At 41.6% G+C, this 71,292-nt stretch overlaps 3 protein-coding genes and 1 long non-coding RNA gene across 9 annotated transcripts in view; 3 read left to right on the forward strand and 1 right to left on the reverse strand.

The window, feature by feature from the left end:
- Window positions 1-14,009: 14,009 nt before the first annotated feature.
- C1GALT1 (core 1 synthase, glycoprotein-N-acetylgalactosamine 3-beta-galactosyltransferase 1) lies at window positions 14,010-28,255 on the reverse strand. Of its 3 annotated transcripts, XR_009818803.1 has the most exons (5): window positions 27,560-27,679; window positions 21,763-22,002; window positions 20,334-21,001; window positions 16,144-16,579; window positions 14,010-14,241 (listed from the first exon to the last, which is right to left on the reverse strand). XR_009818803.1 is itself a non-coding variant. In XM_061996991.1 (4 exons), the coding sequence occupies exons 2-4, from the start codon at window positions 21,983-21,985 to the stop codon at window positions 16,370-16,372; spliced, it is 1,101 nt and encodes a 366-aa protein (XP_061852975.1). In that variant the 5' UTR covers window positions 21,986-22,002; window positions 28,175-28,255; the 3' UTR covers window positions 14,010-16,369. The 3 variants fall into 3 exon arrangements, 2 of the variants coding, with proteins under 2 accessions (XP_061852975.1, XP_061852974.1); XM_061996991.1 differs by lacking the exon at window positions 27,560-27,679 and adding an exon at window positions 28,175-28,255 and having other exon boundaries at window positions 14,010-16,579; XM_061996990.1 differs by having other exon boundaries at window positions 14,010-16,579.
- LOC133625519 (uncharacterized) lies at window positions 27,898-41,232 on the forward strand. Of its 2 annotated transcripts, XR_009818804.1 has the most exons (5): window positions 27,898-28,337; window positions 31,830-32,041; window positions 37,035-37,080; window positions 37,897-38,145; window positions 38,494-41,232. It is a non-coding gene; the product is annotated as an uncharacterized LOC133625519 (long non-coding RNA). The 2 variants fall into 2 exon arrangements; XR_009818805.1 differs by lacking the exon at window positions 37,035-37,080.
- A 1,093-nt stretch (window positions 41,233-42,325) lies between these two features.
- On the forward strand, window positions 42,326-60,028 carry ASNS (asparagine synthetase (glutamine-hydrolyzing)). Of its 3 annotated transcripts, none has more exons than XM_061997041.1 (12): window positions 42,326-42,394; window positions 43,216-43,498; window positions 46,164-46,401; window positions 47,832-48,017; window positions 48,323-48,424; window positions 50,438-50,565; window positions 51,260-51,386; window positions 52,774-52,880; window positions 53,213-53,313; window positions 55,844-55,925; window positions 57,025-57,180; window positions 58,555-60,028. In XM_061997041.1, the coding sequence occupies exons 2-12, from the start codon at window positions 43,250-43,252 to the stop codon at window positions 58,762-58,764; spliced, it is 1,686 nt and encodes a 561-aa protein (XP_061853025.1). In that variant the 5' UTR covers window positions 42,326-42,394; window positions 43,216-43,249; the 3' UTR covers window positions 58,765-60,028. The 3 variants fall into 3 exon arrangements, with proteins under 3 accessions (XP_061853025.1, XP_061853024.1, XP_061853023.1); XM_061997040.1 differs by lacking the exon at window positions 42,326-42,394 and adding an exon at window positions 42,411-42,527; XM_061997039.1 differs by lacking the exon at window positions 42,326-42,394 and adding an exon at window positions 42,536-42,740.
- Window positions 60,029-63,981: 3,953 nt separating this feature from the next.
- LOC133625540 (uncharacterized) overlaps window positions 63,982-71,292 on the forward strand; it is a 9,503-nt gene continuing 2,192 nt past the window's right edge. Inside the window, exon 1 of the mRNA XM_061997269.1 lies at window positions 63,982-64,685. Coding sequence (XP_061853253.1) covers window positions 63,982-64,685 — 704 coding nt within the window. The remainder of the gene's footprint in view (window positions 64,686-71,292) is intronic.

Genomic DNA, 71,292 nt, shown 5'->3' on the forward strand with positions numbered 1-71,292 from the left:
TTAAGGTGTTGAAATCAAGAAATTTTCTCCTTCCGCAGGAAAAAATATCAGAAAGTAAAATTCAACACAACTTTTAATAAGTCTGTTGGGGTTTTTTACATCAGAAAAATTGTTTCAACATATACAACAAATGATATAGATGGGCTCATGTGATAGAATAAGCAACATAGAAAGCTGGACATAAGCAGCAGATAAAATAAAACGTCAAATAAAAAGTTTCAAGCAAACAAACTGCCTACTCGTGGTGCAAAAAGATCACAGAAAGAATCAAACTACTGTTCAGTAGTGAAGTCAATGCCATCATACCAAGAATATCAGTGTGCTAGAGACCTTTAATAGTGAGCAGATATCCAAAACACGAGAGGAAAGTTTTGGGCAAAAAAAGAGCAAGAGAGACAGACAAAATGATGTTTTCAAATTAACTGGAAACAGTAGATTCCAAACTTAAAATATCTAAAATATAATGTTAACATACTCTCGAATCTGAAAGATGTATTGAGAGACTTTCCTCCTAGGCTGGGTCTCAAATCCAGTATTCGGAGTTCATTTCAGTTAGAGGCAACGTAAGAAATATTTAAACAAACAAACAAACAAAAGGCAGTGCAAAGATTTTAAACAAGATGATTAGCACAAAATGTGACCCTCGGAAGATGTAAAAAAAATCATGTGAAGAAAAAAAGTCATTGTCATCATCCCCCTGCCCCCCACCCACAGCAGCCTTGTGTCAGTGACAGTGAGACATCCTACCCTGAGCAGCAATGACTCACTGCGCTGATACAGGCAAGCAAGTTATGCAAGCTGGAGACACAGACAGATAGATATAGGTAACTGGAGAAAGAGGTAGATAGATGCATATCCAGAATAAGATATAGATAAAAGATCTTTTCATCCAGAAAAGATTAAAAAATTACAAAGTTAAACTCTACTGTAAACTACTTTATGATAGCTGTAAAAATACTTTTAACAGGTTCCAAGATCCACTTCATTGCACACCTACCGGAAATATTTTAGGCTTAGCTGCTTCTGGAAATCCCCACCAGCAAAGGCCACTGGAATTGCAAAAAGTCTAGGAATTTTCAGGATCTTTGAAATCTGTTCTAACCATCTGTGCCTGGGCAGTTGCTTCAGGGATGGGATTAACTGTCGTGTTTGGCTCCAGATGTCCAGAGAGATGTAATAGGGATAACGAATTTGGGAATAAAGGTGAAGATGTAAATTCTGGGTTTGGAATAATATATTCTGAATGTTTAGCACAAAGCTTTCTGGCAAAGTTGACAAGCTTTAATAAGTGTAAATAGCAACAGAATTCTCTGTGTAACAATAATAGGAAGCGGTTACTGTTACATGCCTACAAGGAATCTTCCTAATGCAGTTAAACCATGTGGTCCAGAGGTCCTTGCTTTCTTTTCCACTTTCATGCAGAATTGACTATAACTTTTGTAGCAAAGAAGCCAAAGTGAGGGTTATGAAGGTTTTTTAAAAGTTATATGCTGTCCAAATGAGATTATCGCGAAGTAAGCATCCTTCTCTGTTCAGATATTTCTGTTGATGCTCAGGCTGCAAACTCTGAATGTACACTCTGATATTAAGTAAGCCTTGAAGAGGCACTGAAGTCCCTGCTGAAAGGACAACTCTTTTCTAATTCTGTATCTGCATTGGCTCCTGAGTGTCCTCATCCAGCTCTGTGTCCTCAAGGATGTCATGGGTCAATGAACCAGGAGAGGGCACCTCTTGCCAAATGTCCAGTCCTCTATTATCGAGTCATATAAAATCATAAAACATCTTTATTAACTGAAAGTATTACAGCTTCCACTGGCAAACCCCAAACCTTTTATTTACATCACAGGTGAACTTTAAAAGCAATAATGGTCTAACAGTCAGTGGGACTAGGGCAAAGGTTGGACTCGATGATCTTAAAGGTCTCTTCCAGATGAAAATATTCTGTGATTCTGTGATAGTTTAATCCTCAAATCTTTAACTGTTCTGCTAGTCCAGGCCAAATGCCATAAACCAGAAAAGCTAAAACCAGTTGAGAGTAACAGGCTTTTCTTTTCTATAGAACCAATCATTAAAAGGTGAATTCCTTTTCTGATATCCTTGCTTCTAACAATTCAGAAAAAGACTTGCAAAAATAACAAGAAAATAGTACCCCATCTGCTCATTATAGAGCAGCAGCAACTTTTCACTTTGAGAAACTCTACCAGTCTCTTGCTAACAACTATCAAATTAAATTCATCTTTTGCCTTAACCCAGCTCAGTTGCTGTCTGTCTCTAGGTCCCACTCACACCCTTTAATAGCGTGACCTGTTCACTGACCATCCTGCTCTCTGCACTTCCCTGTTTCTTCTGCATCTTCATATTTCCTCTCTGTTACCCTAAATGGACTGAAGATATACAACATTTCCTGCTCTGCAGTTTTAAACGTCCTCAGAAAACGGATTACCACATTTCCTCATTTGGACATTGATGTTAAAGACATTCTGAGGCGGGAGTGGAGGGGTTGTGAAGAAGACTTTATTGATAGCATGGCTGAGACCTGCATCTTGGTTTTTTTAAAGATAATTTTTATGGCCAGTAAAGGTTCTTTGCAGCATTCTTGTACTTTTTTTGCTTAGCTGCTTCCTTAGCTCTTTTGGTGCTATCTGTACATACAGCACACCTTTCTCAAAGCTTGCAAAGGCATCCAGCTCACAGCACATACTTTAATGCAGGTTCCCGCAGGTAACTTGATGAATTGTTTTAAAATATCTTTAAAATATCTTTCATTAGAAATTTAAAAAATAACCTCTCTTTCTTCTTCACACAGTGAAAGGGACAAAGACTTCATGGGCTGTATGCAGCAGTATGTGGGCTGGGACACTTCAGATGTCCTGACACAGGAGATGTTGTGGGTCTGCCACTGAGATCTTTGACATCACCGTTATTTTCTGTTATTCCTCCTGCAGCTTCTTATGAATTGGCCATTGTAATCATTTCAGTGTCCCCAGACTTACTTGTTACCTTGTGAGTTGCAGAGCTCTTCCAGAGAGCTTGCAGAGCTGCTGAATCTGCAGGAGGTTTAAGTTTTCCAATCACACAGGAAAACATAAGCAGACATCTCAGCTATCATTCTTCATAGCTAGACAAAGAAAAACCAATTACAGTTAGTTACTACATTTTTACTTGAGACAGCCTTAAATGTGTCTTTACTTCCAAGAGTATTATCCCATCTTTTAGTAGAGACTGAATCAGATTGTAGCTTCAGGGATAAAAGAAACCCAGATTTTGAGCCAATTTCTTCTTAAGTTTGTCTTTCCCTCCCATTCCTCCCCAACTGGAAAGATGCAGAATTCGGCCAAACGGGTAAGGCTCTAAAACATGATCCATAAGGACTTTCTATTTTAGCTTTCTAGCAGTAAGACCTGTTTTAGAGCAATTTCGAAGGCGAAGCAGACGTGCTATCGTCTGTGTCTCACAGTCTCTGCTTTCAGCAGCTGTAATCTCCCTATGTGCAGACACAGAGGGAGAAGGGAGACTTTTGCATTTTATTGGTATGGCAAAAATAGACGTCCCTGACATCTGACACAGTTGACTCTGGAACACAAAATTATATCTTATTGTAAAAACAATGGTAATGAGGGTTTTGACAAGAAGAAATATGGCAACCACAAAGCTCAACATATGAATAAACCCCCCAAAAGAGCTTTTTATTAGCTTGAAAATTGTTGCAATCTCAGCTAATGCAGTGTGCTGCTGAAAGTGATTGTGCTGATGCTCCACTCAGCAGATTAAAGCTTTCAGGATGCTTAAAAAATACCTGCCAGAGCAGTAAATAAATAAGCAACAATTCAAAAAAATTCCCAGGACTCAGATGTGCCTGGGTACATCACTTCAGTAGTAGAGCTAGGGAAGAGGCGCTGCAGGGGAGAGATGGCCAATGCCCGGGAAGCATTGATTCAGAGAAGGATTTCAGTGATGTTGTGGTCTGGTTACTGCCTGCAGGCCCAGGAGTGCCCTGAGCTTGCTGAGTACACAAGGACAGGTATGAAGAATGAGGCAGGGGAGGGAGGCTGGTGGCAGTGAGCAGCCATTTTTCCATGGAAAGCAAATAGCTAGATATTCTTCTGAATTAACCTCAGGGCATAAATGGCAATTTCAGCCACTACTTAATTCATTCAGGGAAACTGCCCAGTGCATCATGTTTTCTCAAAGGATAGCTTCTAACAGTTTGAACTACATTGTACATTAATAGCTAAAATATATTTCTGCTGACCAGAAAAGCTGTATTTTCCAATTAAGTTGAGCATAACGAGATCCACATATAAACCCCAGATTTGAAAATTAGTATTTTTGTTGCAGTGACCCTGAGAGAACTAGGACTGGGACTCCATCAGGCTGCACGCCACATAACTCTGCAATCATAAATTATTTGAGGCACAGGCTGCCAAAATACACACACAGAGCACTGTAATAAGCAGGGTGCACGCTGGTGAGGCAGACCAGTGGTCTGCATGGAGGGAGCAGTGCCCTTGCAATAGAAATCTTTCCTTTTTGTTCTGGATGAACTGTACAACAGAGTTGACCAAAAGTCACAGTACTTGCCGGATATTCTAGAGCATGCAGGTGAACCTGTGTGAGCAAAAACCACCCTTTGAGTGGGATCCTTGAGAATTTAGCAGCCATTGTCAGGCTTTTGCAGGATTTTTTGATACACTCAGTGATGTATTAGGTCTGTTTACCACTCATAAGCTGGTTGAAACTTTCCATTTTAAGAGATCATCTAAAAACACTTCCCTTGAATAAGTTAAAATCCACATCAGTAACTGAGGTTAACATGGAGTAAGGGTGTTGCACTGATCCTCAAGTGAAGCAATACAGATGTTGTCGTATCAGCGAGAAGAAATCCCAGCATCTTGACGCAGCTGCAGCAGAGCCGCAGTGATCACAGCTTTATCCTACAGCGCCACCAGGAGGAAAACAACAAAATGCCTTTATAAAACTGCAACACATCGACAGGTTTTTTCCGAATTATGGGAAGTAATGAGGTCCAAAACTCAGATCACGAGCAGCAGCTTGTTGAAGACTTTTTAAATTCCCTCTTAATTCTTCTCACAAAATTACATTTTCTACTGGCCACTGGAGCTACTTCATGCTCCTTAGTCTCTGACAATTTTGTAAGTTGTCTTACAACTGATGTTTAAACTGGATATCGTGTACATGGGGTGTTAAACAAAGCAGGTACTGAGCACTGCATGGACAACACTTTAAAGTATTTACACTGAAGCAGCAACACAGCTATAGAAACGGTCCCTGTGTGCTATACTTTACTATGAAAGCCAAAGAACAACATAGCCCACCATCACAAGTCCCCTTGCAGCACCCAACTTCATAACCATTGCAGTATTGCTGAATCTAGCACATAAATGTCAAGCCCAGTAGTGCTTTCTGGAAACTTTGACACTGAAGGAAGTCGAGGCTTAGTGTAATAGCAGCAGGAATGACAGTCCCTGGTCCCAAATTGTATCTCCAAGTACAAAGCCAGATAAGGAATGTGTCATGCTGGAAATGAAGCTCTGGCACAGAAACAGCCTTTACTCTGAGCTAGGTTCCTTTTCCCAGTGACCTGAGGCTGAGGCTCCAGAGGTCATGAGCTGGTGTGCAGGGAGGGGCAAGAGGTGTGAGAGAGGAGTAAAGATTTTGGTTTTGGCTTTTCGATAGTGCCTTGATGAGCACAGCACAAACCCTCTTAGATACAGCCTGGGATACAACCTGAACTACCTTCCTGCTCCTCCAGTCAGCTCAAACTAGCAGTGCCCTAACACGCCTGTCCTCTGTAAAGCTTTCTCATGTTACAGCCCTGAGCACAACTGATGATCTGGGATTTCATCACTTCAACAAACGATGACCTGTGATCACCATTTCACTAAATTCATTTTTTATTTTGTTTAAATTTAATTTTTAAAATAATTGGTATACTATGGCCAGGGAAATATTTTTACTTTTATGTATCTTACACTGTTTTCTGCAGCATCCTGTTCTGTAGTGAGAGCCTGCTCCAGCTTTCAGAAGAGCAGCATCTATTAATTGAACAGCTGCAATGGGAGATGGCAGTATTAACATCAGATCTAGCAGGTATTTGTGATATAAAACCTAATTCCAAGCATCACGTCAGGATCTTTCTCACTCTTGGGTCTCTGTTGACCTTTCACACTCACAACCTGCCAGTAGGACATCTCGACCTGTTCTCAGGCACTCCACTTGCTAGCTGGTCATCACAAGGTAGCAAGCATTTTGATATTTCCTTCTGTGGGCCTTGGTGTGAAGTTTTTGGACACTGGCTGTGTTTCTTTAGCTGTTCTCTCTTTAACCAGTTTGCTTCCTTCTCTGATGCAGAGATGTATTTGTGAACCACTAAATGTCACAGTAATGCTGAACTGAACATCAAGGGAAAGTGTCTCCTGCCTTGTTGCATTTGTTTCCTCTCTTTGTCTATTTCTTTTTTAAGAATTACTACAGGTAATTGTTAAGCACTCGGCTTAAGTTAGGCACAGATGCTGCAGGCAGCATAGGCTCCTCTTTGTTACTTCCACGTGGGAAAAACCAGTTTGGATCCTGTTCTCATATTGCTTGTGATCATTTTTTATGGTGAAAAGAGAAAGGAACTCTGCCAATACTCCAGTTAACCTTCCAGCTCTGCATACCAACGGAACATGACCTCCAAGTTCAGCAAGCAACAGGCACAACTATTGCACAGGAACAGAGAGAGAAGGGAACTTTTACACCCATAAACCCCCATGTGCATTAACCAGGAAGGAGAAAAACTCAACCTATCGTTAGTCACTTGGAGCAGCAGAACAATTCCTTCCCCACCTGATGGACTTAGTACACATTAGCACTGAGATGAAACAAAGTAATCTAACTACCCTTCTGTACAATGGAATGTGAACGAGGTGTTTGTGCAGTGCTAGTCAGAATGATAAGCAGAACTTCCACAATGCCACTTTTCCTCTGGAAGAAAAGGGAGAAAGGGAAAAGGCTGAAGGATGAGATTGGCAGGAGGCAGCCCTGATGCTGGTTCTCATACTTGCAGCTTCTTATGCTCACCTTGAAGACACTGCATCTACAGTACACAATTCCATGTTTAGAAGTCAAAGTACTAGGTGGTGCAGCAAAGTGTATGTAATTAACCTTTGTATAGCTGCAAAAGCCACAGGGCCAGATAACATTTTTCACTCATTTATATGCTGCAATAGCTTTCTCACTCTCTTCTAGGCCCAGACATCTTGCCTGCAAGTATATTTGAGTAACAGGACAAAGCAAATACATCCTTTTTCCAATCATGTTTTCTTTTTTTTCATGCTGTTGAACATAATTTTATTTTTCCTCATTTTACAGTGGTGTCAGGAGCACAATTTGTAGGTGCTCATGTAGGAGTAACTCACGCTCCCTCTACTTCTTTGTGGCACGTGAGGACTGAGCTGCATTCTGGGTGGCATCTTGCCAACAGTACCTATGGCTCTTTGAAAAAGCATTGCTGAAAATATACATGAAATCCACAACTCTGATTCTGCATAAAGACATTTAGCAACACTGCAACCATTTGTTGCAGAATGGATCAGTGTGGCAAAGACTGGAGCAAACCAGGAGAGTCACCACACATCTGCAAGGTACTAGTTTTCAGTCGGCATTGCTGAAAGCCCCTTCAACAAGTGCTAACCAAAGCATGGGCTGGCACAACTGCACTTACAGTGGGATTTTTCTGCAATTACAGTAGGATTATGTGAAACAATAAAGAGTCTGTGAATCTAACTAATCCTCCTGGAGAAAGCAGTAGTAATTGTATAGTGACTAAGGTGACTCAAATGCTACTTTTTTAGAGATGATTTTAAAGCAAGAAGAGGCAGCTGATACTGGAGACTTCTCCCACTGGGCCTGGTGTGAATTTGTCAACATTTGGATCTATGTTTGATGAGACAACTTCTGCATGTAGAGATAACGAAGCTTCCTGTCATGGCTTAGGCCCATCAGGGAACAAAGACCACGATCAGCCTCCAGTACCGAAGAGGCTGAGAATGGCCCAAGGGCAGGGAGAGCTTAATTGGCGCTTAAGGATCAGGACAAAACAGACCAGGCCACTGGGTTTGAGGAAGAAAACAGAAAAATAATTTAATGCAACATCAACTAAAACATACCCCAAACCCCAAAACATAACCAAAATGAAACAACACAGAGTAATACAGAGTAATCAATGAAGAGTCCAACCAGCCTTTTTAAGAACACCTTCTTGCCACACCTCCCCTCTTCCCGGGCTCAGAGCCCTGATCCCGGGGTTTTTACCCTGTCTCCCCTGAACGGTTCAGGGGGGCAGGCAGTGGGGGTTTCAGTCAGTCTGTTCCCGATAGCTTCTGCCGTTTGTCCCTCCTCAGGACGGGTGAACTCCACACCAGTCCTCCCTGCAAGTCCGTGGGGTAACTCACACGCATGGCAGCCCTGCACGGGCTGCTCCGACATGCACTTATTCCAAAGGCTGCAGCTCCTCTCTGCCTCTCGTGTGGGGCTGCTCTGCGGCACACAGGCTCTCCAACACGGCCTGGGCCATGGCCGTCTCCCCACACAGTCCCTTGCCCGTCCGGGCTCACTCACATGGAGCTGCTGGTAACTCTCAGTCCTGCCATGGATCTCCATAGGTTGCAGGGGCACAGCTTGCATTCTCGCCACGGCTTGCAGAGGAGTCTCTGGTCTATTGCTTCTCCTTCCTTCCTCCTTCTCTGGCTGAAGGGTCCGTGTGGTCGCCTCCATCTTGTACCACTCTTACACCTCCTGCCTCGCATTCCGAATTCCCGTCCCCTAAATAGTGATGGCAGAGGCGCCAGATTGGCCCAGCCGGGCCGGAGGTGGGTCTGAACCCAGGAGCCCGGGGAGAGTCCGCAAACTCTTTACCGGGTCTTCACTGCAACCCGCTCCCCCTGTTACTAAGCCAAAAGCTGCTCCTTGCTAAACCAGAACACTTCCCTAAAATAAAACGTGGCCCATGCTTTTTGAGAACAAGACGCATGAAATGCAGCTTTGGAAGCTGATGAAGATCAAGCTCATAAAACCCCAACCAGCTGACAGAGAAATACCTCAAAAGCAGGATGCTGTTGATGAGACTGACAAATGATGTTCTAATCTGCGTAAACAGATACCGCCTATCTTCTGCTAAGGAACGGGTAACTGACAAAAAGGAACAAAGATTTTGTTGTTCATGCTGAAGCACTGCCAGCTTCTGAAAGGGAGAGTTTGCTTTTACTAAATGGTGTTTGATAATTGGGTTTAGACATGATTACCCTACTTGTCCTTGAAACACTAATCATATTCCAGATACAATTTCAACAGAACCTACAGTAGAATATGTGAAACCCGCTGTTTTCAATCCCAGATATTCAAACTACTGGTGCTGGTGAAGCATCCTTCTGTGCTAGGGAAGATTTCAGACCCTCAGGGGTGGTATGGTTTTCACAGGATTTATGATTAATCCTTCCAGCACTTGCTTGGGCTATGGATCTGGAAGGATTCATAGCCCAGGCAAGCACTCTTCAAGGATTAATCACAAATCCTGTGAAAAACATACCACACCTGAGGAAAGGAGGGTCAAGACCTTGAGTACCTGAGGCCATGTAGGCTCTAGAGCTGCCGAGGAATACTAAAAACTTAAGGTGGAACCAGGAAACAGCAGCAGGAGGAGGCCAATCCAGTTCTTCAGGTGACTGAAGTTACTGACAAAGCTCCTTTTTTTACAGTGGATTTGGATTTCATCCTATGAAGGCAAAAACATCAGAAGAGGGCCAGGAGCTGCTGGAAGCCAGGTGAGATATTCAAAGCAGCAAACCAGCCCTTCAGCTACAAGATGCCAATGTGATGGGTTCATAGTTTTGGCTACAACTGTGCAAAAAACAGTTTGGTTTTATATAACTGAAGAGCAGCACTGCAAATGTAGGCACCTACTTGAGTAAAGTTTTAGAGTTTAAATGAAAGGAAATTAACAAGATGCTCAAATCAACTTCCTGTTTAACAAACCTTCCTGCAGAACTTCTGTCTCTATTCAGATCTAAATTTGAAACTCATTGCCTCTCCAGTTTGCAAAAGACTCTTCACCTCTTTGTGCAGAAACAGAATAGTGGCTGTAGCAATACTTTGCCATCAGTTGGAAAATTCACATTCCTTTTAGAATATTGCTACAAAGACTTCTCTCTTCTCTAAAGAGAACATTTATTCATACTTCTTTACTACAACTGGCTGCAGAGGTTTGGAGCCAGTCCAGCCGTCCATCCTACAAACTGAGAAGTATTCTAGTCATCAAAGGATAAAACATGGCTCCAACTCTTGCTTCAGCAGTGACTTGGGCTGACTTTAAAGCACTTTGTAAGTCAGCAAGCTCGTTGAAGGCAGCAAGTTGTTTCCTACACAGGGCTGAAGTGAGTGCCCACCCAGTGGGAGCCTGAGAGAGACGGGGATCCACCTATCACCTGCCCCTCAACCAGTGCTGCCCCAGCACAAGGTGAAACCACTGACCAGAAAAAGGAAAGGCAAAAAAGGGCGAAAACAAAGACTGGGAACCTATTTAAAAGACAAATCACACCTTCAAGGCAGGTAACACCTTGAATATGCAGGTGAAGTGATGCTTTCTCAACCCCAGCACTAACACCTCAGAAGAGACAAGGCAAAGCTGGGCCCCTGGGGTATATTTTAACCAGTACCAGCACAGATTTCAGCACCTGAGGCTTCAATCTCCCTAAATAAAACGAAGCTTATAGAAAAGCATTTTGAGGGAGGAAGGAAAGAAGGAACTGTACTTCATGGCTTGTAGCTTTTCTCACAGAAGAGGAGTGTACTACAGTGGAACAGGGGGCTGAGAGAGACTGCAGAAAAGTTAAAAGGAGAGTGGGTGGGTGACAATTCAAAGCTGTACCAGATCCAAATCCCACTGTTAACAAAAGTGGTGTGGAAGTAGTCTCCTCACTATGTTTTTTTTTTACTAACCAGTGTTGAGTGCATCTCTACAATTTATCTTTATTGGCACTCCATGCAGTCTTGCAGGAATATGCATTAGAAAGCTGAAAAGATGGAGAGCTCAGACTCCACTTCTGAATTAAATAGCCACTTTTCCTTAAAAACACCCTAACATCTAGAAGTAAGACCTCATGATTCCGAAGTCTATGTTAAATTACTTCACAGGTGGAACAATGAAAACGTTTTCTGCAGGGCTCTGATTTTCTCCCTTGTTTTTCACTAATAGGTGCCAGAATAAGTCACTTGCTACCAAATTTTGGAACCCTTAGAAGGGCCTCGTTAAGGTGAAACGTTGTCAAAAAGGAGGAAAGACTGCTAAATATTTTGCAGCAAGAGCTGTAACAAGCTATACAAACACTAATCTTCTCAAAGCCTGGAACAAACTTAGTAGTCTCGGAGTCCAAAAGCTTTACTTAAATTTCTTTTTACTTCACACTAGTGCATAGGGAAGACTGCTAAGAAAAATTGCCTTGGGCTTTCTTTAAGTGAGCAGTTTACAAGACCTTACCTTCACTTAAAGATATTTCACTCGTGTCTGCAACTTTTGTTAATCAAATACTTGGAGTCTGTTAAATATTTTTTTTAAGAAAAAGGCAAGCCAAGTAAGCCCACACTTACAAAACAGTTTTTCTCCAGAGCAGCAGCTGTAGTTGTTGTTCTGCTCCAGTATTCACATTGCCCTGTAATTTGCTGGACCTCACTTGATCCTGACAGGTGAAAGCTGTAATGCCATCACATAAAAGCATAATGTCTGACACTTCAGAGGAGCTGTTATTGTCTGCTCACCTCATTGGCTGCTGTTCCCTTGCTAAAACACTCGAGCCTTTGGGCAGGGTTACATTGCTCAGCACATGCTCCCCACACTTGGGCACGAAATAGTTAATTAATCCAGGTTAACTGTACTAGAAGGGCCAATTACAGTGCCTAAGGTAGTGATACACAGCTGATCCGACTTGGTGCCCCCTGCCCAACAACCAACACTTCCTACACAGAGACAGCTCCCACCTGCCATTGCTCTGCACAAACAGCAGAAAGCACATTTAAGTCTTAACGGGGTGGTTGGTTTCTTTTGAAGAAGGATGAGGTCCACTGAAAGAGCAAGTCTTTTGCAAAAAAGGAGGTTAATGTTAAATAGTTTTGCTTTCTCTTTGAGGTATCGGCTGCAGTCAGTTCTCTCAGGACTCTGTAAAAACATGGAGATTCTGAAAAACCAGGGCAATGCAGAAACAACATCCTGCTTACGTGAGCCTAGCACTAGCACCTGGGATTAATTTTATACTTAAATAAAATACCATCTTTGTTTTCATGCTCTTTGTTAACAGCATGAGCATAACAAGAGGAAACATATCAAGGGTGAGGAGTCTTTTGACTGCTCTGTACTCATCCAAGAGAAAAAGAAAGAATGTTTGTATTCAACTGTGTTACTGTGCTACACTACTAGCACACCAGAGGGATAAATGAATACAGACATGAACTGTGTATGAGATAACTTATTTTATTTATTCAATTCTCAACTTAATTTTGATGCTAAAAATTGGTCAAAGGCACTTCAAAGAAGGTATTTAAGAAACAAATCCTTATGGGGATCATTCCAGACAAGTCACCAACTTGTATCTGCCATCAGGGACACAACTACCTGTAACTGCAGAGTGAAACATTCACAGGTTTGAAGTGGAGCATACTGTCCAGCAGCAATATTCAATTATTTTACAGCATTAATAACATTTGCAGAGTATTTTAAATACAATACGGTAACACACTTTTGGAGTTCCACAGATGGTTTTCTTGACAGAAAAAGGACAAAATTGCCTTTCCAAGTGGTCTTGTATTGAGGGATCTATTTTCATCTGTGCGTGCACTATCAACATCAGTAGCAGGTGCAGCAGAGAAATAACCCACACTTTCCTGTCATACAAAGGTAAAATGCTCTGCTTCAGACAGCAGACTGGCTGTAAGAGGTCTAGCAGCTACTCACTAAAATTTCTACTCCTGGAAGCATGACAGAACAAAGCAGAAAAAGTGATTTTTAATACATGTCCCCACCAAAGCAAAACAAAAGTGTCCTTAAAGGCAAAACAGTATCAGGAAAAGAGCTTCTGCCAAATGAGAAATGGTGCCAACACCTTTGGCATTTACCCTCATTCAAAAACAAACTGGGAGTGAAAGAAGATTAAAATTGGTCTTTTTCTGTAAACAAAGATTAATATTATCCACTGATTAAGAGTAGTGATCAGAAGGCAATTCCTTGGTATTTTCATTCTTCCTGAACTAAAACCCACTCAACATACAGTTAAAATGCTACTCTGTTCCCACACCTAAGTGCAAACTGCTGCCTAGTAAATGAAACTAAAAAAATGTTAGATGGGCCAGCTAAATGACTGTGGTGGCAACAGAAGCCTCTAGGCCTTATAAAATTGAGAAACCTCTTTTAGAAACTGTACAGCCTAAGACAGCCTATGTTGCTGTGCTTCAGAGGTCTCTCCACCCAAAATAAAACAGCCTCCTTGGCCTGCAGAAACACTCCAACTCAAGGAATACTTCCTCAAAGCACAAAGACCTGAGGGTGAAATAACAGACTACTAATACCAGTGTAATATTGTACATGACAATTATACTATTTGCCTTCCAACCTTTTCTACTGAAGCTTTTGATGGTACTGAGATACAAACCGATTTTTTCAGAGGTATGAGCTCACTGTTATGGCAATACAATTCAACTGAGAACAAAAAGGCAAAAGAAAAAGTCCCAGGTGCAAAGACACTTGAAAGCAAAGCAAGAATGGACATTTGAGGAAAAGGCTACTCTTATTTCTCCAGGCAGCCCACCTATTTATCGCAAGGTAGTATGTTCTTAACCTCATTCTCTCACTTAATTGAACTTGTTCCTTTACTTATCCATCCTCTCTGAGGTCCTGCATGTTTCTGGAGAGGGACAATCCTTCCCTACTTTGCTAAACCCACCCACCCACCCCTGCTGGGCAGCAGAACAGAAAAGGCTTCGCCCTGAGCTCAGCAGCAGCTACTCTAACTTGTCACCTCAGCAACCAACCTGTGTGGAGCTCACACACCTCACTGCCTGTTTCCTCTTGTCCACTTGAGACTCAGGCACGATGACACTGAAGGCCCCAAGACAGGCTGGTGAAGACACCAAGGAATATGAAAAAGGAATGTCATTACTTCACAGGGCAGTACAGGGTGAACATGGGACACAAACCTGCAGAAAATGTGTAAAATTAGTTCTGCTTGTTGTGGCAGAAAATCTTTAAATCCCCATGTATGAACTGAGGAAGAAAACAGTAATGAAGGCGCAGTATAATCTTTCAGTAGATCTTCTACGTGGGCTGAATTTACACTGAGGTCTTGATTTCATTTTATAACTTCCTTAAGCATTCCAGAAAACATTAATTGCGTGTTTGAACAGTGCCATGGGGCTTATCACCACGACTGGCATTGCACCGTGCTCTCAGCCCACGCTGTCACAGGATAGGGCTGTGCTCATAACCTGGGCACGGCACCACAGCAAACGGCAGCCTTCTTCCTGCTAAACAAATCAACTCCTAACTTTCAGCTTAAGTCAAACAACATAAAGCTTGTGTCCCTTTCAGTACTTCAGAGGCAGTCCTGCTCAATAAAGACCAACAGATTTAATCCTGCAGGAACTATTTGTTTAAATAATACTTGAAATATAAACCCAGCCCAGGTTCAGGCAGAGAAGATGTACGTGACACTTCAGCTCCATGAGATATTCCAGGAGTGGCCAACACGCTGCAGAGCGATGGTCAGAAAGGTAGCCCTGACTCTCTACTGTTGGACAACAGACAAAACCCTAATTGGTATAAGAACTAACTTTGGAAATAAAATAAAATACAATGCAGAACTTTACGGTAATATCCTCAGCCAGGAGCATCCTGAAGGACAGCAGTATAAGACTGTCTGCTACCAGTACCTGCCCATTCCAAAACTACAGCTGGAGGTAATCAGGTTATGTCCAAAGTCATCAATATGATGAAGGCAAAAAGTGATAAAAAGATGAAGAAACTTCTGTTCAAGTGTGGAATAATGACACGCTACATGTCAAGCTTAATCCTATCCCCCGTACTGCTATTCACTCAGTTTGAAAAAGAGAAATCCAGGAAGTTTCACGTTAACTAAAACACAGGCTTGGCCTCTGAACATTTTTGAGTACTTAAAACACCTATTTTGTCCCACACCAGGAACGTGTTTTCAGCTGAGTGGCAGAGATACTCATAAAGTAGTGGAGAAAGGTAATGTACTCTGAAAGATTGCTGCATTCCAGGTAACTATATACTTTAGCTTGAAAGGAGTGAAATAAGGATTGTTTAACACTTTGCTCTGAAAAAGGTCATGAGAAGCAGATACAGAAGGAATTTTAAAAGTGGAGGGGAAAATTGTCAAGAAAAGGGAAATAAGTACTTCAGCCAAATGAACTACATGTGTAGTGAGGCAGACAAATAGCTTTGCTGCAGTTTTTAAATGCGACTTGTTTGTATTGGTAAAATTCTAATGAACAAGGTAACTCCACAATCTCAGAGTATAGGGATGTGAGAATTAAATGGAAATTAGTTATAATTGTGGGTGAAACCATGACATTACAATGACATTGTACTTTGCTAAGATACCATTCTTCCTGGTTTAGATGGAAGGTGTGATGGAAGAGAGACTTCTATTTCAAAAAGGATCTACCTTATCTTACGCTGAGCAATTCTGAGATGATTTTTTATTTCCATTCAGCTAATCAGATAAACTAAAGAAGAAAAGGGAATTTCATTTCTGTAACAAATCAGATTTACCTCTGGGGTGGATCTCTGCCTATTCGTAATAACTAGTCTGTCATTAAGGCAAAGCAGACTTTTCATGCCTCTCCCTTCCTCATGGGGCAAGGTACAGAAAGTAACTTCAATAGACTGAGAATACCAGAGAAAACCATCATGAATTGAGCAGCATTGAATTCCTAGTCTTAGAACTGATCAAACCAAACATCTGGAAGGAAAAAGAGGAGAACAGAAATGGGAACAGAAATACTGTATCATCATCTTTGAACCCGCTCACTATGTTTTTTAACAAATTCTTCCAGATATTAGTGTACCAAAACAACCTTCTATTTCACAGCTTTAGGACCCCAAATCGTGAGCAGGGCTGCAAGGTCACACTATCCCAAACAGTCAGAGGCAGCACCAGACTCTGTTGTATGCAGTCAATGACAGCCAATGTTTTTAAAATAAGAATCGCCATGAATCATTTCAGTCCACAAGCTTCATGCAGGAGTTTGAGGAGACTCTTATTCATTGTACTGGCTTCTTCTCATTTTCTTCAGTGTCCCATTAATTCTCAGAAATTTTTTGCTTTATCTTTTGATTATCCTCCAGTGCTTCATTTTTGCTTTGCTCTTCTGGATTCTTGGCCGAGTCAGGGTTGTACCGATACAAATATCCATACGGACGGAGATGATAAATCAAATATTCCAAATGATACATAGTCACGGAATCGACATAGTGGAATGAAACTGCTAGATCAGAGCAGCATCCGGGACCCTAAAAGACAAAACAAGTAAAGATAATCAGCAAGAACTGTGAAGTGTGCCCTCGATTCAAGACTCAGAAAGAATTCAAAATTGTACTTGACTTCATGGTAAGAAATTTACTCTCATGAGTCATACATATACTTCAAAACTTTGTGTTAGGCAAGCAAAATGTACCATACATATCTGTCAAAGCATCTTTCCAAAACAAAGCTGGACAAAACCTCTCCTAAAGTTAGATAAAGCCTTTCCTTCTGTAACCAAGTCAGCAAAAAAAAAAAATAGCAGCCCTCATTAATGACACAGGGTTTTTGCTTTTCTATACTTCTTTTTTCACATTGTTTTTTAAAAAACACCAAGCAACAGCGAGCAGGTCTAAACGCTTCGCATTTCTATGTGAAACAAGATGTGTTTGTACTCCTGACAGCATCCATCCAGAGAGTACCAGCCAAACATGCGTGCACCTGCACCCGTGTGAGCTCACACATCACAGGGTTTGGCAAAATGGTCAGTATGTAACTTCTGACATACAGAGGCTGTTACAAATCATTTTGGAAGTTGGGGTTTTTTTTTAAGATGAGGGGTTGTGGAGTCTCCTTCCTTGGAGGTCTTCAAGACCCACCTGGACATGTTCCTATGCGACCTGATCTAGGTGAACCTCCTTCTGCAGGGGGTTTGGACTAGATGACTTCTGAAGGTCCCTTCCAACCCCTACCATTCTATGATTCCATGATTTCATTGATGTTATTAAGCATTTTTTAGGGACTAAAAGATCATTGTTAACACATTTGTCACAATTTGTATTTCCTAGCTCAAATTCAGCTTTGAGAACACTTTTCTGAAATACAGGGTTTTTTTAATCAGATTTGATTGCAGAGCTGCTAAAATTCCAACTCTAATTGGAACTAAGACTAAATCTTTAAACACAGTGAAGAGAACAATTGTTATATAATTGTCATTCTTTCAATATTTACTAAGTTTGACCAATACAGCATGGTTTTGATACCAGCCAAAGTAGTCATTATCCAAACACAAATCTAATAGGACAGGATCAGATAGTAATTTCCATCATGGATCACCCCCACAACATCAGTTATTACAGAGGTGACTGTCTACTGCTCAGCCACCCATGAACTGCAACCATATTGTAGCTGTCGTAAGCTACAGAAATGCTCTAGCCACTGAATACAAGTATAAAAGTAGATGCTTTACAACAAGAAGTCTACTGAAGAACTAGACTTTTTTAGGGGGTTGGTTTTTTTTACAGCTTTACTGTGCAGATAAGTTTACACCCTACCCTTGATTTTGGCCACTTAGGCTGATCTCAAAGTTTTTTGAAAAAATCCAACCTTTAGAAGTGGGATTATAATCCTCAAAAATAAGACACATTACAGTTTGCATAGTCATCAAAGTTTACAATGCAGAACACCTTCAGATCACTTTCATTGTAAGCAGCACTCTGCTCCTTTTATTCTTTTTAAAGTGGAGATGTTGGATGTGGAATGCAAAGGACAATCTGTAGTTCGTGCAGTAAGAAGGTTTCAGCTTGTAACTGCTATTTTTGTTGCTACAACAAAAGATTTTTTTTAACAAATTATCTTTGCCAGGCCTCCTGCTCGCCTCCACTTCTACAGAAGGTAGACAAGGGCTCAGTACAACTACACAAGGAAATCTAATCGTATTTCCTTATTTGGGTCTTACTTTTATTTCACTTCTAGGCAACATTCATTCTTCTGCAATCTTTCAATCTCAGTAACGTTCATTCTTCTATAATCTCTAACAACATTCACTTTAACAACATTCAGTTGGACAGGTGCGGGCAGGGCAGGGCTGGGCAGGGCAGCTGCAGCGCTCCCAGCTGCAGGCGCTGCACAGTGCTCAGTGCGAGGGAAGTGCACTGTAGCACACCTTCACTGGCACGGAGAACGACCAGCAGCCAGTACAGCCATGTGTGCCATCACAAACCAGCCCCTTCAGTAACCTGGGAATCTCTTAGCCCTTGTTAACAAGCTACAATCATAAGCAAGCCTCAAAATTACAGATTTTATGCAGCGCTTGCTGTTGGGTAGAAGACAAAGGTGTATTACTGCCACCTGCCCTCCCTTTCAATAGGCTTCGAGGTAACTAAGCCACGCTGTTTGACCTGTCTCTAAGCAGTCAGTACACACAGGTTGGAATGAACCATTCTGGGCTCGCTCCTTACCACACACTGGCAGTTGGGTGGCTGGAGAAGCAGCTGTGGACATTTGTGTGGGACAGATGAGGGAACAAAACAGAACAGTAACTTTGCAAGGATAGCAGTAGTGGGGACACCACACAAACATGTCAAAAGATTTCGCGTTTTTTTGCTGTCCACAGAACACAGCAGAAGGGCAATAAGTTAAGATATACCAGCTCTGCTGGAACATTAACATCTCAGCATCAACTGAGAGTTGATGACTGGTGTATATTTAACAGAGCTACACAGAGATGTATCACAGGACAGCACAACAGAATCTTCTTTCCTAAATATAACGAGCTGCTATTAAACTGCTAATCCACATATCATACACATTCCTAGAATCACAGAACTGTTTCGCTGGAAAAGAACTTTAAGATCATTGAGTCTAACCACTCACTTCACACTGCCAAACCCACCACAGAACCATGTTTCTCAGCACCTTGGCTACACAGCTTTTAAATATCTCCACCACCTCCCTGGGCAGCCTGTGCCAGTATTTAACAACTCAGTGAAAAAGTTCTTCCTAATCTCCAATCTAAACCTTCTCTGGCACCACTTGAGTCCATTTCCTCCTGTCCTACCACTTGTCACTCAGTGTAAGAGACTGATACCCATCTCTCTACAACACCCTTTTAGGTAGTTGTAGAGTGTCCATGTCTCCCCTCAGCCTCCTCTTCTCTAGGTTAAACATCCCCAGCTCCCTCAGCTGCTCCTCATAAGACTTGTTCTCCAACCCCTTCACCAGCTTCGTTGCCCATCTCTGAACACACTCCAGCACCTCAATGACCTTCTTGTAGTGAGAGGCCCAGAACTGACCACAGCACTTGAGGTGTGGCCTCACCTCAAGCTGAGTACAGGGAGATAATCAGTTCCTTAGCCCTTTTGGTCACACCCTTTCTGATACATGCCAGAATGTCAATGGCCTGAATGTCAATATTGTACAATGTCAGTGTAGTTCTAATACCAGCAAAGATGCCTGGGCACACTGCTGGCTCATGTTCAGCTGCTGTCAATCAACACTCCCAAGTCCCCCTCTGCCTGTCAGCATTCCAGTCACTCTGCCCCAAGCCTGTAGCATTCCTGGGGTTTGTTGTGGCCCAAGTGCAGGACCAGTACTTGGCCTTGTTAAACCTCATGCAATTGGCCTCAGCCCATCGCTCCAGCCTGCCCAGATCCCTCTGAAGGGCGTTCCTGCCCTCAAGCAGACCAACACTACCACCCAGCTTCATATTATCTGTGAACATACTAGGGTGCGCTCTATCCCCCTCATCCGGATCATTGATAAGGATGTTAAACAGAACAGGCCTCAGCACTGAGCCCTAGGTAACACCACTGGTGACCAGCTGCCACCTGGGTTTAACTCCATTCACCACCACCTCTGGGTCTGGCCATCCAGCTAGTTTCCCACCCAACAAAGAGTACATCTCTCTAAGCCCTGGGCTGCCAGTTTCTCCAGGAGGATGTTGTGACAGACAGCTTCAAAGGCTTTCATACACATCATAAGATAACACTTCATAAAAGGAGTACCTGGTTCCTTTGGACTTACCTCTACAGCAGGATAGTAATTGTAATTCCAGTACCAGAATGTTTTTGGTAGGTATCCTCTGATTAAGTGATGTTCTGGAATGAAGGGATGAAAAGTTTCTCTACCGCTCGTGTCCCTAGAATCTCCTGCTTCCACATTAATAATCTCCATGCATTTTCCTAGCGCTAGGTCTTCAATAGAGGAACTATGAGAACATTTGTTCGTTTTAAATGCAGCAACAAATCTCTTCAGAGCTTCTTTGCTCAGAACATATCCTGCACCTCCACTCATGTAGCCTTGTTTCACGTAAGGCTTAAACCTTCTTCCAAAGTATATTGGTTGCTCAGGACTGTATTTTGAAAGAAGCCATCTCAAATTGTCCAATACAACATATGTATCATCATCTGCTTTCATAAACCAATCAGCATCATCAAAATAATGGTCATATACGTATTGAAAAGCTTTAATAGTCTTCCAGTACAGTTGATCCCTGCCTTCTTTGGTTTCTAGGCCCACAGCTGGGAAGTCTTTATTTTCCTCAGAGCTCATAAAAAGAATTTTATTACAACGTTGGGCCCAAGTGGCCTTAACATGCTTGGCTTTCTTTTCTAGATTTTGAGGTCCAGTCATGACCCAACACAGTATTTTCACCTTCTCGTACAGTCCCTCTGCAATATTTTTATTCTCATCTATAAGAGGAAGAAATTCACAAAACAATGTTAGACTTGATTTCAAAATAAACATAAGGGCAACTTCCTCCCAGACATTCTGTTTCTACATCAGAAAAGATCTAGAGAGAGAAGAGGTCTTTGCTTCCAAATGTACAGATTAATGAAATTAATGTCAGATTTAGGAAGAAAACAAACAAAACGCCCAAACCCAAGAAACTAAAATTCTTAAAGCTACTTCAACTTCACAGGACAAAGGCAAGCATAAGAGCCATATCAAAATGAGCGTCTCTTCAGGCAAGTGTGGCTTTACAAAAAGAATCTGATTTGTACATAAAAACTATTCGGAGGCACCTTCTTCATGGTACTGGGGGACTAAATAAAAACCTGAATGTTTTTAGCATTCACAATGAACACAGCTTAATGGTTACAACACAGGAAGGTCAAAAAGCTAATAAGTTCTGTTATATATGTATTATATATATATGTAATATATTCATGTTAATTAACAAAACCTAATAAATATTTTTAAAACAACAATATATTTTTGAAGGAAAAAGCAGATGGTGATCCAGAAAGAAAGGATTTATCACCAAATCAAGTGAAATCTTATCAAAGATTGTATAAAAAATAAATATAAAAGTATAAAAGTTACTTAGATGTAACCTGAACAAGTGGAAACTGAAATAAAAGGATTCATACAAATACTTGGCAGGGAAGAAAATTATATTTTGCAACGTATGAAAAGGGAGCATATTATACAATTAGGCATAACAAAATACCTTTGTGCTGTCCAGAATCTGCATTGAAATTCATTTGTCCTTGCAGCTGACTGTTATCTGTATCTCCTGAGTGTTGACCATGTGGATCATTGTGAAGGATATGAGGCTGGATCTTAACTTGCTCTTCTAGTATAATGCTAAACAGAAGATAGCATACAAAAAATCCTATCGCTGACCCAAAAGTGAAGGTTAGAATGTTCATCAAAGACTTAGAAGGGGCCATCTCCTGAAGGTAATACACTGTCAAAACGAAATGAAAAAGACATTAAGCTTAAAGGTGCTTAACACAGAAATAAAATCTAAAACTAAAGGAAGAAATCAGGGACTAAACCTCTGGAAGGAGAGATATTAGTTCTAGCTCAGATTCAGCTCCCCATGGAAGTTTAAGAGCAATGCAAATATTCATATAAAATTGGACAACCACTGACAAATTAAGTGCAAAGGACCTACCATATATTCTTTAGCTTAAAATTACAACAGTCATAAATTATAACAGCGACTATACAGATAAAAAACATTCATTATATTTATATAATATTTATATAAGAATGTATAAAGTACAATATCTTAATTATAAAATTGTAATATATGTTCACTTCTTTATTCTCTTCTTCCCAAGAAATCTGTGATTTCAATTCCAATATACAAAGCTAAAAGATGGCAACCTACATATCAAGACACAGTATGGTAACGAGATGCACTTAGACTCCAGGAGTAAATATATTACAGGAATCCTTTACCAGATGTCAAACATAAGTAGATTTTGAAAAGCTATAAAAGCAAATCTACCCTCAAAGTAGAGCAGTTTTCATTCCACTTTTAGGAAGTACTGAGGCTAGACAATCAGAAGAAAGAGTAAGACATCTGAATTTTCAACAGAAACACTAATTTTTAAAAAGCATTTGGAGGAAGAGAAAAAAAACCAAAACACATCAGCCTCAAGGTCCCTTCTACATATTAAAAATCTTCCATTCCACAAATAAAAAACTCCCTTAACTTCAGACACACCCTTGCTCCTCAAAAACTGAAGGACTTGGCTGACTGTTTTAATAAAATTAAATAAAATCAGCATCTATGCCTGCTTAAAGTGACTTTTATACATCTAAAACATATATTAAACACATGCAAACCCATTTTGGACTGTAGAAGCCTGAGGCCCTCTCATCTTTACAGTGTTGGGATATTTTCTAATACTTCATGACTAAACTACAAAAACATTGACTGTTAAATATACACTGGATTCAACCCAGAGGCTTACAAACAAGTTGATGATGTTCCTTCCATTTGGATCATTATTTGTGTCATCGGGTAGGACCTAATTTAGTTAGCTAGAGAGACAAAAAAGAAAATGATGAAGCATCGATGGAAACCATCGATCAGTAAAGAGCTGCAGCCACCAAAATAACTCTTTTAGCCTGCAGCCACGCCTCTCACTGGCTGGGCAGAATCTACTGGAAAAAAGACTGTCCACAAGGAAGCTGCAGGAACCACTCTGCAGCAATACAAACACCAAACACTAGCTGACTGCCTGTCTGTCCAAGTCCGCTCCTGAGCAGAAAGCAGAGGACAGGAGGCAGGTGTGTACATTGTTAGGCTGGCACTTGAAGAAATCATCAGATTTACTGCACAAATGCAGATCCAGATCATTCAAGAGCAAAGCAGCTCTAACATGTGATACACTTTTCTTTCCCTATGGCTAGAAAAAGTAAAGAAAACTTGAAACACAGTTTGAAGCACAAAATAAAAATCAATAAACTAAACGGCAGTATCAAATTCACATAATTGTGGTTCATGAGGAGTTGAAAAAGCACATTACAGAATTTTTTAATCATATGTTGTCTTCCCTCAGTTCAGTACTACAACTTGATGGAGACTACTGATCACCTTTAGACATCATATCATAAAGTCCAAAATGACTGTATTATCCTTTGCATCCCAGGCTCTGAAAAAATGACTTTGTTCCCAGTTTTATTTCTATTCTTATATGTGCCACTAATTTGGGAAGAAAACATGAGCACCTGTGTCAAGTGCCTTCAAATAAACCCAAAAACAACCCAAACCAAACAACAAAAAATCTCACACAGAAATATACAACAAAGAACAACAAACAAAAAATCTTTAAAACAAAAAATATTTCAGGGAAAGCCTATATGGACAAGCAGCCCGTGACACTGAAAGGTATTCACTATACTAAATTATTCCTTTTGTTTCACTTACCCATCTATCACCACAAAGTCCCCTCAAAATTTGAAACACACAAAAGGGGAAGGCCAGAATAAAACACTGCCTTCCTTCAGCATATTAAAAATGTGCATGCATGGATTTTTTCCACAGTGCAGCTACCGCACTTTTTAGAAGAAAAAGTCTCTATTGTTCCACTTTTCAATACTAGGTGTCTCTTTGCCATACAACTGCAGTTATCTGCTCTAACAGCTGTTAAAATTACTCTTGCTCCAAGAGAAAAAAATTAAATCACTTGCAAATAACTGCTGCTTATTAAACTATGGAATTATGTTAAATTGAATTCTTTAGGAAAAAAAAAATCTGATTTCCACATGTGATGAATGCACTTTTTTTCTCCTTTAATATTTCCAATACACTTAAAGTACATTGATCACATACGGAAATCAGAAGTTGATTTGGCAGCATTTCACAAGCAAAGAGGATTTCTGGGAGCAGGCAGGGACAGATGCTGAAGCCATACTTCATAGTTGATACGGAATGCCCCAAGTTACAGTTTTAAATCTAAAATAATCTACTTGTCATTCTATCAATTTTGCATCAACAGACTGGACCACTATTTACATATGTGTGTATCCGTATGTTTACAAATCCAACAGCAAACAGAACAGAAATCTTCATTTTCTATATTATCTTGATATTTGACAAAATTAGAATCTTTTAACTTGCCAGCAAAAATAACTGAATACTATGGCAATCACATATTCAGATGACATTTCTGCAACTTCAAACTTGGAGAAAAAGTAGTTTTCCAGTGTTAGAGTCTGTTGAATCTGGCAGCCCAATGGAGATAAGGCTGCTGCAATTCCATATCCCCAGGTCCAGCCAGGGACAAGGCTGTGGATGTACTCCTATGGCTGTGCATGCCAACATGCATATAAACGTAACTGACCACACAGAGCAACACATCTAAAACCAGAGCTCACACAAACATGATCCGGCCTTATGCTGCTCTCCTCCCTGTCCGACTAGGACAAAAGTCCATTAGTGGGGCTATACAAACACACACACAACAGCGATCCCCTCAGTTACAGGCCCCAGACCATCTGCCTAGGAACCAACCCTAAATCCTCAGCCTCCCCAGAGTCTTCCTCCAGTTGCTGGTACAGACCTCCTTGCTCAGGCATGCACAGCTCTCCACATGGTCTCCCACTACACGGCCTTAGACATTCAGTCTAGCACTCATATGCAAATAAGCCTCCAAAACAACTCCCAGACTTTACAGTCCCTTCAGTAGCTGGCTTGGACCTCCTGACCCCCACATTGCCAAACTGAGGACACTCTCATCTCACAGATGCCTCAAAACCTGGCTCCCAAGCCTTCTTATCCTGCTGTCTGAATAGCCAGCCCTGCATGATAGTCGCTAGCAACCACAGACTGGCATACTTGCCAAGACAATACACATGCACTCCTGGCTCCCTAGTCACTGGTACTCCAGATGCACAAGCCTCCGCAACTCAAGGTTTTCACTCTAGCTGCATTTCAACTCTCACTCACTCCAGTCTCTCCAGTTGCTGGCGCACCAGAGATCCCTACAACTTACAGTATAGCTCCGGCAGCAGGTACTTAGACCTCAGTATACACACATGAACATAGCACAGAACCTTCTCACCCAGGAAAACAGTTAGAAATGGAGTTTAATGACAAAGGAGGACAGACTGCACTTATCTGGCACAGTGCATGCCCAAACACCTTGACCAGCCAATTGTTCACACTGACCAGACCCCTTATCCCCTTTTCCTTCTATTTTACCATACTTGTTTTCCTCATACCACCTTGTTCCCTCCCTTTAGTCCTCCCATAGTAGGTTTTGTACAGTTACAAGATGCTCTTCCCTTGAATCTCATAATATGACACATACTCTGTAGGCAGTTATTCCTCTCAGTCTTGCAAACCATTCTGTTGCCTTTCTGTTGACTCACTTATCCTGATGTGTGTCACACCTGGGTAATGGGAAACAAGGTTCTTCCATGACAGAACTGGGGGCATCTCCTCTGGTGAGATTAATGGCATCCCCCTCAACCCCTCTGCGCTGTCCTGGTGGTGAGCCTTTTAACATATTAATCCAAAATACTGTTCTTACTCTGTTACCTGTTTCAACAAGGCTTAAGGTGACCTTCCTAAGCCAAAGTCAACTTAGGGAATCCTCATGCAATAGGAAGATAGGACACTGGGACTTGCTCTACTCCCATCTCTCAAAAAGACCAAGCCCAATCACATTTAAAATTAATACTTTTAAGCAAAGTCAGATCATGTAACTTTTTGCACTTATTTCAAGAGGAAACACATTCAACAAAAAAAAAAAAGCCTCACAAACAAATTTGGGATTTTGAAATTTACAGAATGCAGGACATAACTCTATACATTTTTGTACATGTTTTTCCTAGTATCATTCCATAGTAACTTTAAAATTTGATAAATTAATCATGATAAACGTATGGCTAGCCTACATACAGTTGTCTCTTCTTTGTATCCCTTACAAAGCAAGGAGAAATCTCTGAGGCTCCAGCATGAAACTGAATGTAAATGTCCTTTGAGAGCTGCATAATTAGCAATGAAATTGATCTCTACTACCATGTCCTTAACAGTCAAGCAACACGTTAGAATAGCTGAAGTAAAAATGCAGAAGGCATGGTTAGCTGTAAAATGCCCAAGGAAGGTCACTGAGTCCCGTGAATTCTATAAGTGTTATACATTTATATGCTTCTAAAATGAAGCAATACGTAAAAGAGTTGCACATTTGCTAGTGCGGCTTGCATCAGAAATCACTGCGAACTGCTGCAGTTTCCCATCAACCAAGCACAGATTATATTTTTCACTTTCAAAAGTGGGGTTTTTTGTGTTGTTGGGGGTTTTTTTCTAAATATCTGATGTTGTAAGAATTTCTTTGGAGAAGAACTTTTCCCATCAAAACCTCATGGTTGTTCTATCCAAAGATACAGACAAAAAAGCAAGGTATTTCAGTAGAGGCGACCGAAACAGCATGACAAGATGTGCAACAATCCAAAGTGCGGGTGAGAGGGAAGAAAGATTTTGATACTCTCCTTCCTCATTCCAAACGCTGACACCTTCTAAACAAGTCACCCCGTCCAAGGGACGGCTCCAGTAGCCTAGGTCGTACCACCGAACTGCGCCGCCAGTCCAGGAAGTCTCCGTTAGGAGGAGCAGGCGGCGGGTATGTGGGGAGCGGCGGGTAATCCCTTGCCGTCCCTCCGCCCGGCACTTCGCTCCCTCCGTCGGGGCTCCGAGGGACCTGCCGTCTTCCAAGGAGACCGCTCCTCATTTCGGAGCCTCCCCGTCCTGGGCGAGCTGCCAGGCACCTGCTGTCCCCGCAACCGCGGTTCCTGCGCTAACCTGCTCGCCGCCAGGGTGATGCGATGCACCGCCCGGGCCGCCTCCTACCGCCCCGTCACCGCAGGGAAGCACCTCCCGCACCCTCCCTCGCACGTCGGCTCCCTAGACGGGGGGAACCTTCGGGGGCCTGCACGCCGCCTCCCTCCAGACACGGCTCGCCCCAGCCCGGCCCGTCGCCGGCGGCGGCCCGCCCGCCCCTCACCTCGTCAGCCGGCGGGGGACCAGCGCGCACTCAGCCGCGCGGCCCAAAGGCTGCCATCGGCCGCGCGCAGCAGAGGCCGCGGCCAGACCCGCCGCCGCGCGCTGCCGCCGACACCATCGCGCTGCCCCGCGCCGCGCCCCGCCCCGCACTCGCCTATTGGCTGGCGAGCTGAGGGGGCGCGGCCGGCCCCGGCACGCGCGTTTAACCCCTGCCCGCCGCGGGGGCGCTGCCGCGTGGCACTTTGTTGGTTGCCTCGCGTTTTTGCGCGCGCGCGGCCGCAGGGGCCGCCGCCGCCGGTGGGGGGCGCTCCGGGAGGGCGCGCCGCCCGCAGCACGCGCAGGCCGGGGCGGGTGCGGGTGGCACGGGCTGCAGCTGCAGCGGGAGGTGGGGGCTGCAGGCCCGCCGCAGTTGGTGGCCCGGTCAGGGTCTTGAGCTGTGCAGGTGAGAAATGGCAGACGGCGAGAGAGGGAGAGCCGATAAAGACGCCTCCCCCGGGGCTCGGAAGGATTGGAAGTGCCGAACGTTTTGGCGGCGGTCCCTCCTCTGCCTCCTCAGACGCGGTTAGGAGAGAAATGTCCCGGCCTGGGCTGCCCCTCTACCCTTGTGTCGCGTTACCTTCCTCTTGTCTGCCTGGTCTTGCCGAAATCAGTGGTGCCGTGTGCTCGGGCCGAGCTGCGGAGCTCCGCTGCTTTCCAGCCCTTCACCTCCTCCACTTCAGCCGGTCGGGAGCCTCTGCACTTCCAAAATACCATTAGGCAACTGCAAGGGACGTTGCTAGGTAACTGAACCTTCTGAAATCATTCCTTATCTCCCTGTGCTAATGCTGCCTACCTTTTTAACATCTGCGATGTTTCTCGAGATATTTCCTTGGAGGAAAAAACCCTATTAAATAAGACGGATTACATATTTAAACGGTGTTTAAGGTTACAGTGTAACCGAAGGATAGCATTTTGCCAACGGGATAGTTAACAGAGCTCTGCAGTTAATAGGTAGAGGGTGTGGGTTTTTAAAACAAGGACTAGGATGCAGGTACATGGAAACGTGAGCTGGTCCGTGCTGAGAGCCACTGCTGCTCCGCAAATGGAGGTCACTGCACATGCTGCTCCTGACCTCTTGCTACTTCTTCCCCATGGTTTTACCTTGGTCCTTCCTCCAGCCTTCCACGAGCTCAGTCCAAACCACAGCTTTGCCTCTTCATGACTAGATTGTGTTTGCATTCTGCTGCTTCTTTTTCCAAATACCCCCTCAGAGGTGTGTTCTTTTGTCCTCTAGGTCATTTTGTCTGGGCAATTGATCATTCAGGAGATGCTTGCTTTTGCAGTTTTAAGAAGTTGCTGTGGCTTTTGGTCATAGTTTCTTATTCCTGTCCCATCCCACACTTTGCGGCCTCCTTAAAATAAAAATTGCAAGCAACTTGCTGACTGGTATCTCCTACAGACAGAGCGAGCACAATTGTTGTAGGGGTGAAGTTTGAATGTCTGGCATTAAAAGAATCTACTGTAAACAATAACAACAATGAAAATTGGAAAAGCTGATAAAAAAACCCCAGAGGTGTCTGTATTTTCATTTCCCTTTTTTTTTTTTTTTTTCCCTCCCCAACAAATTTTGATAGTTCTATCCACCTGTGTCCAGGGCATGCCTTCAAATTCTGAAATAGACTGAGTGAAGCTTTCAAAATGTCTCCTATTACAAATAATGCAGTATGGTTGAACTGAATTAAGACTCAACGTGGCCTGGTGAACTCTAAAGCCTGGTCTCGCACCATGGGGGTTACACTGTCAAGGCCTGTGGCCCATGTATATTATAGAGGTGTATATGGATGCATTAAGTGCCAGACTTCTTCATACTGACATGTTCATTGAGGCTACTTTGAAAGGAAAGTTTCAAAGTCAGAGAAGATGGATTAACAGAAGTCAGTCATGGCTTGCCTATTAATATTGGTATTCACAACGCGTGATTTAACAAACGTGACTGGTTGGGCCACATTGTAATGGCTGTTTAATATTTTATGGAGACATTTACATACCACACATAGAAGTGGGGTGTATGTACGGGGTGTTAGTTTTAACTTGGGGATAGATGAGCAATCTCTGGTAGTTCAGAGTAAGGGGACATGCTTTCTCCAAGGGGCTGTCCTGTGTGTGCAGTGGTAGCAAAGACCTTTCCACACCTTCTGATGTGTAGCACTGCTTTGCATAGCAAACTGCCTCTGGGTGGTTATGTAGAGGGAAAAGCTATTGTCTTGCTCTGGGTCAGAAGAGTGGAGCAGGCCTGATGTTTCTCTTGTTTGCGGGGCATGCAGATTTGCGTGACCATGATCCCTTTCTATGTAAATGTGCTTAGGGAGACTCTGCTACTGAGAAAGGCCAACAGTGATGGGGAATGTACAGGTATCATCCTAATATGGCAATGAGATTCACATCAATTACTTTACTGGCATGCATGTCTGGGAACAAATGAGAGGGAAATAGAATTTTTAGTAATTTAATTTAAAAGGAAATAAATCACTTTGGTCTTCATGTCAGTATATACAAGAGGATGAGAATCTTTCCCTGCTGAGGAGGGCTCGTCATATTCAACATAAAGACTGTTTTCTGTGATTCCAAAAGGTGCAGGGCAAAACATGGGTAGCGGGCCCTCAGTCACTCGACTCATCACTAGGTAGGTCTCCATGAGCAATCTGGCTGGGCATCTGCACTCCCATGGGCTCTGGAGACCACTCTGGAGTACATACCTACCTTAAAAGCCCACTCACAGAGCAGCTACTGCTCTCAACTCTATTTCCATGTGAAGGAGACTGAAAACATATTTCTAAGTAAGAAAGCTAAGGTGGCAATTAATTTCTAAATAAGGTGGAAGGTAAAATGCTACAGCAGTTGTGAGGCTGTGCGCTTTTGGAAGTCATTGGCTAGGCACATAACATTTTAATATTTTTTGATATCTAATAAGTATCTGCGACAGAACTGTAATTTCCTACTGTAAGTAGCTTTCTACATGCTAATGGCTGAGAAGGACCCAGCTCTACCAAATTCTACATACTTCCAAGGATAACTATTTTGTTTTCTTAACGATTTGTTCAATTATAAGTGGTCTTGTCCTGACTGTTTATGCCACTGCTTGTATGGATCATCAGCAAGACCGTGAAAATATATATTAGTAATTTCTATGTTTTGACTGAAAGCTACTTTTTTGTTTTCTGTTCACTCCTGTTTGGTCAAACAGGGAATCGGATTAAATGCAATGCCTTATTTCCTTAGTATTATTTTTAAAATCCCACTAACTTGACCATTCAGAATCACGGAGGCCACTCTTCTCTAAAGAACCTATTGCCCATTCTGTGCCCCCTTGTGAACCTACATGCTGCAGTTGCAGGCACACTGACCCAGATGATGTATGTGTATTATCCAGGCCTACCCTGATTCCTAGGGCAGAACAAAGGCCTTTAGAAAGTGCGTGGACTTTCAATGCCTTTGCCCACTTGACCTGGGACAGGTCACTGATTTGATGCTGTGGTGTCCTAGAGCAGTCAAAAGCTCATACAGAGGTGGAAAATGCACCTTATTTACTGTAATCTGTTTGATTACTGCATGAGATGAAGCATATTACAATACAATGAGGAAATAAAGAAGGTTCTCTGTGCTGAAGTGTTAGCACCCCATTTTCCTTTTAACTGTAAGAGCACCAACTGGCTCAAAGTCTGACATTCTGTTAGGATACAGGACTTTACTCACTATCTTTCTTCTACAAACAATAGTTGAATTCCCATTGTAATACACATTACCAACCTGTGAAGTTAGAAGCACCATCTGCAGTTATACCGTGTATGATCTACACTGTTTTCCAGACCCACTTGCAACAAATACTTGACTTCAAACAAGCCATTATGAACTTACAGGTTAGCATTCCATGTGTGCCAAAGACTTGAGTGATACATTTTGGGTAGCAAAATAAGGAATTAATCACTGGATCTTCCTAAAAATGTGAAATTTGAAATAAAACTTTAAAAGAGTTTGAAGTAAAGGCAGTTTGTTTATTATAAAAATCAAAGAATATTAAATCTCTTTGTAGTTGATTGGAAATACCAGACAAAACATAATAAGCTAACATTCTGGAAATCTGCAAGAAAAACACTTCTCACAATGCTTCTCTCCTGCTTACAGACCAGCCCCAAACTCCTAATTTAGAGTGCTCTGGACTACATCCGTATTTCTATAGATGAAACAGTGCCAGAGGCCAATCTTTGACATTATTATTTTATGATTTTTTTCAGCTAAAAGTTGTGGGCTATGTTGCAGCCCACCCGAATGAGATTTTCACATGACAAGACTGAGACCATGACATTTTCAGAGCTGTGGGACATGGTGGGAAGGCATGCAGGGGCACCAGTGGGTCAGGAAGTCTGCTGGGCACCCTTGGAAGGCTGCACTGGGGATGGAGTGAAACCTGAATCTTGTCCATGTTGCTCTTCTGAAATCGTTTTTGGTGAGTGTTACTCTATCAGCCTTGCCCAGAGGTTTTCTTAAAGAATGCTACTAGGCATGGACAGAAGTCACACCAGTGAGGGTATAATAATTAGTCATCCTCCCATACTTGAATTTACTTTCTGGCCCAGATTTACTTCTAGAAATGGGCTTGCAAAACCCACTTCAAGTTCTTAAGAAAAATACCTCTCTCTTCGTTCTTGTTACTGATAGATTTCTCTATAGATAAGCATATTTACGTTTGTTTTACACATGCACGCAACTTAAAAGTTAGCCAGGGCAAGTGCAAATATTTTCTCTGTCAAATCCTACAGTAATAAAAAAATAATGAATTCTCTAATAACAAAATCTCTTTTATTTGATACGCATTCCAGAACAGCCTGAGGTGTAGCCAACACTTGTGAGTACATTCTTTTGTTTGCTTACCTTGTACCTGTTCCTGGCAAAAACAAAGAGGTGCCAGGGGATTATTGTCAGCTAAAATGAGATTCAAAATTATGCTGCTATAAAGTATCATTCTTGTGTAATGTATTTCTATGAGAGGTGATAGGGGAAAAAAAGCTTAATAAAAATGTTGGAATTAATATTGGAAATTATCCTGTTAAATTAGTAAAAATACCCACATTATTTTCTGGCATCTGTGATAAGAGATGAGGTATTACTCAGCAAGAATGAGAATGCAGAACAAACTCCTTCTACTTGTTTAATTCTTTTAATCATTTTGAACTGATAACTGCATTTTGAGTTCCTTTAGAATTGGTTTTCTTCTCTTTCTGGTTTTCTTCTCTTTTTCTAATCAGGAAGAATTATTTTTCTTCTCTTTATGCATAGAGACAAAGCTATTTTAATAAAGTGTTATTAGAATTCTGGTTGGGGAAGAATAGGGAGGAGAGACATGCCATGCTACTGTTTATATGATAGCAGTAACAACAACAGACATTTACCTCTGTATAGAATTCAGAATCAATTCATTGGAAAAAGGAGGGTGAGTAGCTATAAGAAGAAACAAGGTGATCATCTGAAGGGTTCAATACTGCATGATTTAACAGAATTAGTAAGATACCAACACATTCTGTGAAGTGAGCTTTATTTTAGTCTGTACGTCTGTGAGAAAATGGAGGAAAAATACTTTCACTATTAATTTTTTCCCTTACAAAAAATAATTTACTTAGTGTATGTGGAGAAAAAATGAGGGAGAATGGACATGGATCCCAGGGTATAATGTTAGGCCCGATGGAGCAAGGCAATCTGAGTTCTAGTTATATGAATTTAATGCACAATCAAGACCAGAGTCAGAGCCATGGTTAAAGTAGTTGCTGTCACATAGTCAGTGCAGACAGCAGGCCGCTTTCTGCTCCCTCAAGGTCGGGCTGTTTTCAGCTAACGAGCTAACAGCCCAAGGTGGAAAACAACTTCGGGGGAAAAACAAGATGGGAAAATGTGAGGGAGCTTGCTTATTGCAGAAACCGCAAGTAGGATCAACATAAGAATGTAATCTATTAGCTGCTGTTGCTGAGCTAGCTTTGAAGCTGCTATGTATATAAGTTAGAGCCTGCTCTCAATAAAGGAGAAGATTTCTGCTATCACTCACACTGAGTAGGACTGATTTCTTCCCACCCAGCTGAGAATCGGACCCTGGGTTGATCGCTGCATGAAGTAGGCTTGGAGCTGGTTTTTCAGGCTTTGAGCCTGGGTTTTTCAGGCTTCGAGCCTGGGTTTTTCAGACTTAGAGTCTGGTTCATTTTTCAGGCTTTGAGCCTGGTTTCAGGCTTCGAGCCTGGTTTGCAGACTTCGAGTCTGGTTCATTTTTCAGGCTTCGAGCCTGGTTTTCAGACTTCGAGTCTGGTTTTTTCAGGCCAAGAGCTGAAAACTTCGCGGCAAGTGTATGTACTGGTGCAGTTGTTTATTTTCCACACTGCAAAGTGTTAAATTTGCAGATCTAGTTATTCCCTTGCAGACTTTTGTTTTATTTGTGCTACACCTCTATTTCTGGTAACAGTACTTGCAGGGTAAGGGTTTCTCATTTTGAGGTAAGAGCTCGACCTAGTGATAGGAAAGAGCAGCTGCAGTCATATGTTTTAGAATAGCTTCTGTCCTTTATAAAACACAGACCATCTAACTTTCTTAAAGAGAAAAACCCCATGCATACAGTGTTCAATAATTATTCTTCTGTTCTTCTTCTTCCTCGAGTATGATGTGCATTTAAGCACATTTTGCTGGACACCTGTTATGTCTCCGAGACACAAATCATAAAGTTAAATACATTGTTTTAAAGGAATAAAGCAGCACAACTGATGTCACAATAACTTCATTAGAATTATGTCCAGTCATTCCAGCTGAAAAATACATTACAATGTTTTTAAGTCTCTGTTATATATGTTCAAGCATGAGTTTAGCTGTTACAGCTTTATACCAGCTAACCATGTCTCTTACAGCAGAATTCAGCTATAGTCTAGATTAAAAGGATCTTGTTTCTATCAAACAAAATAACTATTGAACTGAGCAAAAACTCACACTGGGTGAATTACAATTAAAAAGTGAACTGAAGATTGTAATTTGCAGTTAATCCTGCTATATTGACTACACTGGTTAATTTAAATACTAATTCAGCTGACACCTAATATTTCTTACTGTATAAAAAGGAACCAGAATTTAAATTTGCTCTACCATTATGGCTCTAAAACCTCTAGTGAAATGTTCCACTCTGTGTTATAGAATCAATATCAGACAACTAATCTTTCTTTCATATTCTGGAAGTGGGTAAAAAAGCATAGGAAATGGTTCTTTGGTTTTGTGGTTGGTTTCCCACTCCCCTCCCCAGGACAAGAGAATAAATTACACTGGATTCCTTCTCATTAGTCAAGACTGCTATTCAGTTAGTCAGCACTGTTTCATTACTACGTGGTCTTGGGCCCACTGACAACAGAGTTCATGTGTGATGGTTTAGCCCTGGCTGGGTGCCAGGTGCCTACCAAGTTGTTCTATCACTCCCCCTCCTAAATTGGACAGGGGAGAGAGAAAAATAATGAGACATTTGTGAGTCAAGATAAGGACAGAGAGAACACTCAGCAATTAGAGTCATGGGCAAAACAGACTCAGGGAGAAAGGGTTCGATTTATTTATGAACAATCAGAACAGGGAGATGGGAAATAAAACTGAATCTTAAAACACCTCCCCCCACCCCGCCCTCTTCCCAGGACACTCCCTCCTTCACCAGCAGCACAGGGAGATGGAGGTTAGAGTCAGTTCATCACATATGGTCTCTGCTGCTGCTGCTTCTCAGGGGGAGGCCTCCTCACACTTCCCACTGTTACAGTGTGGGGTCCCTCCCACAGGAGACAGTCCTTCATGAACTTCTCCAATGTAGGTCCCTCCCATGGCATACAGTTCATTATGAACTGCCCCAGTATGGGGCCTACCACGGGGGCAGCTCCTCACACCCTGCCCCAATGTGGGTCACCCACCAGGAGAACAGTCCTTCAGGTACCAACTGCTCCAGCCTGAGTTCCTCAGAGGATCACAAGTTCTGACAGCAAACCTGCTCATGGGCTCCTTTTTCCCCACAGGCTCCCAGATCCTGCCAGGAACTTGGCCAGGGGGCTTCCCACAGAGTGACAGCCTCCTTCAGGCATCCACCCACTCTGGAGTGGGGTCCTCCATGGGCTGCGAGTGGATCTCTGCTTCCTGGTGGCCTCAATGGGCTGCAGGGGCACAGCTGCCTCACCATGGGCTGCACCACAGGTCACAGGGGAATCTTTCTTCCAGGGCCTAAGCACCCTTCATCCCCTCCTTCTCCACTGACTTTGGTGTCTGCAGAGATGTTTTCACATTCTCCCCCCCCCCCCCCCCCCCCGTTGCTGCTGCCATTTAGCAACTATGCAGCAACTTCTTCTTCTTCTCAAATACATTATTCACAGAGGTGTTACCTCCATCACTAATTGGCCAGGCCTGAGTCAGCTGTGGGGTACCTCTTAGAATTGACTGGCGTTAGCCCTGTCAGCTACAAGGGAAGCTTCTGGCAGATCATTGTTTAAAGAAGCCACTCCTGTACCAAAACCTGGCCCAGGCAAAACCACTACACTGTGGTATGCCATATGCCATGCCTACAATGTGCAGTGGAGAGCCAACAGGTCTTTGAACAACCTGTTCTTTTTTGTGCTAAGAAACACGGTGGGGGTGGGCAGGGAGTGAAGGAAGGGCTGGGGTGTTAAAAACAGGATGCAGCAGTAGAGAAAAATGCTTAGCCTTTTGTGAAACAAAAATTAATCACCAGGCACCTAAGTTTGCATTCTCCTTTGCTGCTGCACGATTCTTAAAGTTCTGAATTCCTGGGTTCCAGAAAAGAATTTTTAAACACTTTGGTGCTGTGACCTCAAACACCACAGTCAGAGCAAGTAATATTTGTTTTGAAGCTTAACATAACTAAGCAGAAAGAAACGAAAAAGGATTAAATAAGAGAGACTACGGCACTAGGAACTCCCAGTGGGAGAGACAACTATGTTTTATACCACAAGAGCAAGATTTTATCTGGAGGAAAGTGGTCTGCATGTCCTTTAAATATTTTCCAAATTAATAGAACAGAGAGGGGGAAAAAAAAGAAAAACAAATATATTCAAGATTACAGAAACAAACAGCTTTCTTAGGCCAAGAAGTTCTTTAAAAGCTGCAAGCTCAAAGCACGCTGCCATGTGGTACAGTCCCACTGGGTGATAGGCAGACTATGTGATACAAATGGGAGCCTACCTTGCTTCAAGCTGCAAATGTCCAAACAGCTTCTGAATTTGATAGTTTCTCTTTTCAATTCCCCACCTTCCTCCCCCACCACAGGGATTCAGGTATGGCTCTGACGGACATCTTGAGTGCAAGCATTCCAATTTTTAAGAGCATATCATGTTACTGTTCTTCCTCCTGGGGAAGGAAAACCAAAATAGAAAAAGTCCTTTGCTCTCTGCATATGTGTATTCCTGACCCTGACATATAACCGTATGTTTCAGATATCAGACGTGTTACTAGAACACATGGCACTACAACTATTGCCTGGTGAGTGTACATATATCCAACATGCCTTTATGTTTGTAAAGATAGCCAGGGTATGACATACATTATTGACGTCAACGTATGCAACTGGGGAGGTGGAAACGATCTTCACCTTCATCCAAGTCCTGCCCACCACTGATCTCTCTCCCAGTGTAAGTAGCCAATGCCACCATGGTACAGGGACAATTCTATGTGGCTACATCAGGAGAAGCAACCTTCTACTTTCAAGCTCAGTCCCTGTCTTAGAAAGCTTACTAGGCTGCTGCCACGAAAAAAAGAAAAAAGCATTTGTTGTACTGTGCATTCAGGAACAGAAGATGTAAGTGTATTTAGTATATAAGCATCAGCACCAAAGTAATCTGTAGATGCTAACAATGCAAAAACGTCAATAGGAGTATAACCCATTCAGTTGGGCCTGTGACAATGTGTGGCCAAGTTTTGTGCAGCAAATACATAAAAGAAAAAATGAAATCTGGAAAATGCAGGGTTCTTGGTGATCCATGGCTGGCTTATGTCATGAAAATTCAGTTGCTGGGTGTTGTGGAAAGGATAGTTTGAGGCACCTGGAAACTTGAAGCCACCTATTTCCATGACTTCATTACTACACAAGTTAGGATTGGAGATGGGAAAAAAAAGGATTGCTGATGCAATTCAGGATGTGCTCAAGGCCAGGTGGATAGTAGCTGCCACAAGCAAAAAATGAATACTGGATGCAAAGGGAGTCGTGGAAGTATAGACAAGGTACATCCCTCTCCTTCCCTAAATCTCCCACTTTTCACAAATAGAAACTGACTCAGCATTATCCTTATTATCCCTCAGATTGGCAGTGATGAAGCATCTTTAATGGTCCATGATGATGCAGACGGTCTGGCAGAGTGCAAAATGCCTGCATGCCACCACTACTCACTAGCAATTGCCATGGAAAGGGCTGGTGCAAGGCTGAACCAAGGCACATCAAGAGAATTTCTGATGTTTTACAGTCCTGTTCTTCATAACAACCATGAAGCCACACATGGCAACCTTCACCATCAACACTGAGCATTCAATTCCTGTCTGAGAAACTGTAGGGTATGTGCATTTAATGCTGACAGAAAATGGAAAGTCTTTCTCTAATATTTGAGTCTGGCCATTGTTTCCTACTTCATATCTTGCTTCCTTGTACACCTCTGCTGAGAGCAAAGGATGACAACAGATAGCTGGGACAGACACCATCACAAAATATGTTCTCTCATGCAGAAAGACCAGGAATCTTGAGAGGTACCTTCAGAAGGTTACACCCTGTAAAACCCCCAGATATGAGACCTTCACTGTATGTCTTTCTTTGTCACAGCCTCCTACCTCTCTACTTACCCCTGAGTTCTGTCTCCAAACAAATTACATGGACCTCTCAGAACTCATATATTTCCTGTCTTGCAGGCATGCTGGTGGCACCACATCCAATGGATGCAGCAAAAAATTTCACCTTTCATGGGAAAAAATGAGAACAGACTTCAATTATGAGCAATGCTCAACTGAGAGTTGAGCTGACCGTGATTGGCTCAGTCTAATCGTTACACAGCTGCAACAGTTTGTTTTATGTTGTATTTGTTTCCCTGTTCACTTTGACCTTTCATTTACTCATTTACCCGTTGCCTTCAGGGAAACCTCTTAGCCTTTAATTTCTTCTGATTATAAACAAAGCAAATCAAAGTATTTCTTTATTTATAAGGAACTTTCTTACAGTGTTTTTCAGACAGTCTTAAATGGTTTTAGCCTGTATCTAGATGGTTGCTCTCAGCTACTAACCAGATGATACCAACTAAGTAGAAAGTGTTTTAGCTACTCGTGGCACCCAATGTTGACATTCAAACCTGTTCACCCAACTAGCATCAACTTAACATCCCTCTCAACAAAAATGCAGAGGAAAATCAGCTTTAAAGGAATATAGTCAAGAATTAAATTATTTGGAGAAACGATTACACATGGTAATGTCTGCAGGAAGGAGAAAACTGAGAGATGTGACTGAGAACTGAGCTGTGAGATGGGTGTAATTCTATCTAGTGCTGTCTGCAGATGTGCTGAAAGAAAATATTGGATATTAAAGAATTTATGTCTTGAACAAAGGCTGAAAGGTGGAAAACTCTGCTAGTTCTTTTGTGGTGGTTTTGTTGTGCTTGCCTGAACAGTTTCAAGACTTTTTGTATGCACAGGTAGATAAGAGACTTCAGAAACCTTGAGGTTTGCTATCCTGATAGAACCAAAAAAAAGCCAGTTAAGCACAAAGAACAAAACAAGCTGTATGTGTTGACTTGCAACTACCACAAGTGGCCCCAAGATAAAGGACTTAAGAAATCTTCAAGATGCCTCTTCAATAACCACTAGGGACCACCAGAGACCACCTAAGACCCCCATGGATGCCCGCAGGACATGTGAAATAACTATGTAAATGTAATCGTTAGTTCCAGGAAATGGTATGCATATGTCTGGGAAATCTAATCCATATGCATGTAACAGGGAATATAAACCTAGTTCAATCCAGCATGCAAGACACAGGTTAGGTGGAGCAATCCCATGTGCTTCCAGCCCTGTAATAAAGAATGCCAGCTTTCTAAAACTCCATCACAGAGTATTTGAGAGTTTTTTCTAGACTGGTTTTTATAACAATGACACTTAATGTAAAGGGACTGGAACACACTACTTGGCAAAACAGTAATACTGCCAATGTTTTAAAAACAGACTCTATATGTGGCATTTCTGCCATCTGTCCCATGTGTAACACCATCAACTCTATTAAAATAGGGGGTTAAACATGCAAGACAGCAAAATGCAGCAGTCATTCCTAGTTTTTAAAGGTAGTAGTAAAGGGAAAGATAAATATGTGGCTATTACCCAGTGTACCCTAGGGATGCAGACATTAATGAGCATTTAGGAGTTTTCCCTCTTCCCTGGCTGTGCTTAGCCAGCCTCACTGGGCCACTTTCTACAAGTTGCTTCTCACCCTTCCTGCTTCACATTCTGCATGAAAAGATTCTTATTTTACCAAATGGTTTGTGACATTATCATAAAGCACTGTATGAGATGTAGTTATGAACCAGGAATTGCTCATAAAGTGAAAATGTCCAGACAACAACTTAAGCCTAAGCAAACTCATCCCAAAGTCTTTTTTCTGTGGAGAGAAATGATGTCCTGTGTTCAAGGGAAGCTGTGCTGAAAAGAACCCTCCCAATCTACTCCTAATCAATGCTAGAGTCTACTTCTCATGCATAGATGCCTCAACACATTTTTCTTTCTAAAGCTTAAAAATATCATTTTAATGGTTTCTTAGAGGTCCTTCTAAAATTCTACACACAGACCATGCAGTGCTGACTGTATAACCTGAAGAGCTTTACACTAAGTCCGCTAAAGCTAGCTGTGACAGTGCACAGGGGTGTATTTAGCACTTCATATCCTAGTCTTCAGAGGTGATCTCGAAGGCAAAAAAGGTAAAACTGTCCCATAATGAAGTTCAGAACAGCATACAAATCCCCCTTCACCCATAGCATATTGTCACCAGAATAAAGATCATAGGAGACAGATTGAAATAGTACATAGTAGTGTTGGGGCCTGGGCTATAATGAACATTATGGAGTTAGACAAAGACTGAGAAAGTTAGCAGTTCATCTTTGAATCACCTTCGGCAGCAGAAAAAGAAGAGAAAAGAATGCCTATGTGACAACAAGCTTGAGCAGGGAGGAAACCAAAACTACAGACTGTAATAGAGACAAGGTCAAAGTAAGAAGACAGGATAGAGCATTAAATTAAGCATTGTTAGAAGACAGAATAGAGCATTCAGTTAAGCATTGTGAGATTGCATGTACGTGATTAACAAATTGCAATATATGTAACTAACAAGTAAAATGTAAGGTAAGCATAACCATAGTCTAGTGTGAGAGAAAACTAACTGAAGGCCAAATAGATGGGGTGGTATTTTAAGCACAATAAGGCTGATGTTTTAAGTACACTAAGGATGGTGTTTTAACACAATGAGGTTGGTGTCTAAGTTGTTACCAAAATGAAACTTTGAGGCCTTATGCATAGCGCGTGATCCTTAGTATTAACTGTCATGAATTGTAGCACGTATACAGCATTTGGAAAAAGTATATGTGATGATTATGTGACAATAAATTTGGAGTCGATGCACATCATATTGGTGTCTGGTCACTCCCGTCTCTCAAAGAAGAACCCGTGCATACTAGGTCCAGATGCATAGGTGTTTTGTAGCTAGAACTAATATTAAGACGCTACTAATCAAAAGAAATATGTGTGGATTCAGGACAGACACTTATCCGCATAAAGGATGTCCTGAAATAAGTTTCTCTGCCTGAGGGGGAGAGATCATTATCAACAGGTGGATGGGGTGGGCCCAGTCACTTTATGTGCATGACTTGATAACAACTGTACTCTGACCATCAGCAACAGTTTGATGGAGTGAGCTTGGTTACTCTAGATGTATGGCTTGTTAACGACTGTATTCTTCAAGAAGAATCCGAGTGTGGTAAGGACAGAACCCCTGCCCTGCCAGGTACCAGAGGACACATGATAAGTTACTCAATCGGAGGACTCACTAAATAGTTACAATATGTGTTACGTGATTTTGTATAAATACAGCATGTGATGTACTTTTGAAGGTGCTGGCTTTGTGGAGCTTAGTACCTGTGTCTGCACAGTCACAAAGTAAAGCACTATCTCGACTCCCTGTAGATTGGCTTATTGCACAGTGGGCAGGAGTCCACTTTTCAGACAATATATTATTCAAAATCGAGTTTTGCACTGCAAAATCCCAAGCCCTCAGTAAACGCTTCCAAAAGCGTAAGCTTTGCAAGCTCTCTCTCTCTGAAACCAAATAAAGCACCGTGAAGGCAACCACACGCACATGTCTGAGCTGTTTTCAGTTCTCACGGTACACGGCACAACTAGAGCTGAACTGCAGGGGCGGGAACTCTGATGGCCGCAGATACCCGCGTAAGGCTGGGGAGCCCAGCAATGCCTAGCGATCCATGCTTATCCTCACAGCCGTGCGGGGGAAGTGGCAGATCCCGTATCTCTTGGCCTGCGAGCCGGCTCTTGCCCTGCCGTGGGTCTCCCCGAACCGGGGCCGCAGAGACGGGCCGCGGTGCGGGTCCCACCGGTCAGCTGCCCGTGTGTCGGGCGGCTGGGCGGTGAGGGGAGGTGCATGATGAAACTTCGCGGCTGGTTTCAACAGCAGCCGGAGGCGGGGCCGGCACCGGCGGGAGCCGCCTTCTTCACTATCGGCCGCGGGGAGGACAGCGGCTCTTATTGCGCCAGCGGCCGGAAGGGGGTAAGGCTCCAGAGCGGGCGGCGGCGGTTTCTAAGTCGCGGGGCCGTGCCAAGCGGGGCCGGCCGGGCAGGCGCCGCCGAGGTCGCGGGCCGAGCACGGCCGCACCGAGCAGCCTTGGGAACACCCGGCCACGGTACCCAGCCTGCCGCCGCCCCTTGCCCCCGCTTGCGAGCGAGGGGACAGCGGGCTTACGCTGCACTGCAGCCACTAGAGGAAGGGTTGGCCGTGTGGAGCGGGGCGGGGGCGGTAGCGAGCATGCGCAGGGGGAACCTTTTCGGGTGCTTGTGTTTGGCTATTGGAAGAGCGGCGCAGAGCGTGGGACGCTCGGAAGCCGCCCTTGTACCAGGTACTGATGCTGGGCTCTCCGCCGCCGTCGTTTGTCCACAGAACGGTGCGGACGGAGCAATGTTGGCGTACTGCCGTGCTTCCCTCCACACCTTTCTCGTCTGGGCCTGACATTGTGTTGAGGAGGTCCACTCTGTGGCTGTCCTCTTTCAGTTTGAAACTGTTGCCCCATGTCCTTTTGCTCTAGGCCCTGGTAAAATGCCTCTCTCTTGTCTTTCTTATAACTCCCCTTTTTATACTGTAAGGATTAACATTTCTGCCGAATTTATGTTACTTTTAACAAATCATGCTAAATGTCCAGTGGTGAGCTTAAGCATAATTTCTCACTGGCTAAACTTTCCTTGTCATATTTTGGGTAAAACAGCTTTTATCTTGTGTAAGTAAAGTCTCTTTTAAGTGATTACTACCCTGAATTTGTTGTCAGTGTTTTGTAAGTGTCAGCTCTTGCTTAAAATGTTCATATCTTTATTGAACAGGTTCTTCACTTTCGGTTAGATCAGTGGCCTCACAATGTGTGGTATCTGGGCCCTGTTTGGGAGTGATGAATGCCTTTCTGTCCAGTGTCTAAGTGCCATGAAGATAGCACACAGAGGTCCTGATGCATTTCGTTTTGAGAATGTCAATGGATTCACCAACTGCTGTTTTGGTTTCCACCGCCTTGCAGTTGTTGATCAGTTATATGGTATGCAGCCTATCCGGGTGAAGAAATTCCCATATCTGTGGCTGTGTTACAATGGAGAAATCTACAATTTCAAGCAAGTAAGTGCTGTAGGGATCGTACAGCATTTTCTTTTTTTAATTTCAAAACTAGGGGATATTCAGAAGTCGTTTAAATCATCGTGAACTAGAATATCAGAAAAAAAAAATTAAAAGTTATGACATGACTAGTATTTAAAAAGAAGTAAGTCATGCCATGAGTCTGTGCTGGCTTAGTAACATACTTAGCCTTTAATACTGAGAAATCGCTTTTTAAATGAAAAGAAGGGCAAAAAGTGTTTATATCTTCCGATTGGATCAGTCTAAGATGCATTCTTTGTTATCTCCCGAGGAGTGAAATTCCAAGGCTCTCTCTCCCCTTCTTCACTCTTTATAATGCAAATTGCTTTTCGACTGTCTTGCCCTTTAGTTATTTTGGGTCATTCTCCAAGCTGTTGGCTATTGCATTTTTGGTTTTGCATATCACTAGATGGGATATGTCATATTGTATTAATGTATAGCACATATCCTTTATGTAAAAGGAACAAGTACTAGGGAAACGTTTGCTCCCAACCTCTTTAATGTCTGTAGCTTAGGGCAGATGCGTTGTGGGGTTTTCGAGAGCCTCCTAACTAACTCTCCTGCGCACAAAACAAGCAACAAATCCGTACTTCCTAAAAAGTCTGAGTGTTCCTGTTGGCGGTTATACTGCTGCTGCACATGACATGGTCTGTGCACCTCAGTGCACATGGTCTATGCATCGCAGTGCTGAGATGTCCGTGCTGTGCCTGTGATACCTGTCAAGGGAAGTAAATCTGATCATGCAAATTTGGCATATAAAGCAGCTTATGATTTCTGAATCGTGCTGAAGCTGGGTGACTACAGTGAATCATAAACTGAGCATAGTAGTAACAGAGATGTGTGAATAATCAGAGGTGTCTCAGTACTTCTGACATCCCGTTTTTGAAGTCAGAGTCGGGCTACTGTTAATGACATCAGTAACATCGTTGGGAATTTGACTGCATAGGCAGGAGAATTTATTTTTTTTAATTTCCCCAGTGTTCTGAGAGTCTGGGTGTTTGGGAGGTGAGATACGCTTTGCCCTACAGTGAAAAGTTGCTGTACACTGCCTTGTGGTTTTTCTGCTGTTGAAAGCAGTAAGAAGTGCACTCAGTCATGCTACTCACACAATCCTAAGGGGACTTCAAGTATGCAAAACTCACATTGCCATCTGCAGGAGTTTTTTCAGGTTGTTCTCACTGCATTATGTACCTCCTTTAGCAAGATTTTTTCTTTCAGCCTTGTGACTGAAACCTACCTAAGAAAGATTGTCAGTGAAACAGGGGTCTTGTTTAGGGCAATGACTTTAGTTAGTTTAATGATGACTTGATTTGATCCAAGACATTTCATCATAAATAACAGCTAAAATGAAAGAAGTTAAAGGTTTGTAGGATTTCTTGGCTTGTTAGTGTTTTATTGAAACTCCTTCTTTCCCCCTGCCTGGTAGATACTGAAAGGACTTGAAGATTATTTGGTCTGATAGGTAATTTCTTCCTCTCCTAACCCATCTGCACAGGCAGAGTGAAAGGTTTAATTTGAGGAATGGAGGAAGATTAGGCAGTAGGAAATTCTCTGTGTATAAAAAAAAACCCAAGAGGAATTGCAATGACTGCATAAGTAACCTAGAATTTATTTCTGAAGTGTTTTGTAGAGATACTATCAGTGTCTGTGTGGTTTTGGGCCTGGGGGCTTACAAAAATGTCGTTATCTGATATCAAAGTGGCACTAACTGATTGGAGTAAATTATGTATTTGTTCCCAGTCCTGTTTTGAGCTGTTTTTTTGGAAGTGGTTGATGTCAAAATATCAAAAGAACAAGGTCGGCTTTGTTAGGAACACTGCAAAAATGATAGTGGAGCTTGAAACAATCCACTATTGCATATGCATGTTAGAAGCAGAAACTTAGGTAGACTTAATGGAAGGTAGAGTCAAGAGACTGAACAAACCACCTACATCTGCCCTATATGATGAAGAAACAGAGGGAGATCACAACCACCAACTCACTGGCCACCAAACCATTTCGTACCCCAGATACAAAAACAGAGGTCCGAGAAGGCAGAATGGGCATGTGTGCTAATTTACATGCCAGGTGAAGAAATTTGGACTGGGCATTTAGAAGAACATTAATGTATGTGTATTAAATATGTAGAAACTGTGTGTATAAACAATCATAGTTTAGTGACCAGGGTGTGCTGCCTTGGGACATGCACCTGTGTGTGTACATTTATGTAATAAAAGAAAAAGGCCTCCATCCCGTATGTGAATCAGCATCTGCACGCTGGATGATGAATCCCTGATTTTTGGGACAACACAACGGCTGCCTGCTTCTGCCGTTTGTCTATGGGAGATAGAGTAGTGCTTCTGAAGACCAGGATCATGAGTTAGCAGTCTGACAGCCTCAGATGGAAAAGTATCCCTGAAAACATGCCATAATGTGAATAGCTTAAGACAGCAGAGTCACTTTACACTATCTGAGAGATAATCCTAGATAATATTCTAATCACAAAAGTATTGTTTCCTTTCTCAGTGGAAAGATTTATATAATTTTTTAATTGCCATTTAAAAAAAATTGCTATTAAACAATTACATAAACGATGGTGTTTTTTTGACTAATAAGAAGTCAGTGTTGCAAATGCTTATTCATGTTTTTCTTTATATTTTTTTCTCAGTTGCAGAAGCAGTTTGGATTTGAATATCAAACATTAGGGGATGGTGAGGTTATCCTTCATCTTTACAATAGGGGAGGAATAGAACAAACAGCATCCATGCTAGATGGTGTATTTGCTTTCATCCTTCTGGACACTGCAAACAGAAAAGTGTTTCTGGCGAGAGATACCTATGGAGTCAGACCACTGTTTAAGGTGCTCACTGATGATGGATTTTTGGGTGTCTGTTCAGAGGCAAAAGGTAAAATCAGTTGTGCTTGTGCCTAGATAATCTTAGGTACTGTTGTCTGAGACAAACATCTTTGGCAGGCAATTCTTCTGAATGTGTGAAGAGAAAGTAAACTGTAGATTCGATAATAAATTAACTGTATTTAATACTGTAAGAACGTCACTAAAACACCCACTGACAGTAGACATCTAAGATGTTTAATTGTCCTTAATACCTCTAAAATAACTTGCTTATTTAATTTTATAATTCTCTGCGTTCTAGAACCATAACAGTTGTGACCAAGATGTTACTCCAGAGTTAAATGTAGTCTATAGAGTTAGGCTAGACTTATACTACATTAGAATTTGTTCCCGGTGTTGTGTGGTGACCTGAGAAATAATACCATGATAACTGCTAATCTGTAAAAAACAAGAATTTTTAAATCCTGCTAAAATTTCCTCCAGCATTGGGTAATTTTCTAGTAACATTTATTTTATTTAATGACCATTTTTTTCCTTAGAGATGACACATCTTGTAGTGGGTTTTTTGTTAGTTTTAAGTAATCATCTCTAGTCTTGACACTTCCATAAACAAAGCCAACAGTGCCAGCAGTTAGTTCATTGCCTAAAATGCACTTTGGCTGAAATTGACTTTCATGATTACTTGCGTTTCTCCCACTGACTATGTATCAATTTTATTATCAGACTCTGATGTAAGTTGACTCCTCAACTCAGTAGTAGTGCTCAGAGGAGTACTACCTCTGCTTCTTGGGAAAGAAGAAACCAAGTGAATCTTTTAGGGACTGTGTCCTATAACCATCCCAGTGAACTGCCAGTCCCTCTCTAACAGTGATTAAGTATCTCTTTTGTGAAGTTCTTCAAGGAGCACCCAGGTGACCAGCAGCTGCAAAACATCCTCTTTCACAAAAAGAGTGGAAATGAGGTTTGGCTACAAGTCTGATTCTTGGTGTTCATTAGCAGTGGCATGAATCAGTCAGGAACTGATGAGTTTTGAAATCACTAAAGCAGTATCAATTACACAATCACTTCAGTGATGTAGTTTTGTTACAAACTCTTCGTTAGCTTAATTTTTAACACTATATCAGTTATTAATTGTCATTTGAATTCTCATTTACACCTTGATCTGCACATCATGTAGTCAGAAAAGGGCTGCTCTTAATGCTCATAGGAGCAAACTGCTACTTAGCAATTCATAAAACTTGCTGGCTTCCTTTCTCTGCTGTCTGCGTCAGCTTGAGATGTCTCAGATCTTTATGTGCAATGTGCCAGAAGCAGAAGCATGCTTTAGCTGGGGCAGACTCTGATGCAAAACATTTTTTTAAATACTAAATTTGGGACCTGAAAATACTTGTATATCGTTTTAGTACAGAGGCTGATGTGTGAAGTGTAACTTAACCATCCTAGGTCAAAAAACCTTGACTTTTTTCCCCTTTTTATTTGTAGGACTTATCAACTTAAAGCATTCAACATCCTTACGTCCTAAAGTGGAGCCATTTCTCCCGGGTCATTATGAAGTGTTGGATTTAAAGCCCTCAGGCAAAGTTGCATCAGTGGAATTGGTAAAATTTCATAGCTATAAAGATGAACCACTCCATGCTGCATGTGATACAGTGGAAAATCTGCCCTCAGGTAGTACAGCAAAATACTTGCTACTTACTGTGATTAAAAAGTGAAAAAAAAAAAGTAATCTTTGAATATAAGATTTGCATTAATTAGTTTTTCAAAGTGCCATTTAAAAAAACCTAGAAGAATCTTTATAATGTAGGGATTTATGAACTGGTTTTTAGGCAGCCATTTACAAAGTTGAACTTGCATGTCCTCATTATCAAAGGAAATCCAGACAAATGTCTGTTTCCTAACAGCATAATCCAGGAAAGTCTTAGGTAACACTTCTTGGATTTTTTTCCCTTCCGCCCCTCTTATTTTCTGCACAGGCTTTGATCTTGAAACAGTGAAAAGCAATATTCGTATTTTGTTTGAAAATGCTGTTAGAAAACGTTTGATGGCTCACAGAAGGATTGGTTGTCTTCTGTCAGGTAAGTTGCAAGAATCACAACAATTCTCTGTATTCTGTTTCACATCATCTACTAGTTAGAGGAAAGTTTACTGTCTGTGCAGCTGTGATGTAGCTGAAGTGATCTGAATCTTTATTTGCTTTTTAGAGCAGGGAACAGAGGACTTGTTAGTCTATGATAGTTTTTCAGTTGGCAAATATCTTTAAAGTCTTAAAGTTTACTCAAGGCTGGGATGTTGGCATGTTAATACAATGACCATTTTTAACTCAGGTGGAAAAATATAATATTCTTATTGAAAGATCACCCCATATACTCTTAAATGTATGAGACATGCTCAAATTAGAGTCTAAAGAAAATGTAATAATTACATTCACTTTGTAGATATTGAGCCTTGTCATATTTGAGATAGCAGGAGGTAAAGTTGTTACTTTTCACCTTCTTTGCCTTCATCCTAGACTGCCCTTGATTTACCAAATTACAAGGGACCACCTGGACTAAAATTATTTACTGCTCTTTTTTTCAGATGAGGTACAGCTTGTGGTACAGGAAGTTGTTCACTGACTTAGCCAGTCAGTGTTGAGATCTGGTAGTGCAGTGTTACAGAGCTGCTTTACAGAGTTAAGGCTCTGTAGCCATGGGACTGACATTTTATTTACTGTGTTTCTGTAGCACTTGTACTTGTAGTTAGAGTTCTAACATGCTCCAATGAACATCAGTAATTACAGTTTTCGTGAATCATATTAAATGTGCATTTGAATGAGAGAATGACTAGGAGATACGGTTGGACTGTTTCCTTACTGTGCCATCATATAAAGCAGGAGATACACATTTGGAAGATCCCAGCTTCAGTAAAAACCCTGTTGAAACCCCAGATTTCAGATACGAAATCAGAAGGCAGTCTGCATCTCCTCAGATGCACACACCTAATGTATTAGTAGGAAAACTAAGTGCCTGTGCTCATTGCTTGACAATTATGCGTATGCTTGGAACATCATGAACTTTTCTTTCCAATTACAGCTTCACAGTGGAAACTCAGATTTTTATTTCCTCAATTTCCACATCCTAAGCACTGAGTTTGTTCTCTCACTTTCTCATAATGTGCATGTAATTGTTACAGAACGAGATTTTTTTTTTTTGCAAGGTACCATGCCGAAAAGGGCATCAGGATGGGAATGGTTGCTAATGCACTTGCTGCAAAACTACATGCAGACTGCAGGAAACAAAGAGAAGAGGATTTTGCCTCATGCTTGTCAGAACTGTGGGCAGGTGTGGGAAAAGAAGTACTGTGTTTTGCTCAGTACTTCAAAAGGGAGCAGCAAGTAAAACTAGTCAAGGATTAGCAAAACTAGCTCATAAGAAGATGGAGCCTTAGACTATATCTAGGCAGCTTGTGCATTCTCTTGGGTTTATTTTTTTGTTTCTTTTCTAAACTGTTCAAATCCTTCCTCCTCTGAGAAAGAACAGGATGAAAAAAAATGTCAGTAGTGAACCTTTTCACTTTGAAGTTATGCTTAAAAAAATTAATTTCACTCAAAATATGTGAAACATGCTTTTGAAAAAATGACTAAAGAATGGCATCCTCACAGTAAATGTTCTGTTGTTTTACTGAATTGGTTTTTATTCAAATAGCAAACAAAAATAAGTGCATAATTCTGTCAGCTACACCTGAGACTATACTAAGAAGAGGATAGAGAGCAGTTTTGAAATTAATAAATCTTGTAGAGAAATTGAGAAGTAGCATGTTCTGTAATAGTACAGTGTTTTCAGAATACTTTCCTGTGTATTTTAAAGAAGGATTTCCAATGATGCTCCTGATATGAAAAGTACTAACAACTGACACTGAAGATGTTCCACTGAAGTTGCCTAATTCCCTTGTTAAACGGGTAAATGTCCACTTGTACAAAAAGTACCTTGGATGGCACAGCTTACAAATGAAGCCCACTCATGAGATTGTGCTATCTAGATTCAGTGTCCTTAAGGGGAAACAAACAAAAGAAGTCAAACACCTAATCAAATAACTCGCTTTGTTGGCAGGAGGCTTAGATTCCAGCTTGGTTGCAGCTGTTCTTCTAAAACTGATGAAAGAAATCAACATCAGTTATCCCTTACAAACCTTTGCAATTGGAATGGAAAACAGTCCTGACTTACTGGCTGCCAGAAAGGTATAGTAAGCATTACTTTCTGTTTGTTCTGAGCTGCTGGATGCTAAACAGTGTATATTAATGGTGCTAACTTTATGGTATATTATTAATAGTAATACTGAATATTCATGTATTGCTATGATGTACATCAATTTGCAGTAAGTAATTTAATATAACATTTGCTGCTTACTTGAATCTTACTAGGATAATTGTTGCCTATTTTGCATTTGGAAGACTTTTATGATAGGCTCTCTTTGCATTGTTACCAAAAAGTCTCAATTCTGCCTCTGGGTTTTAGGGTAAATCTCCATGATCTGGTCTCTATGCCATAGCATTTCTATATATGTTCAATGTTGTATGTTAATAGTCAGTTTACTGAATTAAGAGCCTTCTACAAGCTGTTTGGCGTTTAGATATTCAGAGTGTCACAGAATGTTATGACTTACAAGGTACTTTTTTCTCTTCAGGGCAAATATCTGGCGTATTTAGTGCTTCTTTGCTTTGGGCAAGCAGCTGAATGGTCTGTTGTGATCATGGTTCAGCACTGTAATTAGGGAAACTGCTGCCTTCAAGTCAGAGGAGCTGCTAGAGTATCATCTTTTCTTGGCCTAATGTCCTCACTGTACCAGGGGTAGCTGGAGATTTCACTCAATGTGTGTATGTTAGAAACGTCTTAATTGAAAACCAATACATTATTGCGACCTTTTACAAACAGGTGGCAGCACATATAGGCAGTGAACATCATGAAGTAATATTTAATTCTGAAGAGGGAATTCAGGCAATAGAGGACGTTATCTTTGCCTTGGAAACCTATGATATAACAACTATAAGAGCTTCAATTGGTAAGTTGGGGTTTTTTTAATAGCAATCTTTGCTTTATATTGCCTGAATAAAATCTTAGGCAAAATCATGTAGTCATCTACTAGATTGATCCTTTAGCTGTCACAGAACCTGGAACTAGGACTCCCAAGTTCTGCTCCCCAGTCTTATCTGTCATCCCATACAGAGGCAAAAGCAGTTATTAGTTTCAGGGTCACCAACTGTCCAAAACAATTGACAAGAGATGTTCCTTAAGCTTTGGGATTAAAAACAAAAGTTATATGAAGAAGAAATGTTAGATCTGCAGGTCTAGGTTGTCTGCTCTGAAAAGTATGAATCTTAGAGAAAAGGAAAATGTACAATTTAAGTGAGGTAGTGAATGTTTGTGGTAGCAAGACAATTATGATTACCCTTTCCTTGCATAATTTTAATACTAAAGTGAAGTATTTTCACCCTCTGATAACACATGAGCACTCAAGCTAGGTAGGCTTCTTATAATATGTTTGATTCTGAAAAATAAAAACCCTTCTTGCAAAGGGTTACCAACCTGAGAAGAATGAAAGACTTTAATCCAATGTGACCTTCTTTGCAATACTAGCACCAACGTTTTTCCCAGTCAATCTTGTGTCAGCCTAAAGCATTGTGAAAAAGGTAATGAGCCAAATAAGTGACACAGCTTTGAAAAACAAGTCCCTGCATGGAATTTGGTATATGAAGATAGGACTTTGCAATATGAAATATTGAAAGTATTTCTTTAAAAAATAAAGCCAATTGCTTGTCTGTAATCTTTCTTTGTGATTGCTGCTTAGTATGAGAAATAATGAACTGGATCCTTTTCGTTAGATCGCTAACACTTTTTGTTAGAAAAGCATATTGTTTAGAAAGATCCAATGAGTGGAAGACATCCTGATTAGTAAATATCTATTAATAATATTATATTTAATATTACATAATATTTATAATGTTGTTAATAATAATTATTAGTGCTTCTTCCAGTTCAGCCCACAGTGGCAGAGAGTTAGATGGCCACTTTCCTCAGTAGTTTTGAGAAGATTCTCTGACATTGCTTGGGACTGTGGTGGAGTTAATAATGTGCTTAATTGCAAACTGAGTCAAGCAGCTCCTCTGTGTATTCCCATGGGAATCCTCCAGCATTCTCAGGATCACAAACACATCTTTCTGATACTTTGAGGGCTAAGTGTAAGCACACAGTTTAGGTGTATTTACAGCACTTAGTGTGGCTGTTGATGGCTTTGAATAACAAAAAGATACTATTTTAGCATATTGTGCTTGTTTTCTATAGAAGAAAGTAGAGTAGGAGAGAATACTAAATTGCTGGACTTTATAAACTACTAGCTGTATATAGCATCATACATGTAGCTGTATTTTAATAACTTCTTTGTTTTTAAGGTATGTATCTTGTCTCCAAATATATACGGAAGAAAACAGACAGTGTGGTCATTTTTTCAGGAGAGGGGTCAGATGAACTGACACAAGGATATATATATTTCCATAAGGTAAATATGTTCCTCATATAGAAAGCCCTCCAGCTGCTTCTTTACCCCTTCAGTACAAGATCTCTGAAATTTCAAGGTGTGATGTTTGAGAGTTATCATTGCAGTGTATTTGCTGAGACTTTCTCCCAAGGTGGCATAAAATCCAGGAGATTTAATTCAATCACCTAAAAAATAACTTTTCTAAGCTTCAAAAAATTCCCGAGGCTAATGTTTCTTGTATGTAGGCTTAGCTAGTTCTGAGATCACTCAGTGATCACTGAAACTCCAACAAGTCCTGGTTGCCTCAGAGCAGCTGCATCATGTCCATACTAAGTGTGTGTTTCTGACTCCAGGCACCATCTCCCGAGGAAGCTGCAGAAGAGAGTGAGAGGCTTCTGAAGGAACTCTACCTGTTTGATGTACTTCGCGCAGACAGAACTACTGCAGCACACGGGTAAAATGTAGTCTCGTGGATGCTGAGGACTCGTGATTTTTAAAAGCCTAAGAAGGTCTTAAAAGTTTTGCTGCTGATGAGGAAATTTCAGCAGTTAGTTGATTTGTTGTTACTATTTGAATTACTAAGCATTTCAGAATATTGTGATGCAGGATAATTTTATTCCTACTATCTGGGTCTAAAGTACTTGAAGGTGATATTCAGAACAGTAGTAGCAAACGAGATGCACCCTAAGCTCTGCTCAAATTCTGTATCTTAACATAACTGGAGACAGCACTCACTGTGGCAGAACAGGCATTGCTAAAGTTCCAGGTATGCGCAAGTGCTCAGGGGCACTGTGCTGTGAATGGATGGAAAGCACAGCATGGAGGCTGACAGCCTACAGGTCAGACAAATCTGGTGTTCAACGTGATCATCCATCCCATTCCTGTTTGAAACACTGCTGGACAAACTTGCTGTTGTGATTCTACAGACATTGTTTTACCAAAAAAAAAATTATCAGATGAGCAGAGGTGGTGGTACTGTTTACAGTACCTTTTGATTAACTGCATCTGCTTAGAGTAGCTCTGGATTCTGCAACAGAAGGCTGCTGGGGATTTGCATGCCAAGATTGAATTGAACTTTAGCCTGAAGGAATTTGAACAACAGCAAAACACCCTGCAAAATTTAATCAGGTCTTCTGTGATTGTAGGGCCTGCTGTGTTGCCAGCTGATGCAAGGGATGTCTTTTGTCTGGGATTGTACTGCTCTTTAGAGAAGCAGTTAGGAATTAGGAATATAAACAGTAGAGTTAGGGAGTGAAGGCAAAGTTGTATTTGACTTTGAGGTTTTTTGAGGTGAAAATGAAGAGAGATCTCAAATCTGATAGTTGGCATGCATATGAGGAATTTAAAAAACCTACAAAGATACTGAAAGAGAAAAGTGTGTATCAAGTCACACAATCTGTATGAGTGATGCCTTAAAGAATCACCAAATTGTACACTGCAGAAAACAGTGATATTTTATTAAAGAAATACATTCATTAAAAGGAGAATATTGTCAGCTTCACAGCACTCCTAGGAAGAAGTAACTCTTGTATTAACAAATTGAAACTGAATTAGTTTAAGGTGTTTATGGAGAAAAAGGAGAGAAATTCAGAGTAAGGAGGAAATTATGAAAGTACCTTTATGAGTTAGAAAAAAGTATCTCTAGGGAAAGACTTGCAATGCAATGTCAGTATATGTGGAAACTGAGCCTCAGTACTTGATTGCTGAATGATAATGGAGATTTTTTTTTTTTGGTAAGATGAATTTATACTTGAAACTTTTTATCAGAGGAGAAGCTAAAGAGACAATGAAATTACTAGAATGCAGTATAACATCTCCATTTGACTTTAAAGCTGGGCAGCATAGTATCTTTTCAAGGAGTCACACAAAGAGATTCTTCCTACCAGTGACAGTTAATTTTGTTACCTTCAGCATTCTTAGAAGGCACAGTGTGCATAAGACAATGTAAAGCAGGAAGATGTGTATATCTGATGCATCTGTATATCTGCCACTGGTATAGGAGAGAACTTGTGCAACTGCTGCAGGATTAGTAGTGAGTAGCTTACTGGTGTTCACATGAGCTCCTGCTTGTTGTTTCTTGAACATATGACCAACAGTGGATTTCAGAAATAACAGCAAAAATCCTTGTTGGTTCTGTGGCATCTTTACAAATGCTGATGCAGATCCCACTGAGTAACTTGCCAGCTCTCTAGGGGCAAGAGGAATTTTTATTTTCAGTATGTTTTTGCTTGTGTGGTGCAGCATTGGTTGCAGGTCCCACAGACAGGGGCCATACCAGAGACTGCCCTGCAGACAGTCATAAACCACTGTGGCCCCAGTGTTGTCTACACAGCCACTGCACTTCTCTTTCCAAACTGGTGAATTAAAGGCAGATAGTCATGAAGCTGCAGGGGAAACTTCTCCTAAGTAAAAGCAGAAAACCTTGTGTTTGTATGAGGGACAGAGAACTTCTGGAGAGAGTCCAGCGCAGGGCCACCAAGATGATCAGGGGACTGGAACATATTTTATATGTGGAAAAGCTGCAGGAACTGGGGCTGTTTAATCTGGAGAAGAGGAGACTGGGGGGAGATTTTATTAACATTTACAAATATCTAAAGGGTGGGTGTCAGGAGGTTGGGGCATCCCTTTTTTCTATAGTAGCTAGCAACAGGACAAGGGGTAATGGGATGAAGCTGGAACACAAAAAGTTCCACTTAAATATAAGAAAAACCTATTTCACTGTGAGGGTGACAGAGCAGTGGCACAGGCTGCCCAGAGGGGTTGTGGAGTCTCCTTCCTTGGAGGTCGTCAAGACCCACCTGGACATGTTCCTATGTGACCTGATCTAGGTGAACCTGCTTTTGCAGAGGAGTTGAAGTAGATGATCTCTAAAGGTCCCTTCTGACCCCTACTATTCTATGATTCTATGTGAAGGGCAGGGAAAGTTTAACTGGTGTGGAATTTGTTGTATTAATTCATTATATTTTCTGTTTCTGCTGTTTTAGTCTTGAACTGAGAGTCCCATTTTTGGATCATCGATTTACTTCTTACTATTTATCTCTGCCAGCAGAACTGCGAATCCCCAAGGTATGTCAAACTAGGGTCAGACCCAACTGTAAGCTTACAAATTCACTGGTACATGTTTTAAGTGTGATCACATTGCTGAATTCAATGAGTATTCCTCTGTCCAAAATCAAACACGCTCTTAAATATTCTACTGGATTGTTGGACTACTGGGAACCCTTTTAGGTTGTTTTTATAGTAATTTCATTGTCTCTTTAGCTTCTGCTCTGTTGGAGGAAAGGAAACCATTCTTGAAAGGTTACCTTCTGAAGGAATCCATTTCACCAAAATTTTGGGTTTTTTGAACGTGGGGCATTATACAAGGCACCAGGGCTACTTCTGAGAGATGGGATACACCTGTCAGAGGGAAAAGGATACTGGGTGAAGGGTTAGCAGGGCTCACAGAGAACTTTAAACTAGATTTGAAGGGGTAAAAGGGCAAAACCAGGCTTAACAGGGATAAGCCTGGGGCAGCAATAGCATGGGCAGGAGGACCAGGGAAGGGATTATGCCCCTGTTCTTCGTGCTGGTGAGGTCACACTTTAAATGCTGTGTTCAGTTTTGGGCCTCTCACTACAAGGACATGGAGGTTCTGGAGCATGTCCAGAGACAGGCAGTGAAGCTGGTGAAGGGCTTGGAGAACAAGTCTTATGAGCAGTAGCTGACGGAGCTGGGCCGGTTTAGCCTGAGGCTGTTTAGCATGGAGAAGAGGAGGCTGAGGGGAGACATGATCAGTCTCTATGACTACCTGAAAGAAGGTTGTGAGGTGGGGGTCGATCTCTCCAGTAATAAATGATAGAACAAGGGGAAATGGGCTCAAGTTGTGCCAGGGAAGGTTTAGATTAGGAATAACTTTTTCACTAAGAGGGTTATTAAGCATAGGAACAGGCTACCGAGGGAGATGGAGGAGTCCCCATCCCTGAAGATATTTAAAAGCCGTGCAGCTGAGGTGCTAAGCAACATGGTTTAGTTGTGGGCTTAGCAGTGTGAAGTTAGTGGTTGGACTCTGATCTTAAAGGTCTTTTACAACCAAAATGATTTTATGATTTCTTAAGTGTTTAAAGTCAGATCTTCATACTGCAGTTCCTGAGACTCATGACATTGTTTGTTATTCTTCAAGCAGAATGGAATTGAAAAATACCTTTTAAGACAGTCCTTTGAAGATTCCAACTTGCTTCCCAAAGAAATACTCTGGAGACCGAAAGAAGCTTTCAGTGATGGTATAGCATCAGTAAAGAAATCCTGGTTTTCTATTCTTCAGGACTATATTGATCAACAGGTATAATACCACTTTTATTATCTTTTTTTTTCTTTTAAATTTCTTTTAGTCTTTCACATTTGGATATATTAGATGTAGCTCCAAGAGGAGGCAGCTCACATGCTTAATTGGGAGAATAAATCCGGATATGACAGTAACTTGAACTTCACAGTGAAGGAGCAAGATAAAGTTTCATCAATGGTCTTATAGCTATTTGAGTTGGTTGAAGGCTTTTGAAATCCTAGATAAAAAGAAATGCTAGAGCCTGACAGAAACGGCTGTGGTCGTTTCAGTATCCGTATCACAAATTGCATTGTATGTTGGCAAACACAATTTCTGGGTTACAGGCAAAGCAGCTGCTTCAACTGAAGGCACTTGCGTGAACTTAGTCTGCAGCTGAGTAACATCATAATGACTTTATAGTCTTCTTTCTTGTTTGTCATTCCATTTTCCAGCCATGCCTAGCTAAGCCCTTTTCCTTTTCAAAGCCTCTGTTTGCATTGCTAACCAATGAAGATTTACAGCATTTTGGCTTTGGACAAAGGATAACCATTTCTTGTGCACAGAGGTATTTTAGTCATCAAGAGGAAGGAATATTACAAGTAATACCAGAGCTCTGTTGTACAGAAATATGTGTAGTTGAGTCTGCAGCTGGGTGCTTGTCTGTCCTGCCACCAGCTGCTTGCTTTCCATTTCCTTTCTCTATATCCACAGAAAAGAACGTAGTTGGGTCAGGCAAGAGTGATGTGCTGTCTGAACCAAGCCTGTATTGGTGTAGTAGGGGCAAATTTGTTTGACGACTGTGAGGAGTTAGACAGCATGTGGGCAGTGAAAGCTGCTTTGGAAATTACCTCAACTGGTGTAACTATTATCCTCCCTTTCTTAGCCAACTTAGCAACTGCAGGTGTCTTTGCCTCTGCATCCCAGGTCTTTTAGTTATAAAAGCAGAGTCAACATATATATATAAGAGCTTGGTTATACAAGCAGAGTCAACAGTGGTCTGTGAGATGAAAAACAACACTAGGAAGCCACTTACATGGCAAAAAGACTACTTTAAGCTGTTCTGGTTGATTCATAGCAAAGAGAAGGATAAGAAAGAAGTTTTTGTGAGCTTACTAATAAAGGTGATTTTAACCTGAATAGTAATGAGCTCACATATAATGCAAAGAGAAATATTAACAGCACTGGAAAGATAGGTATTCATAAAGATCAAGTGAGCCTATGACAAAAGTTCATGTGTCAGAAACTTCTGTCTCTAGAATAGACTTTTTTTTTTTTAAAGCTGGGAGCATTCAGTGGTTTGTGAATCCCTGGATGTCTTCAACTTGCAGCTAATTGACTTGTGAAAGTTTAAATGTATTTGCAGCTTAACTTGAATTTTGCTTATGTTTATAGGTTGATGACCTTTTGCTGGAAAAGGCAGCAGAGAAATATCCTTTCAATCCTCCTAAAACAAAAGAGAGTTATTACTACCGGCAGATCTTTGAAAAGCACTACTCGGGGCAGAGCAGCTGGCTGCCTCACTACTGGATGCCCAGATGGGTCAAGGCTACTGATCCTTCTGCTCGCACATTGAAGCATTACAAGTCAGCTACCCAAGAATAGGCTGTTGAAATAGTGCCCCAAACACAAGTGCTGCAGGCAGTTTGCATGCACGCTGCTTCAAAAAAAAAAAAGAAAAACGACCCCACCAAAACCCAAACATAAAATTATGCAAACCCAAAGCTTAAATGGTCTTTAAGATCATTTTGATAATGCTATTGGAAATAAGAGCTTTCTGTGGTTAGTGTTTTAGTAAAAATTACCCTGGTCTACCAAAACTTTGTAGTTCATGGAAAAATAATTTATAGACAAGGAACTACCTTGTTTTGCAGCTCTGTTTCTTATGTGACTTTGACTGTTTTCATTTGCCGTTCAATCATTTCATATGTTTTAATGTGAGCTTTGTTTTGAGGACGTGAATGAAGTTAAGTGATGCAAACTGCTGCAGGCCCTCTGAGCAAAGGGGAATGTGACCCTCACTATTTAGTGATTTATGCTCCTGGCTGTGGGATTTGGATACCCTGTCTGTACTATCCTATTAAATGCCATTCTAAGCATTCCTGAGAACTTTGGTGAGGTTCTCAAAAGGTATTTAGATATTCATAGCTATGCAGAGGTGCTTACTAGAGTTTTATAAAAGTGATGGTGCTGGGTGTTACATGAGTAGAAATCTTAAGTCGTTACTGTACCAGTTGACTGGTTTGAGTCTTGTAAATATACCAACAGTCTGAAGATACTGTGCCTGCTATCAAAGGGCAGAACAGATAAGAGAAGCCAGGATATGTCCTTTCTAACTGAAAGGCTTCCATTTTTTAATGTGTTTATTGTTCTTGCAAATAGAGTGTTAACTAGGTGATTTGTATCTGTCTGATGTAAGAATTTTTTTCACTTATTGTGAGAGTTTTTCCAGCTGTATGAAGAGGCAGATTATGTTGCTGCTCAACTGTATGTGGCTAACTGTGTGATGAACCATCCCTGTTATCCATAGGTTTTAGTCAGACAACGTGTCACCGAACACAATGTGATCAGACACCTTGCATGGAAAAATTGGAAAAAAGATTCTTCAAAAACCACAGAACTTCTAATACCCAACTGAAAACCACCGTTTTTCACCCAGAACATCTTTTAAGTGCTTAGGAATGGGAGCTGTTTTTCTTTTTAAAGATGTCTTAAACATATACATGTGTGCTGCAGAATGACTCCATGAGCATCATGCTTTTTATGAAGACAGAAGTCTAGTTTGTTGTCCCTCCTGACTAGGAAACCAAAGCCAATTGTTATTTGAAAGATAAAATACAAGCAATTCTGGTTTTAAATCTTCATAAAATGTCTGATTGTCTAATTATTATTTCCCTCTAATCCTGCATTTGAATCTCTGTTCCAGAAACCTTACTGAAACCTCTTGCTGGTACCATGGAGCCCATGAACTGTCCAGCTGTGGCTAATAGTGGCCATATTTTGACATAAACTTGCACATACTACTTCTTTCTGAATGTATGATGAGTAAGATAATGCCTTCCTTCAGGCTTCTTTACTTAAGGGACATGTGTTTCTTTGAATCAGTAAAATATATTTTGCTTTGACAGAGGAGTATAGAGTATATTGATTAGGTTCTGATGTATAAAGATAATATTACTACTCACTGTAAGCTTCCCAAGACTGAGATAAGAAAATAGTATTTACCTGAGGTAAAAATAAGTTCAACACACAAATGCATTTTCTGCTGTAACATTGCCAGATATTCAAGGAAATGCACCTCAATTTTGTTAAAAAAATCCTAATATGTTGGATGTTTACATGATGAGGCAAGATCTTAGAGTGGTGATCCTAATTATTTTAGCTTTTCACTGCTGTGCAGAGAGAAAATATAGTATTTGCTGCCTTATTTTTGTTAGGGATCTATCCTGGTTTGGGCTAGGATAGGGTTAACTTTGAGGAAGTAGGAAGGGGCACAGCATGGGCAACTGACCCAGGCTGGCCAACAGGTATTCAATACCATACTGACATCATGCCCAGTACATATAGGGAGGGAGCTAGTCGGGGGCAGCACTGTGGAACCGCGAACTCAGCTGCCAGTCAGGAGCGATCGTGTCAGGTCCGGGGTGGTGAGCAACTCCAGCACACACCATTCCTTTTGTATATCCCCTCATTTACTGTTAAAACTGTTTTTCCTGAACTTGTTTCTTCTTACTGTTGTTCTATTAAACCGCTCTTATTTCAACCTACGTGGGTTTTTCCCCTTTTTCTGTGATTCCCCTCCCCTTTCCACCGGGAGAGGGAGGAGTGAGCGAGCACCCTTGTGGCTCTGTCCCCAGCTGGACAAAACCACAACATTATTTGGTGCCCAACGTGGGACCCGCAGGGTTGAAATAAGACAGAGTGGGCTGAAACAATTTTCTTGTGTAAATTTCTGATATTAGTTAAAAAGTTGCTGGTCACAGTGTTGATTTATATGCTTAAATGGTGTTGACCAATAATTTCACATATGCACTATGTATTCTCTGTGATAGTGTTTATTGCCTTTGGAAAAAGGATGAAAGCACTCATTCTGATACACTGTTTGTTATTGGCTTATGGTATGGTTATATCACTGGGTATGGAGCTAGGCCAGTACTTGTACATGACTTGGTTGTCATTTCTGCAATTTGGACATTTCCTCTCAGAATTTAGTGACAATAATGACACTCAATTCATGGGAAAAATGGAGGGACATAATTTTTCTGTTTTTTCCATCCTCCCTTACTCATTCAGGGTAATTCAATAGCTTTTGACAATTCGGAATACACTTGGGATGTTCCAGCCATTGTGGTTTTATTGTTCTGTCCTCTAAGTAGGATGCTTTTCTTGGGTAGGGTTGCAAAATTTGTTTTTCAGGCTGTTATGAGGTTGGGCAGCTATGGAGGGATTGACATACAGAAGAATATGAACAGGTATTGGAAAAGTTTTTTACTTGTACAGATTAGGAATGTCACCCTAGCAACAACTGTGGCTATTCAAACTGAGGCAACTGATGCTGTTGCTGCCCTAACTCCAACAGCAGACACTGATTCTGAATCAGAGGATCAATCTGTGCCAGTGTCAGTTGCTCCTGTCCAGAAAAAGAAATACGCAAAAAAATCAGTTCGCCTTGTGAGGGATGAGGATGAACCAATGTCATCACAGGAGCGGGAGGAAGAGTCGGAGCCAGAGAGAGTCACCCAATCCTTGTCCCTGAGCGAACTGCGAGAAGTGCGAAAGGATTACAGCCGCCACCCAAGTGAGCACCCTGTTGCCTGGCTGCTCCGATGCTGGGAGAATGGGGCCCACAGCTTGGACTTGGCGAAGCCAGACAGCTGGGCTCTCTGTCCCGGGATGGTGACATTGACAAGGCAATTGGAAGAAAGACAGAAGTCCCCAGCCTCTGGAGAAGACTTGTCAGATGTGAAGGAAAGATACCCCTTCAAAGAAGACATCATATGCCACCCAGGCAAGTGGACCACAATGGACAAAGGTTTCCAGTACCTGAGGGAGTTAGCTGTGCGGGAAATTATTTATAATGAGCAGTCACCAACAGACCCAGATGAGGTCCAGTGCACACAATATATGTGGCAAAGATTTCTGCAAAGTGCACCATCATCTGATGCTAATTCATTGGCAGTCATCTCCTGGAAAGAAGTCAAGGGGAAAACAGTGGGGAAAATGGGTGTTCAACTTCAGCAATATGAAGAAAATCTGTCTTCCTCCCTACAGGCTGTTGTTTCAGCTGTAGAGAAAATGTCACAAGAGTTCTGCCAATTCAAAGAAGATATGTCCCACCCTCCAACTGCCCGAGTCCATACTTCAGCTATTAGTAGGTGTCCCTCTGTTCACGAGAGGGAATATAGAGGGCAGACAACACGAGGTGCTTTGTGATCTTACCTGCAGGACTAAGGAGAGAACATGAACAAGTGGCATAGGCAACCTACTTGAGCCTTAAGGGCACAGACATGGGAGTTACAGGGAAAAACAGTTACAAGAAGCAATTTCTTCTGGAAATATGCTGCTCCAGTTTCCAGTGAGCAGCCTCCTAGACAGAACAGAAGGGTTGATCTCAATTCTGATCCCCTTGAGGGGACTTCTAGCTCTTTTCTACAAAAAGTATGCAATGACTGCCATGGCCAGTACTAGGGAGGCCCTGCCTCCACCCAGGTGGAGGAGAGGGACAACTGAGTTTATTGGACAGTGTGGATCCAATGGCCTGGCACATCAAACCCACAAGAGACAAAGGCTTTAGTGGACACTGGAGCACAATGCACTCTGATGCCATCAAGCTGTAAAGGGACAGAATCCTTTTGTATTTCTGGAGTGACCGGGGGATCTCAACAGCTAACCTTGTTAGAAGCTGAAGTGAGTTTAACTGGAGATGAGTGGCACAAACACCCCATTGTGACAGGCCCAGAAGCTCCATGTATCCTGGGCATAGACTACCCCAAGAGAGGGTATTTTAAGGACCCAAAAGGGTGCCAGTGAGCCTTTGGTGTGGCTGCAGAGACAGAGGAAATTGAACAACTGTCCAGCATGCCCAGCCTCTCAGAGGACCCTTCTGTTGTAGGCTTGCTGATGGTTGAAGAACAACAGATGCCAATTGCGACCACAGCAGTGCACTGGTGGCAATATCACACCAGCAGAGATTCAGTGATTCCCATTCATAAGTTGATTTGCCAACTGGAGAGCCAAGGGGTGATCAGCAAAACCCACCCACCCTTTAACAGTCCCATATGGCCAGTGCGAAAGTCTACTGGAGAGTGGAGACTGACAGTGGACTATTGTGGCCTGAATGAAGTCACACCACTGCTGAGCACAGCTGTGCCGGACATGGCGGAACGCCAATATGAACTGGAGTCCAAGGCAGCCAAATGGTATGCCACCATTGATAATGCCAATGCATTCCTCTCAATTCCTTTGGCAGTAGAGTGAAGGTCCCAGTTCTCTTTCACTTGAAGAGGAGTTCAGTATGCCTAGAATCGACTGCCCCAGGGGTGGAAACACAGCCCCACCATCTGCCATGGACTGATCCAGGCCACACTGGAGAAGGGTGAGGCCCCAGAACACCTGCAATACATTGATGATGTTGTATAGGGCAACTCAGTAGAGGAAGTTCTTGAGAAAGGGAAGAAGATAATTCAAATTATTCTGAAGGCTGGTTTTGCCATTAAACGAAGTGAGGTCAGAGGGCCTGCGCAGGAGATCCAGTTTTTAGGAATAAAATGGCAGGATGGATGTCGCCATATCCCAGTAGATGTGATCAACAAAATTGCAGTCATGTCTCCACCAACTAGCAAAAACGAAACACAAGCTTTCCCAGGTGTTGTGGGTTTTTGGAGAATGCACATTGCAAATTACAGTATGATTGTAAGTCCTCTCTACCATGTGACACAGAAGAAAAATGATTTTGAATGGGGTCCTGAACAGCAACAAAGTTTTGAACAAATTAAACAGGAGATTGTTCATGCAATGGCGCTTGGGCCAGTCTGGATAGGACCAGATGTTAAAAATGTGCTCTACACCACAGCTGGGGAGAATGGCCCTACTTGGAGTCTTTGGCAGAGAGCACCTGGGGAGACCCGAGGCCGACCCCTTGCGTTCTGGAGTTGGGGATACAGAGGATCTGAGGCCCGATACACTCCAACTGAGAAGGAGATACTGGCAGCATATGAAGGAGTTCAAGCTGCGTCAGAAGTGATTGGTACGGAAACACAACTTCTCTTACCACCTCGACTGCCAGTGCTGGGCTGGATGTTCAAAGGGAGGGCCTCCTCCACACATCATGCAACTGATGCTACATGGAGTAAGTGGATCTCACTGATCACACAAGGAGCTTGTGTAAGAAATTCTATCTGCCCTGGAATTCTGGAATTGATCACGAACTGGCCAGAGTGTGAAGACAGTGAAATATCACCAGAGAAGGAGACGACACGTGCTGAAGAGGCCCCATCGTACGAGGAACTTCCAGAAGACGAGAAGCGGTATGCCCTGTTCACTGATGGGAAACAGAGACTTGGTTTATGCTGCTGAGATGTCTTGCACATTGGGTAGGGTATAGAGGCTAGGGGAGGTGATACATAAACAGGGTCTGTGCATGCTGCTTTCTAAGATCTGTTCATGGTATTTCACCCGCCTCTCTCCATAGCACCACTTTCCATCTTTTAATTGCCTGGAAACTCTTCCTGTAAGAGAAAACTAACCAGGCAGTTATTTTTACCCTCCAGTTTGGATCTTTCCCAAGTCCTAGGAACCACAACAAAAGATGTCTACGGTGTCCTAGAGTCCACCCAGCACTGGCACCTCTTGCAGGGGAATGAGTCAGACTGGCTCTGTGGTGAAGCCCAGCGCTGCACTGAGAAAGCCAACAGGCAGAAGGCAGAAGCCTATGTCAAAGTTTAGATTTGGATCGAGAGATTGCTTCGAGGGTTGATTTTTTTTGAATGTTTATTATTTTTTGAGCCAGTAGATGGCAGCCGATGGTTGTGTGTCCGGTCAAACGAGCCCTTCATCCTCAGGGAAGGAAAACTGCTCTCTTTGTGCTTTTTGCCTGTTCCTTCACAGACACTTGTCAGAGGGATTTTTGGGAATGAGCTTCCTGGAAGGGGATTGACTAAATTCTGGGTTAGAATAGGGATGAAGTCAAGTAGACAAGAAAAATGTAGTTTAATTGATCTTGCTGACAAAATGTTGTGCAGAGCTTCTTGTTCTGGTGCTGCAGGTAGTAAGGGAGCTAAGAGTTGAAGGCATTCAATGTTGAATTTGAAAGTAATTTTAAAACAGCTATGATACTAAAATTTAGAAATGTGAGTTAGAACAGGTATCAAATACCAGGGAAGATGGAAAATAACACCACCTGGGGAATGAGGAATGTTAATTTTACCTCTGAAGTTGTTAAGGGTTATTTTTGTCACGATTAATGTGTGGATTTCAGTCATACAGAGAGAACACCATGAGGCACATCAGAAAGGCTTAGGGCCATGCTTCAGCTTCTTTCTCAAAAGATTTTTTTTTTTTTTTAAGTAGAAATATATATACACATGCATTATAAAGTGCAGTACATCATATAAATTTTGAAAGTTTGGTAAAGGGCGAATCCAATTGTTTTATGAACTCTGTGAGATGATGAACAGTGTCAGACTGAGCATCTGGACTCCAACCCCATCAAGGGAAACGGCATTCCCCATCAACCATGGGTAGTCTAATGATGATGTACAGTGACTGGCTCATTTGACAAACACAACCTTTCACCTGCTCCAGGCTCACTCTGAAGAGAGGTCTTCTGCTTCTTTTCTTCCTTTTTTTTTGTGGCAGAGAGTGCTTAACTGAGGATTTTTCACTAACGAAAAGGTGTAATTGGGTCCAAAATCATCCTTTAGAGAATCATAATCCCAGGTATTATTGGAACTGACCTTGATTACTACACCATAATCATCTTGCAGAGGCCAAGAAGAGAGTGAGAAAGATCCAGTTGCAAAAGCAGCCTCCCATTTCAGCTACTATTGGGGACAGAAGTAGTTTTCTATATTAATAAACTGTATTACTTAACATCTCTCACCACTGCTCTTGAAGACTGCTCTTAACACCTGGGGCAAAATGTATATTAATACAAATTACTTTTGATTAAGACCATTATTATTTTAGCACAAAAAGGAAGGGGGTGGTAGAAAGGAACATTCTCTTCTTAAATATTTAAATACTCATTATATGAAAGTGATATAAATTATGAGCTGACTGACAACTTGCTAATAATAGCTTAAAAATGCAAATAGAGTTATTATCCCAATTGACACTAATTGGAACTCCTTTGGCAGCCTGGGAGGGCAGGGCAGGAAGGCTTGATTCTTTCCTCAAGCTGAAATTGGTTTGGTAAGGAAGGGTCAGGAAGATGTGCCAGGTTAGAATAGGTTGCTACCTGTGGACATCAGAACTCATTACATTACATTTCAAGAATGCATTCAAAAGTGTTGTCTTCTGCCCATGTGCAATTTTGGTAAGGTTTGTTGATGACCTGTGCTCCTCTTGCTTATGCCTGCATGAACCTCCATGGGTGCCCATCAGGACTGCGCCTCGTGCCTAAACTGGGCTCAGTGTGGCTGACACTGGCTTTCCTATGAGCTGTGGGATGTGTTTTGGCAGCAGCTCATGTGTAGACATACCTTTTACAGGAGATCTTCCTGCTCCTTTCCTCCTCCTCGCCCCCGTCAAAAAAGACCATGAGCTGATGGAACATCTCTGGTGCTCAAGACTGGAAGGATTTTATCACATTTCTCCTTATTTTGTAGGTCCAGGAAAATAAGTGTAATATCTAAATTAGAGCAGAGGAGCTTCTCTCTCTTGGAAAGACAGAGAAGAGGACAAGTCCTCTGGGATACTCCCTCCTGGGGCATGCTACCTGAGGGCAGCAGGTAGCTCTGAGACCTTTCAGCTTTGATTCTTTAGGAACAGGCTTGACTACATTTATTGACTGATATATTTTTTTAATTGTTTGGGTTTTTTTTTCAAGACAGTCTACTGTTGGCTAAAGAATGTCATATATAACTTTGTCAAATCAAGCTAAAAGTTAAAGCAATACCTGGGTGGGCAGTTGTTTTCTTGGTCTTTTTATGCTTATTTCAGAACCACTTGAGGTCAATTTAGAGAAAGTTTAACTACACAAGGAGTGTCCCAGAATTTTGTGTGCTTCATTTGGTAGAGAAAGTATTTTCTCTTTAAGCGTACTCAGGGTATGAGGGCTCAAATTAGGCATATGCTGGAGAGCTGCAGGCAAAGTTGTCTTTTGGTCAATCTGTCCATTCTAGCACAACATCATCAGACTTGTTCTGCATCATGAAATTGTTTTCTAGAAAAATCATTAAATTCAAAAGAAAATTAATCTATGCCACAATCTACAGTAAAACTTTTCAGGTTTATCTTTAGAAAGGTATCTGCCTTAAAATTATATAAAAGAAAAACAGAAGTAGTACATCCCTCAAATGCTTTGTTGAGACAGCTAAAAATGCTCCTTTTGGACCAGCCTAGTGACAGAAAATTGGAAAATTTCTACTGCTTCACTCTCTCATTGTCTGATCTCAGTGACTTCTGATGACTCTCAGGACTCTGCAACATCTGCAGAGCAAAACCCCAGACAAGGCTGTCATGTACCAGGCACAGTTTGTGCAGGAAAAAGGAGTTGATGATAAAAGTGAACCAATTAACTAGTTAATATTGGTGCATATTGTATTAGGTTGAATGCTGATTTTTATTGAATGCCTCGGATGTGGAAGAAGTAAAAAAAGCTCATCTAGCTGGCATGCAGCTAGGGAGAGTTTGCCTGCCTGTGTGGACAGGAACAAACACTCAGTTTGCTTTTGAGACCTTGCTGAAAGCCATCTGGAATCACTGCAGAATTACCTCTGCTTTTGTCACACGTCAAGCAAGGTCCACAGGACAAGGTTTTCTCTTTTCAGGCTTAACTGTGGTGAATTATTCTTGAGGTAGGAGCATCATCTTGCAGTGCTTTACATAAAATATGTATGAAGGTCCAGAGGTCTCAGTCTCCTAGATAGTACTTGTGAAGGATGCTAGGTTACAGGAATTTTATTCAGACATCTCAGCATGACTTATTTATTTTTAAATCTCACTTCCTTTGTTGTTAAAGAATTAACTGGTTTCAGTATAGCTCATGGTGATTAATATAGAGTTTTGTTCAGGTATTTTTTGTGCTGGTGCAGAGCACAGCTAAAAAAGCTGGAGCTATCAGACAGTTCTCCTGTTGTGTTTAAAATTAAGCAGGGCTTACTGTCCCAGCTTGAAATAGAAAAGATAAATAAGTAAGTAACTTTCTGTAGAAATGTAAATGTCCTCTACGTAAACGTTTTATTGAAATAGTCTGTTATAGAAACTATTACCATGGTGCAATTTTCTTAATCATTATGGCCAAAATGGACTTTTCATAATTTCTCTCTTCTTTTTTTTTTTTTTTTCCCATCAATACCCTTCTTTTGGAAAGTTTTTCTCCTTGAGATTGTAAAGAGGTATTTGCATTAATTTCCTGTGCCTCTTCAGTTTTGTTACTATTCTTCTCTTAGCATGCAAATGACTGATTAGACGCATTTGTGAGGTAATGGAGCAGTTTAAATATGCAAATATTTCTCAGTGGTGACTCGTCTCTATCAAAGTTCCTAGAAGGGAATGCGAGAAGCCTACAATTATTCCTGCAAATCAAAGTTGCCCTGGCACGGCAATACTTGCAGCCCTCTGACTCTGCCAATTCCTGGCTGCTGATTTCTCAGTGCCACAGAACAGGTCACGCACCCGTCGAGTTCGTAGCAGGGCCGAGAGAGATGAAAACGTGATGCAGAGTTAATACCTCCTCGTGGCTGCCAGTGCCCATCGGTCACCGGTTTGTCCCTGTGTGCACACGCGTGCAGAGGACTGAGCGTCCCGAAACCTGGTGCCTGTGCACGGGAGCCACCGGGGGGTGCTGCCTGGCCGGGTGCTGTGGGAGACCGCACGGCTGGAGGTGACGCTTTCTGTCAGCCTCTGCTGGAAAGCACTGCTGCTGCAGCTGGCAGCCTGCACAGCACAAAGCCTGCTGTCAGTCTGCTACAAAACTTAAAGGCTTCATCTCTTGGCAGACGTCTTTAATACAAACACGGGTAGGAAAGCTTCACCTTAGCCAGCTCGATAAAAAGAGCCTGGAGTTGAGAGTGTTACAGTTTTGTAGAAAATTGGTGTTACGGGGGAGGGGGGGACACGACACATACATCAGCAGTTTTTAAGAATCAGAAACAGAGGAATGACAGCCAGTGCAAGTTCAGGGTAAATGTTTTTATTGTTAGGGTGCTGACAACAGAATATTTTCACTATCTGCCTTTGAAGCTGAGGTTTGCTAAATCTCAAGAGTCACGAAGCAGCCTCAGAGGAGGCATTTGCTGCAGAGCAGCAAGGAGGCTGGAAAGGGAGTGGTTTTGTCCTCGGCATTCCAGGAGCAAGGGAAGAGGCCTTCTGCTCCCCAGAGCGCTGTCGTTCAGCATATGAAGACATGTCTTTGTATGTGAAGCTAAACAAAAAGTGGAGCAAAATAAGACCTTTTTTTCCCCTTTTTTTTCTTTCTTTTTTCCCTTTTTTCTTCAAAACCACAAGGTGATAGGGAAATAGCAAACTTCATTTCCGAAGTGACAGTTACTCAGCAGACAAATGGCTCCATTCTGGATCCTTTGTAAAATATCGTTTTACTCAAGGCTTACCTTTACCCTAAATCTCAGGAATTTTTATTGGCTTGTTTAATTGTTTCTGTTTTAGGTAAGTCTGAAGGAATCAATATCAAAGACCAAAGTGTAGGAAGTATCAATCATGATTTTTCAATTGTTATCTTAAAACAGTGTTGCAACTACTGGGGGACATTTTTTGGTTCCATTATAACTTTGATCATTGCTCTTAGGAGACAAAAATAGAAAGATTCATGAGTGTTTTAATGGAGTGTGGCTTTGAACAAATATTGAGCTTTATGAATTTGCCATATAAACCTGTGATGTCTCAGCTGACTCAAATGCTTAAGGCCTGTGTTTCAGAGTGTCATGCTGTTTTTATGTTTTTCAGTATGTTTAAAAGGCACAAGTATACAAGAGGAATACAGCTATAGTGTTGCTCTGAATTGCTAAGTGTATTGTTTCTTTCTCTGGTAGCTTCTGTTTCTGACCTTGTTTTTGTCAGTGAAATTTGGTTGAGAGAAGGGGCTATGGCTGGCAGACAGTGTTGGAGGTCCCTTGCTAACAATTTCCATTAAGAAAGAACTGCATAGCTCTTCAGAAAACATTTTGTGATGTAATGTAACTCATTACACTTTTTGGTTTTTAAAGCAATATTCTCTTTTTTTTTTGGTTTTTTGATAAACCAGAGAGCCTGTGGCTTGATTGCTTTGAAACTCAGGCCACTGAAATACCAAATTTAGATAAAGTTGTTAATCTACCATACAAATAGAGATAATGTCTCTTGTTTCCTGCAGGACCTATTCTTCTTTTTTCATCAGAATGAAAACTATAAAAGCTAATAAAGATGAAAGAAACCATTCTCCATGACAATTCCTGCATCCTTTTGTTAGGAAGGTCAAAACTCTTTCTTAACAGCTTTAATAGTTGACCAAACTGTTGAAAGTTTGAATCAGAAGTCCTCTGGAGAAACATAAATAAAATCTTTAGGAACACCCCCTATAGTGAAGAAAGACTCTTGTTTTAACAATTTTAATGTGAAATGAATGTCATGTGAATTTTTCCTGAAGATGAGACCTTGCTTTGTGCACTCAGATGATATGTCTGGGCCAAAAGAGAGTTCCTACCTGCCTTTGGCCATGCTCTTGGGCTTATTGGACCAAACCAATATGGTGTGTATCCCTTCTAGTAGGGTACTGTTGTAGCAGCAGCAGCATCTCATCTCTGTGTTGATGAAATTGTTAACAGAATAACAAGGTGGTGATGAAAATCACAAAAGGAGAATAGTTGGGGGTTTCCATTGCAAGGAGTATCTCATGCAATGCAGAAATGATTCTATAGAATAAAGTTTCAATGCTCTATAAAGTCGCAGAGAAAGGGAGTAGCTAACACAAGGTGA

This window comes from Colius striatus, chromosome 5, assembly GCF_028858725.1.
Source record: "Colius striatus isolate bColStr4 chromosome 5, bColStr4.1.hap1, whole genome shotgun sequence".
Classification (NCBI taxonomy): Eukaryota; Metazoa; Chordata; class Aves; order Coliiformes; family Coliidae; genus Colius; species Colius striatus.

Coding starts and splice junctions, on each gene's coding strand:
- C1GALT1 (XM_061996991.1), bottom strand. CDS start 21,985: ATGGCCCCTTCTAAGTCTTTGATGAACATTCTAACCTTCACTTTTGGG. Junction 21,002..21,762: donor AGATTCTGGACAGCACAAAG/GTATTTTGTTAT, acceptor TTCCTCTTATAG/ATGAGAATAAAAATATTGCA. Junction 16,580..20,333: donor ATTACTATCCTGCTGTAGAG/GTAAGTCCAAAG, acceptor TTTGTCTTTTAG/GGTCCCGGATGCTGCTCTGA.
- ASNS (XM_061997041.1), top strand. CDS start 43,250: ATGTGTGGTATCTGGGCCCTGTTTGGGAGTGATGAATGCCTTTCTGTC. Junction 46,402..47,831: donor TGTCTGTTCAGAGGCAAAAG/GTAAAATCAGTT, acceptor TTTTATTTGTAG/GACTTATCAACTTAAAGCAT. Junction 48,425..50,437: donor GATTGGTTGTCTTCTGTCAG/GTAAGTTGCAAG, acceptor CTTTGTTGGCAG/GAGGCTTAGATTCCAGCTTG.